We start from the raw sequence: 72,089 nt of genomic DNA on the forward strand, positions 1-72,089 counted from the left end.
TCAAGTATGTAATTACTCACACACACAAATTGGTTAATACACATTGTAACCAGTCTTATATTTTCTTTCTACTGCTCGTCTCTTTTCATTGCCTGGCACTGATAGAATCCTCTTTGTATTAAACATTAACTCAAATCAAACTCTTAGAATACTCATTATGTATGCTTCGTATTTATTAAGTTGATATATCAAATGAAATTTTAATATTTAGCTCCTCTTATTTGTAGCTAGGAATATCCATCACTCCTCAACTTTCACTATGTTGTAAAATTAGTTAATTTTGTTGATGTTATATAACATTATTCACTGTATATCTACATGTATGTACTTTTAATGCCCTGCATTTTCCAGTAAAATGGAATTGTCCTGGGCTATTGTTCTCCTTTGTTGTGCAAGTTTGAACAATGAAGTGATGTTTAAAAAAAAAAAAAGAAGAAAGAATACAAAATTAAGGTTTTATGTTTTATGTAAGAGAAAACCCAAATCAGATATTTTTTAATCAATAGTTGTCTTCAAACACATTTTTTTTTTTTTTTTTTTGGGGGGGGGATGGGGAATGTTTGCAGAAGTGTGTCCTAAATGACATCCGCTTTCACATTATGATACAATTTGAGTGAAATTTTGCCATCAAATTTTTGGCAAGTTTGGGGCCTCCAACACTTAAAGAGAAGGTCGAGTTCTGGGAAGAGGTGAACAATTATTTGTTATTATGCAAGTGTGGAAGAATATCTGATAAAAATTGTACCCCGAAAAACATGGGTCTTCAAATGCCTTAATATTCTAAATATGGCATGTAACAGCATAAACATCGGGACAGATTTTTATGGCACATGATCGTGTAGTCCCATATACATCTTTCTGTGTACAGTGCATGTTACTTTACCAAGACTGGGCCAAATTTCTTATAATTTTGATGATTCCAGAACCTTGCAGTGCACACCAATACTTATATGCTAGATGATGAACCTTTTCTGATCGATTCCACACCGTTTCTTTCACAATGCAATCGTATGACCAGGGCCCGTCTTAAAAAGACTTATGATTGATCCAAATCAATCGCAAGTTTGCAGTCTCCTATCTCTTATGTATATAGTTGCGATTGATATCAACTCTTTGTAAGACAGGGCCCAGAACTCAACTTTATCTTTAAAGCCCCACTGTCCTACTTATAGCTACTTGCGCCCTCTATATAGCAAACAATGCCTAATCAGTGACCATTGGACCCACATGATCCTCTTTGTGTTAATTGAGAGCTGATTTGATGAGATAACCACCTGTCAGTGACCTTGCAAGGTGGTCTAATCCCTCCTGTAAACTAGTAAAGATGGGCTTTAAGAGGGGCTTTACCATGTATTCTTGATGGGTCTCTGGTCACCTCAACTTCCTCATCTTCTGTATCCTCTACCTTCAAGAAGAAGACCTGGAATCCTTTATCTACATCGGGCAGGGGCTCTTCAAGAACCTTGATTTCACTCATCTTGGCTTCCCGTCTCCAACCCCTCTTTATCCTGAATGAAATACACACATCACAAAACAACAAGCATTAAAAGCCTGCTGGTTCATTTTTACTTTGCAGTCATGCAAGCATGTGTTATAGGGGGAAATAGAAATAGAAATATAGAAATAGACCTACAAGTTCCAGGAAATATTTATCCGATTCTAGAATTCTTGTTTTTAGTTTATCATCTGTAAACTCTTGTGCACGAACTTCGGACTTGTTCCTTTTTTGTGTCAATGTTCTTAGTTCTTTTCTCAAAAAAACGAAGACATTATAATATACATTTTCTCACAGGTTTCACAGCAAACCGCTGCACAATACAAGTTCATACCGGTGGCGGGTTTAGGGTGGGCATGCATGCCTGCCTGAAGTTAGAGCAGACTGTAATGATCATCATCATCAATTCATAATGTGAATTACTTGCATGAATAATTATTTAATGAGGATCTGAGATCAGGTAAGATCAAGTAAGAAAGATAACGACTATTAAATCATGACCATTATTTGTACAATTATTGAAGATCTAGTTGATCTTTTGTATGTTATAGCAGGGTATCTCACCAGTCTAAAGCCCCCTCCCCCCCCCCCCCACCTCCCCACTCCAGGGTCGGAGCAGGAGGGACAAAATCAGACCCGAGAATTGTAAAAAAGGGGCTGTATTTGACTTTTAGTTCTCTCTCTCTTTGGACTCCTTAGAAATTAAAAAAGGGGTTTATAAAATATCTTGAATATCATAGACATGAATTTAATGAAAACGGCACGCCAACACTGTGCGAACATGTGTGCGCATGGTTATCTGAATTATAGGTGATTTTACTCAAACACAGTTGCTAAATATTGATTTTCAGGTCATCACAATACATCAGTTTTCCATGAAAAATTGGCTTATATTGAAGGGAGTGTATCATGACAAGACTATGTGTGTTTCCTGTAACCCTACTAGGGACCAATCGGGTATAATACGAGTATGTACCCTGCGACCGCAGTATTCATGTGCGTGCAACATACACAAAACCGAAGCGTGAGGAGAACTTCGGTCTGTTTCGCGAACGCTAGCGCACGCTGACACAGTTAATTAAGTGCAGTTGTCCAAAAGAAGACGTACAGTGTAGATGGAGTTAACCAGTATTTGCCATGATACACTCCCTTTAAAAAAGTACTCGATACTTTTTCGTCTTTCTCAGGGAGTGTTGGATGGCCGTCGTACTGCACAGCACTCGCTATGAAAAATCATATTAACGCAACAAAAAAAAAAATTGTACTGCCATAATGATCGTTAATTTTCGTACCAGTTATAGGAAATCCGTACTAGTTGGCAGCTCTTGGGGGGGGGGGGTCTCCAAGGCAGGAAAAGCCTGCAAAAGGGGGGTTCACACATTTTGGCAGTTATGACAATATGAGATATGGGGGTGCTTTCAAAGGGGGGGAGGGGGGGGGAACGAGCATATGCGCATACACTTACCCTAAATGACACTGACTCAATCTCGACCGAGTCAAGTGAGTGGCCAGTGGGGAGAGGGGGGGGGGGGGGGGGGGGGGTTGGGGTCATAGTTCTTAATTAGCGCCAAAATATCATAAATCAACTAGGCTACGACATTTCTGAAAGCCCATCAATATCATCATTATATTCATACACCATCGGCATGGACTGTTTCAGTGGATACCGAAAATAAATCTTTATTATATTGCTCTATGACCGAATTCACAAAGGAGGTTTAATTAAATCTTCATTTACATACCCCATTTGGACAGGATTTTTTAAAATTATGATGGGGTGATGGACCTGGGAAATTAAGTAACATAAGTATATCACCTAGGCTATAAATGCGAGCAAGCTTTGGGGGAAATCGCTTTTATACACTAGAAGTTAGGGGCACGTTTATGATGAGAGGAAAAGGGTACACTTTTCAAAAGGGATTGAGACACTTTTTAGAAAATAAAAGGAGCACGTGTCAAAGTAAAGAGGCTAATTCTCAGAGGTGAAAGTGGGGCACTTCTTACACCTAAAAAAAAAAGAGGCACTCACCAGGGATGAAAAAGGCACTGATGAGAATGGGGCAGTGGCTCTATTAGAAACAAAAAGAGGCACATGTTTAAATAAATGGGGCACTTGTCAGAGATGAAAAGGAGAAATTATGAGAAGGGGAAGGGGCACTTATAAAAAGGAAAAAGAGCATTCATTAGGAAGGAAAAGGGGGATGGTCTAAATAAAAGGGGCATTTATCATAGATGAAAAGAGCACTTATCAGGAGGGGAAGGGGCACTTGTCAAATAAAACAAGTATCTCTCAGAATTGAATAGGATCATTTACAAGAGGTGAAAAGGGGCACTTATGAGAATAAAAAGGCGCATTTATGAGAAGGGGAAGGGGCTTTTTTTTTAATGGGGGCACTAATCATAAGGAGAAGGGGCACTTATTAGAAAGGAAAGGGGGCACAATCTTGTGAAAATATAAGATGCGCTTATCCGAGTTAAAAAATTATTAAAAGGGCAAGGGGGACTTCTACAAAGGAAAAGGGGCACTTGTCAAAGGAAAAGGGGCACCTCTCAGATGTGAATAGGGCAATTGTCAGAGGTGAAGGTGAGGTCAAAAGTGAAAAGAGGCGCTTCCTGTACCTGAAAAGGGGCACCTACTACTAGAGATTAAAAAGGGCTTAAGAATAAAAAAAAAACTTTTAAGAATAAAAAATGGACACTTATTGCAAACGAAAATGGGAACTTATCGAAGCAAAATGGGTACGTGTCAAAATAAAAAGGGGACTTATCACTATCAGAGTTGGAAAGGGGAAAGGGCACTTCTACAAATTAATAGGGGCACTTGTCAAAGTAAAAAGGGCGCTTTTCCTATGTAAAAAGGGGCACTTCTTACAAAGTTAAAGGTGCTCTTTAATCCTAGAATCTATGTCAACACAGAGAACTTTGCCTTTGCGCATTAAGCACTGTAGAGGTCTACACTACAGTTAGACCAAATTTTTCTGTCTCTTTCGTTCATTAGCCTCTAATTTGGGTAGACTAACGAACGAAAGAGACAGAAAAATTTGGTCTAGTCTACAGTGAGTTTAGGCTGAGCTGAGGCCGAGATCCGATGAACGATCTGCGCATGCGCTAATATTGTAATAATTAAGTAATATTGACTGCCTTCAGGGCAATACGACATATATTGCCTGAACCGAAGGTGAGGGTGATATATGACAAGTCGTATTGCCCTGAATTAGGCAGTCAATATTACTATTATTTACCACATCAGACATCTAGAGCAAACAAGAAACTCTTAAATTATGTAGCCTACACTGCACAGGGTTTCCTAGCATTAAAAGGTACAAAAACATCGTCAAACCAGCACTGTGCATCCAGTGCTTGACAAATTTTTGATACACTGCAAACTAAGGTGTGATTGTTACGTCACAATACAGTTTGCACAAAGTGCGCATTTTCTTATACACATAATACCAGTAGCTGATGCGCGTTGAAATTTACAACAGGCTCTATATATTATTACTCACTAGTTTAACACGCATTTTGCCATTGACATTTCAGGTCGGGCAATAATATTTGTTCATTGGTTTACTGTAAAACTGTATTGACCGGCAAATTACACACAAAAGACCATTGACTTTTCAGATCGGGCAATAATATTTGTTCATTGGTTTACTGTATAACCTTATTGACCGGCAAATTACACACAAAATCCCATTGACTTTTCTGAGCGGTCAATAATATTTTTTTCGCTTGTAGAGTCTATAGCCTACTGCCTAGACCTAGTAGACCCTAGATCTACTAGACTTCTACCTAGTTTTGTTGGCTTATCCATGCATAGGGCAATAACATTTAAAAATTGCCCTGCTCAGATGTCTGATACGGTTAATAATAATAGTCGCCTAGATCTATATAGATCTAGATCTAAGCTAAAGTTCTCTGTGGTCAAAATGGGCACTTTTGGGGTACTTGAAAAAGAGGGGGGCACTGCGCGGCACTGCGGCTTGACCGTGCCCCCGGGCCGGGCATACGAGTATGATACCGTGCTACTGCTACAGACAGCTCATGCAGAGCTCGAGCTAGAGCTCAGAGCTGAGCTGAGTTCTCGGGGGGCAGGCCCGTTGCACTTGCAGCTTTCGGTCTAACTTACTTCAGTTTCAGCGCGCGCGCGATCGCGATCGATGTCGCTCACACTTAGATCTAGAGTCTAGTCGATCTGACAACATCAATAACAGGCAACAGATTCATCAAACGACATTAAAAAAGTCCATGTACGGGACAGAAAGTGGTTATACTCTACCGTATTCCGAAGACAACCCCCTTTGAGTGGTATTAAGCGGCCTTACTTTAAACAATCCATGGTGTCATCCTCCGTCTAAGTATGGAATGCCAAGTGTCTAAATGAATATGTTTTTGAATAATTTAATCTGTCACTAAATTAAAGGGACTATGTCCCATTTGCAGGTCAAAAAAATAAAAAAGTTGAATTCCAACTGCATTTGAAAGATAATACTAAGTTAATTTAGAACTTCCCTAAAAAAAGTGGGGCTTGAAAATGTCTTAAGGTGAGAAAATAACGACTATTAGTTGTCAAATGGACTTTAGGGCTATAGAGCCCAAAAGTAATAGTCTTGATTTTCAGACAACTGTACCGAATGGTCATATGTTTTATGCTGCGCAAAGACTCAATCAGTTTAATCTTGGCCATCACAAGAAGTGAGTTATTGATGTAGTAAACAAATGCTCATGTACCCTTTACAACTCTTTTTATGTATGTTATTACCAAAGAAGAAAAAAAAAGCCAGTCAGTCACTCAATAGTGTCTGACAGTGAAGTCTAGCAAGTAAACGGGTTTCCTTGCATAATGGATGAGGACACTGCTAGCGTTTAAATTTCACAGATAGGACATACATGACATATTCATAATTCCTGCAAAGTTCTACAGCATTTGAGGTTGGCTGCAAAAGGGACATAGTACCTTTAAAATAAAATGTATTAACATAATCGAGAATCATGAGCTAAGCTTTCACGGCCAATTACATGATGGTTTACTACCAATATTTAATAAGATCAAAATTTTTCATTTCGTATCGCTTTTGGAACGACAAGGGGACAAAAAAAATAATGCACATTTAAAGGGTAGGCTACTATTTCCCATTTGCAGCCACCATCAAATTTTGGCGACAATAGACAAATCCCCAATGACCATCGCGAATAAGCCAAAACAGAAGAAGAATTAGTAGTAGTACTAGGAGTAGAACTTTGCAGGTGAATATATCACGTATATGTCCTCTCTGAGAAATTTAAACGTTAGCAGTGTCCTAATATTCAAATTATGCAAGGAAACCCGTTCTAGACTTCCTTGTCAGACACTATTGAGTGTCTGACTGACTGACTTTTTTCTTCTTCTTTGGTAATAACATACATACATAAAATGAGCTGTAAAGGGCAGGCGCGGATCCAGGATTTCTTAGGGGGGGGGGGGGAGGCCCAGATTTGAAATTATGCGAGCCAAATATTGATACGTAATAGTGACCAACTGTGACGTAATGCGGGGGGGGGGCGAGTTTCCCCCTCCCAAGCTTTATACGTTTCATTATATTATTAGAGAGAGAGAAGACGATTCGTTGTACCGTTCTCGAAAATAATTCTCGTCTGAATATAGTTTTTCACCTCCCGTGCGAAGCGCGGAAGCTTTTACGTTACATTTAATCATTAGAGGAAGAAAACGATTCGTTGTACAGTTCTCGACTCTTAATCCTTGTCTAAATTCAGTCTCCCCCCCCCCCTCCCGCGGGAAGCGCGGAAGCTTTTAAGATTCATTAAATTATTAGAAAAAGAAAACGATTCGTTGTACCGTTCTCGACTCTTAAACCTCGTCTGAATTCAGTTCCCCCCCCCCCCCCTTTCGCGCGAAGCGCGGAAGCTTTTACGTTTCATTTAATCATTAGAGGAAGAAAACGATTCGTTGTACAGTTCTTGACTCTTAATCCTTGTCTAAAATCAGTCCCCCCCTCCCCTTTTGCGCGAAAGCTTCTACGTTTCATTAAATCATTAGAGAAAGAAGACGATTCGTTGTACAGTTCTCGACTCTTAATCCTCGTCTGAATTCAGGTTCCTCCTCCCGCGCGAAGCGCGGAAGCTTTTACGATTCATTAAAGTATTAGAGAAAGAAAACGATTCGTTGTACAGTTTTCGACTCTTAATCCTTGTCTAAAATCAGTCCCCCCCCCCTCCCCTCCTGCACGAAGCGCGGAAGCTTCTATGTTTCATTAGATCATTAGAGAAAGAAGACGATTCGTTGTACAGTTCTCGACTCTTAATCCTTAGTCTGAATTCAGGTTCCCCCCTCCCGCGCGAAGCGCGGAAGCTTCTAATCTTCATTTAATCATTAGAGAAGAAATCGATTCGTTGTACCGTTCTCGAAAATAATCCTCATCGGAATTTAGTTCCCCCTACATCCCGCACGAAGCGCAGAAGCTTTTACGTTTCATTAAATGATTAAAGATTCGTATTACCGTTCTCGCCTCTGAATCCTCGTCTGAATTCAGTCCCCCCCCCCCCCCTCATGCGCGAGGCTTTGACGTTTTATTATTAGAGAAAGGAAACGATGTGTTGTACTGTTCTCTATACTCTTAATCCTTGTCTGAATTTCAAAGATGTTATTTGTCTGCTCCTATTTCTTCCTACGTCCTCTTCCGATTGGTGGGGGGGGACCGCCCCCCCCCCCCCCCTGGCTACGCGCCTGCGGTCAGATAAACACATCTTGATACCTTGTCCGACCCCGCAAGCTCAGGGGTTTAAGGCAATAAATTACGGTCAGATAAGCATTCAGGGGCCCTAAGGCGGGCCCCTGGTGGGGTCGGGTCGAGGCGGCGAAGCCGGCCCCGGAAGCTCAGGGGTTTTAGGCGTTTAATTAAGGTCAGATGAGCATATTTTTTTGTATACCTTATTAATTTGCGACACTGGCAGATCACTATTTGGCGTGGGGTCCAGATCCAAAAATCAGGGGATTTAGGCATTAAATTGCCGTCAGATGATCATCTTAGGGCCCGCCGTAGGGCCCTAGATGGAATCCAGGGGGCAAGGGGGAAGCTTAGGGGTTTTAGGCATTTAATCACGGTCAGATGAGCATATTTTGATGCCTCATTATTTTGTTAACACTGGCCGTTAACTATTCTCACTTTATTGCTCTCATTCTATTTTATTTCTCTTTAATATACTTTTTCAAGAAAAGTGGGGGGGGGGGGGGGGCTCGAGGCTCTCGATCCCCGCCGTACCTCGGGCCGTGACATATAGGAATCTCAAGAATCATATTTTTTGCCTGGCTGTAAATTTAGAAATTTGTCATTTTCCAACAAACACATACAAACGTATAATTTACTAAAAAGTAAGGAAAATTTTCAGAAATTATGTCATTTCAGCATTATTTGTAATCCACCGTTGTAGAATTATAAATATACCACTTTTGAATTTGTTTTCTCCCAATCCCCCCCCCCCCCCCTCTATCAGTACGCCAGTATCTCCTCTTTTCCTTTTTTTCTTTCCCTTTCCTTCCTTCTCTCTTATTTTGTTTTGATTGGGGGGGGGGGGGGTTAACAGCCTTGGAGGCAAGGCCCTTTCGGCCCCCTATCTCCTTCTTCCCCCTTTTCTTTTCTTCTTCCTCTTCTTTCTTTCCCTTTTTCTCCTTTTTCCCTTTCCCTTCTTTTCCTTTCTTCTCTTTTTTTTTTTTTTGCGGGGGGGGGGGGGGGGCCAAGGCCCGCTCGGTCCCCCCCCTGGATCCGCGCCTGGTAAAGGGTGTTCATGGGCAAATTGTCTACATCAATAACCCAATTCTTATAAATTAATGGCCAAAATTATACTGATTGAATCTTTGCGCAGCACAAAACGTACGACCATATCGGGTACAAGGGTGTGAAAATCACTGCAGTCGATTCGACAACTATATAGTCGTTATTTTTCCATTTCAAGATATTTCCAAGCCCTTTCGTTTTGAAGGCAGTTCTAAATTAATATTATCTTTCAAACAGGGTCGTCTCCAAAGGGGGAGGGGGTTGTGGGGGTGCGCCGGCCGAAAAGTCGCTCGGGGGGGGGGGGGGGGGGGGAGGGTAGTTAGCACTATTTTTTTTTTTGCTCCCAAAAATTTGAAAATCGCGCCGGCCGAAAAGTCGCTCAGTGGGGGAGGGGGCGGGGGGGGGGGAGATAGCGAGCACATTTTTTTAAATTTTTGGCCCGTGAAAATAATTTGCACTCCCCCCCCCCCCCCCCCCTGGCGGCGCGAAGGGGGGGGGCCATCCCCAAAAAGGTAAAAATCACGTGTTTTTACACGTTTTTTCCCCAGGGGGGGGGGGCGGCCCTAAAATCTCTGAGCTTCCGGGTCTCTAACCCCTCGGCCCCTGGCGGGGTCGAGGGGTTAGAGACCCGGAAGCTCAGAGGTTTAGGCATGTAATTTCGGTCAGATGAACGTATTTTGATAATTTATTTGTGACACTTGCATGACACTAATTGGCGTAAGGTCCAGGGGATGTAGACCCCAGAAGCTCAGGGGTTTTAAGCAATTTAAGGAAATTACCGTCAGATTCGCATCCAGGAGTCCGCCTTAGGGCCATCGGTGGGGTCCAGGGGGCAGCGCCACCGGAAGTCAAGGTCAGATGAGCCTATTTTGATACCTCATTTCTCTGTTTAGGAATTTGCCATTTTACAACAAACGCATAAAAAGTATAATTTACTAAAGATTGAGGACAAATCTCATCTGTCACCCCCTCCCCCAAGGCCCCCCCCCCCCCATCAGTACGCCAGTGGGCCCCCTCCCCCGATCTACACCTTGTTGGCGGGAAAATTGCAACTGATATCCCCATCTTTTTTCTTTTTCCCCCTATTTATTCCTTCCCTTTATCTCCTCTTTTCATTTTTCTTTCCCTTTCCTTCCTTCTCCCTTTTTTTTGATGGGGGGGGGGGGGTAACAGCTGGGAGGCAAAGCCCTTTTGCCCCCCCCCCCCCCTCCGATCTCCTTCCTTTCCCTCCTTCTTTTTTCTTTTTCCTCTTCTTTCTTTCCCTTTCTCTCCTCTTTCCCTTTCCCTTCTTTCCCTTCTTTTCCTTCTCTCTATCTCTCTTTTTTTTGCGGGGGGGGGGGGGGGGGATCCGCGCCTGTTGCCGTTCACTCGGCCGGGTGCGCGTTTCCGTTTTACACCCTGCCCTAGGCTTTTCTCCAATAAAATTTTACAAACCGACTGGTATTCGGAGTCTAGTCGTCCACATCTTGCCTCGGCGCTCTGCACACCACCAGAACTCTGAAAACGTCACGTAGCGCTAGCTAACTCTCTATACTAGTTGATCTTCCTAGTCGTATCATTTATTTTTATCCATTAATACGCAATACTCTAAGAGCGTGAGGATGCGTGATCAGCTCGCAAAATTTAGCCCAGCGATAACAAAACAATAATATATCGGGAAAACCGTCTTGAACAAGAAGACCCTCGCATCCCCAATTGAAATTGTACATAAGCTTTGGCTTCGCTATTCTTGACGTCGATATAAACAAACTTAGACTTCGGATACAGCATGTTTCGTGTAATTTCTTGCCGAAAAGCCTAGGGCAGGGTTTGTCTAAAGGCTATGAGGCCCCTGGATATAAAAAAATGTGAAATTCAGATATCGCCCGCTAAATAACTTTTTGGTACCCTTTTTCAAATTGTTTTTAATCACTCAAGCGTGAAACATGCATCATATGAGTTGCATCAAATGAAAGAGGAGGATCTAAGCTTTACAAATATGTGTCATTTACTAATCATAATTGTGATTAAGATATAATAAAACATCAATAATTCTCGGTTATTTTTTTTTCTTGGACGCACTGTATAAGCTATATTTTACATAGCGCATGAGGCCTATACTCATGAAATCTCTATGCGTTTTACCAGGGAGCTGAAATGGACCAACTCCCTGGCTATTTACAGTACATTGCATTCTAGAAGATAATTAAAATTGCAAAGGAACATTTTTCTTTCTTTCTTTCTTAAATACACATCAGCCACTGGTGCAGTAAGGGAGTGAGAGTGTTGCCCAGCTCCCAGGCAAACAGAATGTATTGTTAATACAACAATATTTAGTATAAAAGAGAACGCTCCATCTGTTGGTTATTGAATTGTTAGTTTGTATTACTAAAAAATTAATTTGCCACCTTACTGTCTGCTTACGACAGCACTGCCTTTCACAATGAAAAGGCTTCTAATCGAAAGAGACACAGTACAAACGTCAATAATTTGACGAAAAATTCATTGATCAGGATTTGTTTTTCCCCTGAACAATAGAGTACAATCCTTTCCCACGCCACAGAAGTGTGAAGTTTGTTATAGACAATGTAATTGTTTATACTGATGCATATTTTGTCATTATAAAGTTTCTATCCAACCTACTCTAAGAAAGTATATTAATGCTGATTAAAACAATTGAAATACAAATCTTTGAAATTAACTTTTTTACTACGTCTGCGTTTTCAAATAATAAGATGGCTTTTAATTTTGCAGGAATTTAAGGTTGAAAGAATATTTTGAAAGAAAGAAAGAATATCGAAGACGAAACAGACATCCAACGCCAGGGAAATACATTGATTTCCTAGATACTTTTAGTCGCTTTCATCCCTTTTCGGAATTAATTGCGAATGTTGGACTCCGCCTGGAATCGAACAAGGGTCACTGGCTAAGAATGCCAATGTCTTGACCACTGGACCAAGGAGACGGGCCAGAATATAACAGGAATAAATACATTTATATTCATATTTCATAAATATAAATGCGAGATATAATTACGGCAACGCTTGTACAGTAAAAATGAACTCTTCACGGTTGAAGAAATCAAATTAACAATTAACCGGCACAATCTTATGAATATCATAAAGGAGATATGATCAACATGATTGATATTACATAACATAATATGATCATGATCTAAATATGATATCTTTATGTTATTGCATTCATGTTATATCACCTGACTGAACATTGCACGAAATGATAACAAAATATTTATTATAAGATACGATATCACGTGATGCAAGAATGCTATGATAATGTTTCATATGAAAAGATACGATATGAATATGAAATAATAATTATTATGATATGCTATCAATTATGAAAAGATACGATGTGATATAGTAATGATGTGACAAGGTATGATTATGATAACAACAATATGATGTTAATATGAGAGTTATACGATATGGATAGATTATGATATCATATCATATTAAATATATAGGTGAAAGATGATGTTGATGGTGGTGGTGGTGATGGTAGTGATGATAACGATAATTCACACCGTTTATAATTTATGGCGACATATTTTTGAATAAAGAACGTTCAAAGGCATAGGCCCCTCCAACGAAGAGAGTATTTTGCAACGTCGATCTGGCGCTGCTCTGTGGCTGCCGGGCTCACGATCAATTGGGCAAAAAGAATTTCCGTTTCGGTTTATTAAAATTTGGAGTGGACTATTAGGCTATTATTATTATTATTATTATTATTATTATTATTATTATTATTATTATTATTATTATTATTATTATTATTATTATTATTATTATTATTATTATTATTATTATTATTATTATTATTATTATTATTATTATTATTATTATTATTATTATTATTATTATTATTATTATTATTATTATTATTATTATTATTATTATTATTATTATTATTATTATTATTATTATTATTATTATTATTATTATTATTATTATTATTATTATTATTATTATTATTATTATTATTATTATTATTATTATTATTATTATTATTATTATTATTATTATTATTATTGTTGTTGTTGTTGTTGTTGTTGTTGTTGTTGTTGTTGTTGTTATTATTATTATTATTATTATTATTATTATTATTATTATTATTATTATTATTATTATTATTATTATTATTATTATTATTATTATTATTATTATTATTATTATAACCTTAACTGCGACTTGCGGGCAATTTCTATGCTTCGAAACTGTGGCTTACGGGGAATGTCTAGTTAGGGGGAATAATTACCTTGCCTGCAACGTTTTGCATAGCAGTTTTGGTACGATCCCAGCTGTTTAGAGACTCAATCAAGGCTATAAACGGGACTTTATCACCTACTGAAATCGACATTTAGATTGAATCATAATCTCTCCATGACAGGGGTGTTAAACCCTTGGGAGAATTGGCATCGTTATATCTTGCGTCGTCTAAAAGTCAGCTCTAAGGGGAAGAGACAAATCTAGCGAATCTACCTGAACTTGGGATTATATCTTTATTATCTCTTTACTAACATATTTTGGGACTCTTGTTTTTCCTATCTGGAGATTTTTATCTCATTCGGTGGATTTTTTCAGTTTTTCGAAAATTTTACCCCTGTAAATTGACCAGTTTAGAGCTCCAGGAAATTATGATTATTCGTGCGTTTTCGGACGATCGAACATGCGCGCGCGTCTGGATATCGATATAGGCCTAAGCTATCGTACCGTACGAAATTCAATAAACAGCGCTGACGAAAAATAGCGATAATATTTGTTTTGACCAGATAAAACCTTCGTGCTTAGTAAAATGAAGCATATTTAGTGGAAAGTTTAGCGGAATTTTGAAATCCGGTGTTTCATTCTGCCCTGGGTAAGTAGTTTTCATGTGTAAATCATGCATATGATTCAAATAAAGATTCGAATTTTGAGTAGTTTCGGACTTTCCGTGCGGCTACGAATAGACGCATAGCTTAGCTTAGTCCCATACACTTAATTTTATGTTGTAACAAGATATCTTGCACAGGAAAAATTGAAAGCCAGATCACACAAGGGACCATTACCATTCGGCCAATGGTAACTAGATCTAGAGTCTAGTTGCCTTCTGATCATTGGAAATTTTCTTGAAAATTATGATCCATCTCTTTTTGTTCTCACTAGATTCTAGGCTAATTCAAAATAATATTCATGTTGAAACAGTTCTAAATATTCATAAAGTAGTTAGATCTAGATAGATGACTTAGCAATCTCATTTGAATAGGCCTAGATCTAGAGTCTAGGCCTAGACTCTAGATCTAGTCTATTAACAAAACATTTAATCACAAAGTTTACTCAAGCTAAAGTTCATAAATGAACTTTTGTAAAACACAACTCTATATTCGATGCATCCATACATGCTAACTGTTCAGATTAAAGAGGAACATTCCTCTTTTTGGGAGAAGATAATTATCATTTTAATGCAGGTGTTCCTCTTCCTGTACACAAATTTGTCTGTAGGTAGCATTGAATAGGAGAGTTAGGATTGTTCCTCTTTTTTTGGAAAATAGCATAATTTGTACAGATTTATGATTTTCAAATGTTGGCATGTATGTGCATCTATAGATCTAGGTGGCGCTATGACATAGATCTAGGTCTAGGTCTATATCTATAAAAATACACTAACGGTTTGTAAATGGTTCATATGAACCATTTACCTCGTAGATGTGAGCCAGATGGCAGACGGTAAAAAATTATGTAGAATCTATGTAGGCTAGACTAGATCTTCTAGACTAATGGGACAAAATTAATATGTTATTAATTAATTGTACTAGCACAGTTTAGCGGATAGCCACTCGGCGATCAAAAAGGATGTGACGTAACGTTGCTAAGGTAGATATTAATGCGCATGTAGCTAGTCTGGCCGAGGTACTGGACTGTATAATATGGGGCTTAACATGATCTAGTTAGCAGCCATAACAGCGTCGTCGGCGATTTGTAAAAAAATTGCATCAATGCCGAGGGGGGTCTGGGGGGTTTACCCCCTGATTTTAGGATTAAATCACTATAAAACTAGTCTAGCTAAGGCTAAGACCTATATTCAAGATACTGCTTACCTTTTTTTGATAATCCAAATCCGATTTGATGATCTAGATGGCTAAGAAAACCTAGGCTAGAGTCTACAGCTGTTAAAAATTCGCGTTTGTCTAGTCTACGTCTTGTGTATTATATATTGTGTGCATAAGCGCTCAGCGCTGCGTACGTGATAATGCATTGCACAGTTCACACACTTAACTACGCGCAAGAGCTAGCTAGTTCATGCTTGACATGCGCAGTGGCAGTGCATGTTTTTCAATACTTCAATAATTTCCAGCTAGATTCTTCTTCCAAGCTGACGTCATGAAAATAGTTCCGTATTTTTGTTTACTTTAGTTTTTGCCGATTATTTTGGCAGATCGACGGTTTTTTGCTCTAATTTTTAAAAACAACCTACAAGTAGGTTACTAAACTACTTTTTGACGGGGAACCCGATTTTCGACTTTTTGGGGCCCCAAAACGCTCTCTAGCGATTTCAGCCCTTCGGGCTGAAATCGCTTCTATATAGAGCCTTAGTAACGGAGGCCCCGCCTCCTACGTCACTCTAGATCTCATCTGCTAAACTGTACATTCCCCCTTAGTGGCAGTACTGTAATTAGATGAGAGATAGATCTAGAGATCTAGACTAGAATAGATCTACCGGTACGTAAAATATAAACCAGTCCATGCAAAAGGCAAAGGCAAAAGGCCAAAGCTATCTTAAATTTTCAAATTAATAAGATCATTCTGAGTTTTTCAAATGCAAAATTTAATGGCATGCTTCTGAATCTGAGTCTCTGAGGATGATCCAAACAACTACACAACGCAAGGTAAAGGTCACGACAAAGGACTATTTACCATTACCAGGCATTTGCTTCCTTTTCTGCTTTATTGGACTAGAAGTAGAATCACACAAGTTCTAGATCTAGTCTCTAGACCGATAAATTTGTCTCTTTCAGGAATCAGGGTCTTTCTTTAACAAATTCTGACATTTATGGCTGACCCATTCTAGAGACAGATCGCTACGTATGCCAGCGCTATGCGGGCCTACTGCCAGCCCGCGATCACGTTCACTGCCGAAACTTCGGGTACTGCAGGCAGCTTCCCGTTCGCTAGTTGACGCGAGTGGGACTCGTACACGAGTGGAAAATGACTAGATTTTCACCCAACTGGAAGCAGATTTATTTTTAGCTAAAATGCACCTTTTCCGGCCTGATTTTTTTCGAACAGGAGGCCCGCATAGCGCTGGCATACGTAGCGATCTGTCTCTAGAATGGGTCAGCCATTAATGTCAGAATTTGTTTAAAAAGACCCTGAAGGAGACAAATTTATCGGTCTTGAATCACACCTGCAACCAATACCATTCGCCCAACAGTAAAAATTTGCCTCTGGTCAATTAAAACTTTGCCTCAAAATTACTACTTATCTGTAGAGTCTATTTGATTTCACTAATCCAAAATAATATTCTTATTAAATTAGTACCAAATAAACATAAGGTTGAAAAAACACGACTTGGCAATAACATTTGAATAGTAAAAAAAGGATTTTATCCAATAGTTCATTCAAGCTGAGTACTGTACAGTCCTCAGATAGTGCACAACTCCATATACAATGCAATACCCCCTTATATTGCACTTAGGGCTGCAGGTGTGACTAGAATCACAGTGGCAGCAACATTACAACTTCTAGTTTAAAGTAGGCGGACCGCCTCCGGCCCCTGCAGGCATGGGTCTCATTGCCTCCGGCCTCCCTCGTGAGACCGTCCAGGGGCCTGCCTCCTGAGACCTTTTTTCACTTTTCATCAATATTACGGCTAAAGTAATGGGGGAAAAAAAACGCATTTTGCCACAATGATATTTTAAAACTTTTATACCGTATATACCACACCTGCGACTAAAAAGGTTCGCAGCGTGGTAATCTTTTGGCTACTATTTTACTAAAAAAAACCCTGTATATTTGCATTTACTGCATAGGTTATAACTTGGTAACATAATGTACGTATTCAAGTCCTAAAAAGTACTCATATTAATATAATATTTCAAACTTACCAATGCTTTTATTGCTTTCTGCCGCTGAATTGGGTGCCTGATGAGGATAGAGTGTCCAGACTACCAGCAAAATTGGGGATAAAACCTAGACTACCTAATAATAAAGTACGATTCAATATCCTTTTCCATCACAATCTTTTCAGATTGAATCTCTTGTAACTTCTTTGGCATTTAATTAAAAATAAGATTGTTTTGGCATTCCAGCCAGTGATTTTGCTGAGGAGATTGACACATGCAGTCTCCCATAGAAAGAAATCTCCTAATCCTATGTATGATGGGGGGACCAAAAGCTACGCGGGTCTTTAAGCTACGCACTGCATACAGTAGCGCGTATTATATGGTGTGCGTAGCTTTAGGACCCGCGTAGCTTTTGGTACCCCCACCATATGGTGATGGTACCTTAAGCTACGTGGTACATTAAGCTACGCACTCCTTAATACGCGTTCTATGCGCTCAATGTTTGGGATAGATTAGAAAACAACAAGTCTATCGAAGATATCACAAAAACTTTGGGGGAAAATCATTTGTGTACTGTATTTTCATCATTTCATGAAATCATCATGAATTCACAACATTGAAACAGACAAAAAAAAATTACATTCATTTACTGTATTAAAACTGGTGCGTAGCTTAATGTACCGTTTGATTTTGTCAAAGGAAAATGGACACCGTCGCGTTAGTCACTACAAAAGTCACAAAAAGTCACTGTGTAGGGTCTATGGCTATGGCTAGATCTAAGTTAGAAATACTAGCACAGATAATTGTGAATATCCGTGCTTTGCAATAATTGTCAAAGTCAAAGTCAAACAAATTATGAAATATAATATTGCTTGCAAAGTTCTTGAAATTGCCAATTTTGTCTGGATACCAGCTGTCTGTATTACAGGGGGCCCTATGTGACGTCTGCGCACCTTAAATGTCTACCTAAATTTCAATATAAGGTAAATATTTATGTCCAAAAATATCACTGTCATGCCTTTTTTCATATTCTTATAAACATTAATGCAAAAAATCTCACAAAAATATTTACAAAAACAATGTTTTTTCACCATTTAAGACAGGCATGTCATTTTGATACGGCAAAACTTGACTTACAGGTACCTATGTCGCCGCACTAACTCATTTTGCACGCATATATTCAAACTTTAGACATGATTTATGGAATTTCGGGGCCAGGATTTACCCAGGAAATATAATTGGCTAACTAGCGATCAAATCTCAGGCAGTCTACTTTACTTACTCCAGTGTTAAAGCTGGAATATCCCACCTAGTACTAGCCTAGTTTTAAATTTAATATATTCAGACCTAGTTTCCTGTGACACTTGCTCAATTTTTAATTTATGTATATACATTTGGTAAGCTGCAGTGTTTGACCCCGAAAATCCATGAAACAGCCCTGTTTTTATCATCCAAGAATTAGACAAAAAACAACAACAGCCAAAACATAGATTTTGACACCTATAATTTAAAGTCATGTACCAATTTTTATTAATATACCACTGGCAATGTCATGATACAAATGTAAGTATCATCGTTTTCTCTTGATTTTGGATAAAAAGCATGAGTTAAAGTATTCTATTAAAAACAAAACAAAAAAAAATACATGCAAGTGATGCAACACATGCGCCAGTTCTCTGTCCGTTCCCCACTTTACTGTAAAGATTTCCTTGTTGAGCTGCCACCCCTTTCTATTTTTATGCCTCCGCCACCGAAGGTGGTGCTGGAGGCATCATGTTTTCGGGTTGTCCGTCCGTCCGTCCTTCCGTCCTGCTTTCTCGTTATCACGATATCTCAAAAAACACTTGAGGTATGAACTTCAAACTTGATGATAGTATGTACCACCATAGGAAGAGGATCTGATTAGATTTTGGAGTAACAAGGTCAAAGGTGAAAGGTCGCAGAGGTCGACTTATGGAATTCCAGGTGTTGGCCTCGTTATCGCGATATATCTCAAGATCTACTTGAGATATGAACTTCAAACTTGGCTTGGTAATAATATATACCACCACATAAAGATGATCTGATTAGATTTTGGAGTAACTAGGTTTCAGTTCAAAGGTCACAGAGGTCAATTTCTGAAATCCTTGATATTAGCCTTATCGCGATACCTCGAAAACCACTGGAGTTATGAGGCTCAAACTTGGTGATAGCGTGTATCACCATAAGAAGATGATTTGATTAGATTTTGTGGTCAACGGTCAAAGGTCACAGAGGTCAATTTTTGAAATTACAGGTTTTAGCCTTACCATTGTAATATCTCAAGAACCAATAGAGATATGGGGTTCAAACTTGGTGATAGTACATGTATGTCTCATCATTGTAATAATTCCATCCATTTTCCTATACTGCATTTAGGGTAGTTTAGGGTAGAGGCATAGGAGATGCAGTCAAATTTGTCTTGTTTATTATCACATCACTCCCTCTATTAAAATGAAAATACCGTAGTAATGCCAATACTCAGCCTGGCGGGTGAACTTGGCCAGCTCACCTGCCTTGGTTCAGTGACAGCGCGCTGTGCTGCTCACTCACACATTGTTAGCGTATTTGTTGTGCTAACGCTGTGCGCTATGCCCTGGCTGTCATGCGCTACGCGTGGGTAGCACAACGCGCCGTCACTGAACCAATTTGGGTTACCTGGCCGAGTTCACACGCTAGGCAGAGTATTGGCATCACTACAGTACATGTAGTTTTCTATTTATTACCTACTAATTTTATCCTTCCTTTTATCTTAAGTATCTAAAATGTATAGTTCTCGAGGGGGACAGATGCTAGCTCTCGGTCTCAAAAAAGCATCTAAACAGAGCAATTCACTGGCTGCAGATGGACAGACTAACAACGTGCATGTACATGTAGATGATGCAGAGCTACCAGGCTTGCAGATGCTTCCTGAGCTGAAAAAAAATATCTATATGTCAACACAGAGCAAAGCACATACTGCAGTTGAGCAGACCAACAGCGATGATGAAGAGTCATTGGTTTCTGACTCAGAAGTGGAATCTTTTGCAAGGATGTTGGATGAGCGAGCCCGTCAACTTGAGGCATCAAAAATTGGTACGTAAAATAAAAATGAAGAATTTTATTGCAGAAATGTTAACCACATTTTCTGATTTTTTTTATCGTAATGAAAGCAATACTGCGACATAAAATTCAAAATATGAGGCCAAGATACACAAAAGTGAGGGTTGGATGTCCCATCCGTCATGCTTGAATTGCCCATTAACATTAAAAAAAATAACGATGAATTTGCCTTTCCACAGTTCTTAAAATCAGGGCAAAATGTTGATTGGCTTTGTCATGGTCGAGATATTAGTGTGCTTTCGTTTTGGACGACGGAGCATTCTACGATGGATAAAAAAAGTGACTTTACCGTCGGGCGTGCAACGTGTCCATCCTCCCTAAAACTTGTTTCGTTTTTCAGGACGGCGACGAATTGACCCTATTCCCTCGTTATTCATTGTTTTTCTCTCTATTCCTTATGTTATTCATTGTTTTTCTCCCTTTCCTTAACCACTTGGCTGCGGAGCACGTCATATGATGTGCTCTCCGTTTTGCCGTTCTGTGCTGAGCACGTCATATGACGTGTTCATGCATTGTCTTGTTGTAGGCAACGGCACTCCGCAATGCCTTGTACCCCTAGGCTTATAGCACATCAAATTCAGCCTCTATAATGTGGCCAACAGATGGCGCTAATGCTATAAAATTTATGGCACTCTAGCTTCTGAAAAAAGCAAATCTTTTGGGTGAAAACTTCAGCCAACATACTTTTTGTACAAAATGGCGTTCACGGTGGTTTTCGATGGTTGTCGATAGATGCAATTTCTCTGAAAAAACAGTGATAATGGATGAGACTTTTGATGATTGCAGTAAGGATGATTTTAGTGCAGCATCGGACGAGTGTGGCGATGTGATAATGAATTTAGGGGAGTGATTTTGAATTGAAAATGATAGATTTGATTCCAATAATTACAAGCCGTCCCACTAAATGCATTTTGGTGAAAGTGTGTGTGTTGCCTATATGGGAAATTGCATTGGAGCACCGCGGCACAGTGGGCCAGGGAGACCCCAAACTGCGCCAAAAGTCAGTTTGGCGAGTGAAATTTTTTCTACTTTTCTTGCATGCATATGAAAGATAAAATATTGGACAATATCTATTTCCAATATTTCTTTCTGAAACGGACTGAGTATACTAAAAATTATCTTGAAGTTGAAATTTATGTCAGATTTGGACCAAAACTAGAAACTTTTTACTTTTTGGCGCATACGTAATTCTAGCTAAATTTTTTGACAGATTAGGCTATAAATCTGTGTGGCTTCTAGTAACAACACATTCTGAAATATGTCCTGTTTCAATGGCTTGAAATGCATAAATTTGCATAACTAATTAGATATAAACCCCAAGAACATACTATGAAATTACATTTTCTTGAACAGTGCAATGAATAAGTTTTGATTCCCACCTAGTCCCACGTAAACTGATATATTGGCCTCATGATCAGAGTCTTGGCTTTCTGTCATGTAAAATTTAGCTGCATATATCCGCATACTTTTGAGTTATACGCCATTTTCCTAAGCAATGTTTTCACAGTTTTTGAGCATTCTGAGCCATTCGTCAAAGCAGCGAACAATAAGTACAATAGACACAATAGATGGGATGGGACACATGAGTGCACGCGGAGCATGCCCGCAGTCCAGTCCAACAATACCCGTTGCTCTAGTTGGAAGTGTACAGATTAGGTTCTCCAGATTGTTGGAATCGTTACACATATTCACTAATTGTTTTTGGCGCACTTTGGTCTCATTCTGGCCCACTGTGCGCGGGGTAAAATGGGAAATTAGTGAGTCGCAGTCAAGTGGTTATTCATTGTTTTCCTTCTTTTCCTTATGTTATTCATTGTTTTTTTCTCTATTCCTTATGTTATCCATTGTTTTTCTCTCTTTTCCTTATGTAATTCATTGTTTTTCTCCCTTTCCTTATGTTATTCATTGTGTTTCCCTCTTTTCCTTGTGTTATTCATTGTTTTTCTCTCTTTCCTTATGTTATTCATTGTTTTCTTTCACTTTCCTTATGTTATTCATTGTTTTTCCCTCTATTCCTTATGTTATTCATTGGTTTTCCCTTTTTTCCTTATGTTATTCATTGTTTTTCTCTTTTCTTATGTTATTCATTGGTTTTCCCTCTTTTTCTTATGTTATTCATTGTTTTACTCTCTAATTCCTTATGTTATTCATTGTTTTTCTCTCTAATTCCTTATGTTATTCATAGTTTTTCTCTCTAATTCCTTATGTTATTCATTGTTTTTCTCTCTTTTCCTTATGTTATTCCTTGATTTTCTATTAAAAGCAAGGTACCATGCACGGCCTCATACTGTTAGACCTTGCTATACGTTGTCGTCGTCGGCACGACGGTAAAATACCCCGAATACCGTCATAGATTTTGGACGACGGACGAACATGCAGATTTGAGCATGCGCAGATGGGTCAATATTTTATTTACCGTCGCAGAAGGCTCCGTCGTCCAAAACGAAAGCACACTATTGATTGAGGCTATCAATACCTTCAAAATAGTCTGGTAGTCTTTTTAGGATTAAGATACACATTTTGCCTTTTAACTTATTCAATTTATTCATGCTTTGTTATATGTTGGGGCATGTCAAGTGCCCTTTCTATATGTAGAACTTGCAATTACACTTGAAAATTATTTTAATCCGTTGGCTACGGGAACCAAGTGATCCCTGTATTGAGCCTAAATAAACAATTCAGAAGGCAAAGGGTTAAAAGATTGAATATATATATACATACATGTATTAAAGCCCAAATCAAGTTTCTGGGGAGACCCCCAAATTTTTTGTAATAGTTCGCTTCCATTGCACAATGATATGAAAGCATACCCTAATAAACTCGCATGAACAAAAGGATTTGTCATAAAATTAATTTGAAGACTGGAAATTTTGCAATTAAACAGTGAAATTATATCGATCTCCGACCAGAGACTGCATTATGGCTACGCGGCAAACACATGGAAAACAAATGCAGTAACGACACACCCGCTGTACACACGCAAATCGCGCTCGGCTGTCTCGCCCATAGCTCCGCGCGGCGGGCATGGCAAGTGGTGGCCTCTTTTTTGACGATCCCCATCGGATCTTTACTCTTAATTTCATCGGAAATAATACACCCCATACACGGAACATAAACATATCAGGCACATGTTTATTCTTATGTAATTGGAACAATATGAGGACATATTCGCGCAATATGTTCGCAACACGCAAAGCAGCTGACATGATGTTTCATGACTTTTTACTTTCAAGCCTCGCGCACTGATATCCGGGTACCCGGTTCCGAAGTTACGCAGCATTTCATACTTTCATGTCAGACCGAAAATTGCTCAAAAACGTGATTTCATGTACCGGGTAGGCCTAGAATTCCAATACAAATTGTGTTCCAGCCAAAATGCATTAAATGTATGATTATTTTTGCTTTTACTGATTAAAATTAATTTCTTGCTGTTCATGATCGTAATAGTGCAGCCAACATATTTAATAAAAAAAAACAAAGAAATACATAAGAAATACATAAGAAAAAAAAATGATACCAAAAAACTTGTACATTTGATCAGAATCCTACAAAAGTATCTAAAACCAAAATTTAGCAGTTTTGGAGATTTATTGAATGAATTAGAGCATAATTATGATTTTATGCAAAATTAGCTTAATTTATTTATGATTAAAAATTAACTTTTTTGGACCAATTGACTATGCAAATGTGTAGATTACGTCTTGGGCAACGTGCGTGCCAATTTTCATCGCAATTGGTTGACGGCCGAGATCTCCCCCCCCCCCCCCCTTCCCCCGGGCCCCCCCCCCCCCCGCCATAAGATGGGTTCAAATAACTCGGCTTTCTAGGGTCAAGTTTGTTCAAAGTTTAATATGGTTGACTTGATAGTCTTCTGCAAGTACCGTTACTGGTTTAACATGGTCTTTTAGTTTGTTTTAATTTTTAATTTTTTTAGTGAAAATTGGAAATCGTGGTAGTACATGTAATTACAGGCGTTGTCTCATTGTGACTTGCTTTAAAAAAAAAATGTTGTATACATGTACAACCAGGAATTAGTGCCTATTCAACTTGCATTTTACATACCGGTACATATTTTACTTTCAGCCGAAAGACCAGAAAAGATGACAGAGGCACAAATTGGAAGGCAGGTGAGCATTTTAACATTAGTCCATTTACACTTACTCCACTTAGTACCTCATCACTGGGGGACCTCATCAATGTTGTAATTATTTGCTTCAACTGAAAATTTTGAAATCTTTCACAAGGGACTGGATTACAATGGGGAGTGAGTCAGTGAGAGCGATAGCTCTCCTACATGTACATGTACAACTCTCCTTAATCACTTTGTGGGAGAGTAATTAAGCGCTCCTTGGGTATTTACCATAAAAAGGGATGGAAATTCATACAACAACTCCCTGCTGCCCATTCTGTTTCATTTACATGCTACAGTAGTGAAGGCTGAATTTTAGTTGCAATACTTGCACATCATAAAAAAGCTGGAAAATTTCACAAAATGTATTGCCATGGAAAGTTCACCAACAGATTTTTATGGATATGGTAGGCTGTTTTTTGTTGTCAAAATACACTACCTGTATATTATATGAAGGACAAAAATCTGTAAGGTTTCTGATGGTATGATGCCCTGTCATCACACATGTACATTGACTTTAATAACACAAGTACCTCTTTATGAGATCATCAAAGTATGGACTTATATTTTCATGACGCCATCTAAGTATCATTTGCGCATTGCATTGTAAATTTTGTGCTTTTGCGCAAGGACCAAAGTAACAAGCCAGGGGTCCATCTTACAAAGAGTTGCAATCAATTCAAATCAAACTCAAATCTAAATTGATCTCATTGGGCCGTATGCATAAAAAGTAGCAATTGCTTGCAAGCAATTGCTTCAAGCACAAGCAATTGCTTGTCAAGCAAAAGATCAAGCTCAAGCAATTGCTTAAATCCGTATGCATAACATTTTGCTTGTGCTCAAACCTTTTGCTTGCCTCCAGCAAGCAATTGCTTACGATCTCAACATTAGCGACGTCACGCCGGTTCGAACATCATTCATGGGAGAACAAAGGCGGGTTTCGCATACTAGTAGTGTATTCAAATGTCATGCGTGTGGGGTAGCCTTTCCTGACATGGCAGTATAACATTCCAGGATGACATATTTCAGAACAAAATGAAAAAAAAACACCGATACATGCACACACAAGCGCACACCCAAATACACACACCCGTTTTTCATCATGTTCAGGTATGAACCTGTGTGCTAACCACTCAACGTTCTCTTTGTCGAAACGGAATAGTTTCCGATAGGTCTCGGGAGCAATTTCTTCTCGATTTATTCTACTCCTGTACAACTTTGGTCTTTCTCTAACGAGCATAAACATGATGCTTAACCGCGAACGTCCCGATTAAGCAAGAGCTCAAGCTGCTATGACGGAGCTTAAAAAAACGTAAGCAATTGCTTATCAGAACAAGCAAAAGGTTCGTTTTATGCATACGTTTTTAAGCAATGCTTGATCTTTAAGCAATTGCTTGTGGACATTAAGCAATTGCTTGTGCTTGCTAGCAAAAGCATTTGCTTGCAAGCAATTGTTTATGTTTATGCATACGGATTCAAGTAAAAGGCTAGCACAAGCAATTGCTACTTTTTATGCATACAGCCCATTATCTCTTAAGTACACAATTAAGATCTATCGAAACTTGAGTTTGATTTGAATCAGTCGCAACTACTTCTAACCCACAGAGGTATAGAACTTTCCTGAGGTCTAAATTAATCAGCTTTCACTCCTCAAATTGGCAACAATTTTTTTTTACCTGATTACATAAATGTAGTTTGAAAAAAAAAATTAGTATTTGTGGACTAGTCTTTGACTAAATAAACCATGGGCTCGCTTAGTTACGAAAGAATGTTACTTAGCTCTCCCTTTTGCTCGTTATAAACGAGTGAGAATAATCCAGTTTAACTCGTTTTACGTTTTTGAGCAATGATTTGGCTCGCTTTTTGAGGGACTGAGAACATCGTCATGGCCACTCAAACATGAGTGGTTTACAGCTCAATTACGAGTGAAAGTCCATTCACTCGTTCGAACGAGATGCAGATTCGCTCCTTTACATACAGAGAGTATGTTAACTGTCATTATACATGTAATTTTTACAATATATGTTTATTATTTTCTTTCTTCACCTTCTAAAACTCCTAAACTTTCTTTGAAAATTCATCTTGCCCCATGTAATGATATTTGTGTTAGTAGAATGTTGACAAGTCTCATGTTACATGAATTCTTCCACACTGAGTTTATGGTGTAAATAGATGAAAAAGAAATGAAGCTTTTCAAGTAATCTACAAAAATCAAAACAGCTAGATTATAAAACACAATATGAAACCTGAAATTTCTTTCGGGATGTACACGTACATGTATATAAACTCAGAGTGGAAGAATGCAGTAACATGAGACTTGTCAATGTACATTTGTAAATTACCATTGGGTTCAATACAAAATTTAAATTTGGAATTGACGAAGGAAAAGTACCCCCATACAGAAAATATTATTTGTATGCCTCTGCCACCGAAGGTGGTGCCGGAGGCATCATGTTTTCGGGTTGTCCGTCCTACATGTACGTCCGTCCGTCATGCTTTCTCGTTATCGCGATATCTCAAGAACAACCAGAGGTATGAACTTCAAACTTGATGATAGTATGTATCACCATAGGAAGACGATCTGATTAGATTATGGAGCAACTAGGTCAAAGGTCACAGAGGTCGTCTTATGAAATTCCAGGTGTTAGCCTCGTTATCACGATATCTCAAGAACTTATTGAGATATGAACTTCAAACTTGATGATAGTATATACCACCATAGGAAGACGATCTGATTAGATTTTGGAGTAACTAGGTCAAAGGTCACAGAGGTCGACTTATGAAATTCCAGGTGTTAGCCTCGTTATCGCGATATCTCAAGAACTACATGTAATTGAGATATGAACTTCAAACTTGATAGTATATACCACCATAGGAAGACAATCTGATTAGATTTTGGAGTAACTATGTTCAAGTTCAAAGGTCACAGAGGTTAATTTCTGAAATCCTAGATATTAGCCTTGTCATCGCGATATCTCAAAAATCACTGGAGTTACAAGGCTCAAACTTGGTGATAGTGTGAATTACCATAGGAAGATGATCGGATTTGATATTGGGGTCAAAGGTCACAAAGGTCAATTTCAGAAATTATAGGTTTTAGCCTTGCTATTGCGATATCTCGAGAACAACTAGAGATATAGGGTGGAAACTTGGTGATAGTATGTCTCATTGTAATAATTTCATCGATTTCCTATATTGCCTTTAGGGTAGCTTAGGGCGGAGGCATATAGGAGACGCAGTCGTATTTGTCTTGTTTCCTGTGATATGAATAATTATACACATTTTGTTTAAAGATTATCAAATGAGGAAAGTCAAAAAGCATCAAAGCAGAACATTGTAGTTTGGTAAATTTATTTCCATCTACATGCATGTATCTCGCTGACATAGGAGAATGGCCTGCCCACAAAATTAGGGTGGAGCTTGAAAATGAAACTCGCCCCCATTTATTTCTCTGTTTTTATAACTTTGCACCAATAATACTGGATATTATGTTATACATGTAGATGTTACTTCAGCACTCAGGCCATTTTTTTCTTCTCTAACTAGTGAAAATGTGATGGAGAAAAGTAATTATTACGATTGTTGAATTTGAGTGTACAAATGTGCAATTTTGCAACATTTGCGTGCAAAGGGTTTATAGAGTAAAACTAAACTTATGCAAAACAGTGAAAATTTCATTAAAGGTAGGGTGTCCCTTTTGCAGACCTCCCCAAATCCAGCAAAACCTTACATGAACCTCAGGCTAGTTATGTTGGACATGTCTGTGAAATTTGAAAGCTAACAGTCATCTAAGATTCAAATAATGCACAAAATACTAACTACTTTGTAGCCTGTGTGTCAGGCTCAGTTTACTTTTTTTGGCAATCTCCGTATTATGGTCTATGATTACTAATCTACACAAGAGCTGATGTATAAAATGTGTCGGCGCTAGTGCACTTTCGCACCGGGCGCCTAATTTAATGATATAACATCAAAAGTAAACCACAAAGTAATCAAAAACCTGTTTCAGTGTCTCTCTGAGGCTGATGTCCCGTCCTTTCCTCAAAATTGTGAATTTTACGTAAAATTCGCCGCCGTACACTGCACTCACTGTACTGGCACTTTGGCATTCACTTCTCGCTCGCACAGATCTGTGCGAGCGAGAAGTGAATGCCGAAGCGCCAGCGCCCGTACAGTGAGTGCAGTGTACGGCGGTGAATTTTTACGGAAAATTCATGATTTTGAGGAAAGGACGGGACAACAGCCTCAGAGAGACACTGAGGTGGGTTCTTGATTAGTACTTTGTGGTTTTATTTGGATTTTAGGCACCCGGTGCGAAAGTGCACTAGCGCCAATGTGTCATGTAGCAAGAATGAATATGTACATGATCGTAATTTGTGACAAAATGTCATTACATCACATACCTGGAGTACACACATGCAGTACAAGGGTCTGCAGCAACTAGACTACATGTATAATAAATGTGATCACGAAATAAATCAATTCAAAATCTAATGGTCAATATAATTCCACCAAAAGTCAGTTTCCAGTTCCTATACTTTGAGGGAGGTTCTCAACTGATGATCTCGTTAACGCGATATCTGGAGAACCCTTTGATGGATTTTGATCATATTTGTCCCAGATGTACATCATGAGATGTAAATGAACTGATTAGATTTTGGATGAAATCCGCCTAAGGTCAAAGGTCAAAGATCAATGAACTTTGCCTGAAAAGTCTCGTTAACGCGATATCTGGAGAACCCTTTGACGGATTTTGATCATATTTGTCCCAGATGTACACTATGAGATGTAGATGAACTGATTAGATTTTGGATGAAATCTGCCTAGGGTCAAAGGTCAAAGGTCAATGAACTTGGCCTGAAAAGTCTCGTTATCGCAATATCTCATTAACTTATGGCCGGATTTCGATCATACTTGGCCCAAGTGTGCACCATGAGGTGTAGTTGAACTGACTAGATTTTGGGTGAAATCTGCCCAAGGTCGAGGGTCAAAGGTCAATGAAATTTGTGTGAAAAATCTTTTTATCACGATATCTCGAGAACCCCTGGGCAGATTTTGATCATACTTAATCCAAATGTACACTACGAGATGCAGATAATTCATTTTGGGTGAAATCCGCTTAAGGTCAAAGGTCAAAGATCAAGGTCAAACTCCGAAATTTCACTGTTTCTGCCCTAACTCAAGAAGTATTGGACAGAATTCCATCAAACTTAATTTTGGGTCAAAGGTAAAGGTAAAATGGTAAATTTAACAGTTTACGCCCTAACTCAAGGTACATGTATAAGATAAGCAAATGTTACTATAAATATGAAGGATTATGGCAATACTTAAGTATTTGTGCGGGAGGGCGGAGGCATACCCGTCGACTGCGCGCAGTCAAATTCATCTAGTTTATAATATGAATTTTGCAATATTTCATTTATAGATGTACATGTACACAAAGAATTGCTCCCTTGTATCAGAATAAATTACAGTAAGGATGACTTTCCACATTCCATGAGGAGCCAAACCATGTTTGACATTTGAAATATTTTAGATTTCCATATGATAAAATACAAAAGAAAAAGCGGGCTTGTGACATCATCACTTTTGGACACAGCCTCATTCATTGTTTTTTGAAATAATACAAATTTCAAATTGCTGTAACTTTGTTATTTTCCATCTGATTTCAATGAAATTTGTACTGTTATGCTTGATTGATTTCACACTATCAAATCATCTTTGATCTTTGATCTCGGGGTGGAGTACATGCAAGTAGGAAAGATAGGAAAGACACATTACAGTAATCTCCTTGTTTTGTTTTGTTTGCCTTCGCTATCCTAGACAAGAATGTCTCGACGACTGAGAGAGCCTGCAGATACCAACCGCCCAGAAGATTACACAGAAAAGGACAGAAAGGGGTTTTGTGTCAAAATTCTACCAGGAAAGGGTAAGGTATCCAGTGCAGATATAAGTGATTTCGAAAGGCTCCTTTTTTCATGAATTAACATCCTTCAAGATTATTTTAAGTGTCCAATGTGTCCAATATCAGGATAAGTAGTCTGAATTGTATTTTCTTTTTGTTGAATAATTTGTACCTTTTAATAGTGATTATGCATTACTTTGGTGGCCCCTTTTTGTAAGCTTTGCTTTTTCCAGGGTCTCCGAACCTTCACTTTAATTTTGATCATGTGTCTGTCAGTGTAAATTTTCTATTTTGTTTTGTATATTTTTTGATGGTTAGATAATGAAATGAATTGATAGGAGGCATATACAAATGTAGGAGGGATAATGATCTGATTAGTTTTGGGGGTATTAAGGTCAAAGGTGACAGAGGTCTACGTTCTCGCGATAACTAAAGAACCGTTTGACGGATCAATTTCAATCTTGGCTCATATAGGCTTATGGAAGTGATGATGATCTGATTAGATGATTTAAGTTTTTGAAAATTTTAGTAGTTAAATGTGTAATATATTTTAGATCTGGCAATAGCAGAGGCATACATTTTAACTGCGCTCAGTCGAGAATCCATGTAGTTTGGCTTTGTAATACCATCTTCAAAAACAGTGCATTATTTATTGTTATCTCTTGTACTCTGCAGGTAGAGCTGTTTTCACTACAAAAAACTTTCATAGTGGGGAGTTTTTACTCCATTACCATGGGGAATTAATAGATAAAGCAGAGGCAGAAGAAAGAGAAAGATTTGAAGAAACCGGATTCAGATATTTCTTCAAGTACAGAGGGAAGAATCTGTGGTAAGTGTTTTAAAGGTATTGCACCGTGTTGGTAAAAGTCGAAGAGGTAAAATTAGATTTCCTTAATTTTATAGTTTTTGGATACACTTATGAGGGTAGAACGCACCCCCGCCAAAAAAAAATCGCTCTGAAATGCCTGTATTTTCGAGAAATCGCGTGTTTAGTGTTGATTTTGGTTATTTATCTGGTACTCGATAAATACGGCTAATTCGCTTGATGTTGAATATCTCATGGATAAAATTGTTTCTGATCTTACTGTTATAATGTAATGATGAGGCTCAGACAGTCATTTGTAAGCTTGGTAGTAGCAACTATTTAAAGGCAGTCACGCAGGGGATTTCCTGATTAATTTCAGCCGCAGATGGCGACACACAAGTACGGTCACGAAGCTGTTTACCGAGCGGAATTGTACGTGCGCGGGTGTCCAGTTTCTGTACGTGCGTATGCGCACCATTCTCAGTCATATCATGTCACTGCACTGTCAGTGTCAGTATCAGACCTGCAAAACAGTCTGTCTGATCTGTCCTGACACTCTAAATTTGCTCAAGTCAAATTTTCAGTTTCAAAATCAAAGTGTCCAGGGCTGTCAGTATCACTGCAGCGAGTGTCAGCAGGTCAGTGTCCCTGTCAGTGTCACTGCAGCGAGTGTCAGCAGGTCAGTGTCCCTGTCAGTGTCACTGCAGCGAGTGTCAGCAGGTCGAGTGTCACTGCATTGCAAAAATACATCAAAGACCAAGCTTTGTGCGCAAGATAGCAAATATAATTCAAACTTAACGTTCTAATAAAGCCTCTAGAGACGATCGGATATATAATAAAACAATTACCGGTGACGAGATCTCGATAAAGACAAACACCAAAATTTACACCGCACATGAAAGTAGACGTGCAATCGCGATCGCAGGTTGCAGCATACAGCATGCAGCAGTAATTTTCGGTCTTGTTTACGTTTGGTAGTATAAAGCGCGGCCGAGTACAACAGCTGTTCAATTCAGTAGTATACTATAACTAGACCCTCTATAAGAATCCAGATTATAAATCTACTAACTAATTTATAGCTTATACAGTATATTATTAGAATGTGAAAAAAAATAACTGTGCGGTAACAATGTAGTATATTTTCTTTGCTTTTTTAAGATGCAATTGACAACACAAGAAACATACACAGATTGCGATATTGCGCAATGTGCACGTTTCTTTCGTGCGTACGTAATGTGAGCTGATCGCTGAGACAGCTCGAGCGGGGATAGCGAGCTGGCGATTCCTATGCACACGGTTTGATTTCTATATCGTGCGTCTGTGTGTGTGCGTCGCTCGGAAGAGTTCGGACGGCCATGTTTGAAATTGGGTGCTGCGGGAAAGACGACCACTTTGGTGTTCGCTTGCCCCTCGAGCACGCGTAGTTTGCATTAGGCGAAACGGTTTCACAAGGGAGTTGGACGGCGTCAGCGTACATGACATTTCTCGTGGCCAATGAAATCGCTCGCCACGCGTGTAAGTCTTTAATATGTGGTTCCATGTTGAAAGAACCAAACAACACACTCCCTGTGTCCTGACCTGGGTATGACTCATAGGTCATGACACAATAACATAAACATTGGCTAGTCTTTGTTCAGGCTTATCATTACAAAGACTTTACAAACAGATATCACGACACTTTCACAGGTAAGGTTCTATTCATGTTGATACATCACAAAATAAAGGAAAGTTGGGAAATTTTCAAAGGACAACACTGTTTTTAAAGGGAAAAACAAATTTGTCTGGCCGGACAGATATCGCCGACTGTAGTTGTCCTTTTCTAGCTTCCAATGCTATTTGAAGAAAATTAGGAATCAATTTGGTCTTAGGTCATCTAGATGGACCAAGGAAAACATTTCCACCAAATCCATGACCTTGACCAACACTGTGTATTACCTTTAAGAATTTAATTTCTGTCCAAATTAAGAAATATGATTATATTAGTTATAAAGAAGCATCAAATGCTGGCATGTTGATTGATCTCCGATGAATTAAATCCAGATTTGTGGTTTATGATGTTCTCTATGATGGATGTCAACCACACCAACTTTGGCAGCAAGAAAAAACAAGTATGAAATGGGTGTGCAATTATCATAGATGTCCTCTAACCCTTTAAAAAGTCAACAACAGATCCCAACTAACCCAGGAAGGGGGATAGGTAGAAATAGTTGAGAGGTTGTCTTTAAAGATGAGTAATCTCTCACCTAAACACTGAATAATATACTATATATAAAATAATAGATACATGTAGCTCAAATGTATGGTTCTCTAAACAAGAATGAATTAGATTACATTTTTCTTTAAAAACTTTTTTTTTATAAACAGAACAGGGTTCTTAATTATGGGTCAGGGAATTTGAAATACTTTTTCAAACAGCAAAATGTCAATGAAAGTCATGGAATTCATTAATACTTCTGGAAAGTTGGGGGAAAATCATTTGTTCAAGATATTATTTAATATTCTAACCTTATATTTATTTGTATAATTAACAGAGGGAATTAAAAAAAAAAATGTATGCTTTCATGTCAGATCAGTTTGTATCATATTCCACAATTACACTTCCCTGACCAGCCCTTCTATTACATGTATTTTATTATTTTGTGTACTTGTAGTACTGATACTAGCAAGCTCCCCTCACAACTAAGTATAAGTGTGTATGACTGACGACATACATGTACATGTACACTCTAGGCCTGGGAATGAATACCAAATTTGCTATTCAAATATTTATGGAAAAAGTATTTGAATAGTCCAAATATTTGTGGTATGAGCCCAAAGTGCAACACCCAGTGAAGTGGTCGAAGGTTGGCCATGACCGATATGCCCCCACAGACTCATGTCGAGCTGCAAAATGCAAGACAAATATTATATCACTATGTGGCTCTTTTGTCTGATTTATTTTCTGTGATATATTACTTTTGATGTTTTTATTTTTTTTTAATAACTATTAACATATATTCATATATGAAATCACTACGGTATTCATTGTTAAACAAATATATTTGAATAGTAGAAATTGTGGTATTTGATTTCTGATTAGTACTATAGTGAGCTATTTAAATAATTCAAATATTCAAATATTCCCAGGCCTAATACACTCTAGTTCTGAGGGGAGCTAGCTACATGCAGTATTGCATTGATACACATGAAATGGTCATAGAAATTTGGAGTTTGCTGCTTGGGAAAGTCATGAAAATTTAGGGCATTTGAAAATATGTAAGTGGAAGAATAATCCTCACAGAAATTTAAGGATCCAATCTAATCCAATCCAAGTATTATAGAGTGCCAATATCTAGTTGTTTTCTAATCAAGTAATTATCTCCGATCTTTCTAACATTATTTGAAATACAATATATGGATTCAAAATTCTTTCATTTGTAATGAATCAGGAGGAGGAAGGAGGGATGAATCAGGAGGAGGAAGGAGGGATGAATCAGGAGGAGGAAGGAGTGATGAATCAGGAGGAGGAAGGAGTGATGAATCAGGAGGAGGAAGGAGGGATGAATCAGGAGGAAGGAGGGATGAATCAGGAGGAAGAAGGGACGAAGCAGGAGGAGGAAAAGGACCATATTGCGTATTCAGGTATGTCTTAGTACATACATGTATGTTATTTTTAAAAGGAACCAAAGATCTTCACTTTACGCAGGACACATATTATGCATAACATTATTTACCAATTCACTTTTTTGTAACGTTTTTCTATGAATGCTTTGCACAGATGACAAATGACCAGTTTACCCTTTGTCTTTGAATCATTCCTCCTTTCTCTCTCAAGCACTGGATTATCTGGATTTTTCCTCAATCTTATCTTGTTCAGTTCCAATATGCCCTCTTTTCTGAATGCATCAAATACTAAATCCCTTTCCTTCTTTCTCATTTTCAAGGCCTGGCAAACTCTCTTGTGATCTTTGTGCTTTTTCTCTATGTGATTCCGTAGCTTTGACCACATTCTTTTGCAGAATATGCAATAACGGTAAGGTTTCTTGTATGTACCACATGCAAGAGAACCTTGACCTGGTATGTTTACTGGCCTACATGTAGGTATCTCTTGGTCCTGTGTGTTTACTTGTTCACGCATCTCTTGGTCCTGTGTGTTTACTTGTTCATGCATCTCTTGGTCCTGTGTGTTTACTTGTTCAGGCATCTCTTGTTCCGCTGTGTTTACTTGTTCAGGAATCCCTTGGTCCTCTGTGTTTACTTGCTCAGGCATCTCTTGTTCCGCTGTGTTTACTTGTTCAGGCATCTCTCGGTCCTGTATGATTACTTGCTGAGGCATCCTCTCTTTACATGCAATGCCTGCTTTAGACCAATTGGAAATTTCAATGCCTGGTCTCTTTGATTTTAAAGCTCTTTCATGGGACTGGATCTTTCTCTTACCAATCTTATTACAGACTACATCTGCAGGAAAATCATCAGTTTCAGATTCAGATTCTGAATAGGAATCTGGAACATAGTCTGAATCATCATCTGATTGGTCATATGTGTAAGGTGAGCTGCCCTCTGTGTATACTTGCTGAGACATCTCTTGTTCCTGTGTATATATTCCTTGAGGCACCTCTGGTTCCTCTGCGTTAACTTGTTCAGGCATCCCTTGGTTCTCTGTGTTAACTTGTTCAGGCATCCCTTGGTTATCTGTGTTGACTTGTTCAGGCATCCCTTGGTTCTCTGTGTTGACTTGTTCAGGCATCGCTTGGTTCTCTGTGTTGACTAGTTCAGGCATCCCTTGGTTCTCTGTGTTGACTTGTTCAGGCATCCCTTGGTTCTCTGTGTTGACTAGTTCAGGCATCCCTTGGTTATCTGTGTTGACTTGTTCAGGCATCCCTTGGTCTGCTGTGTTGACTTGTTCAGGCATCCCTTGGTTCTCTGTGTTGACTTGTTCAGGCATCCCTTGGTTCTCTGTGTTGACTTGTTCAGGCATCCCTTGGTTCTCTGTGTTGACTTGTTCAGGCATCGCTTGGTTCTCTGTGTTAACTTGTTCAGGCATCCCTTGGTCCGCTGTGTTGACTTGTTCAGGCATCCCTTGGTTCTCTGTGTTGACTTGTTTGGAGCACTTATTCCTTACAAAATCAATACATGTGCACATGGCCCGAATTATCAGTCTGGTATCAAATTGGAAGCTCCCTAATGACGTTTGGCTGGTGCATTGTTCGTTTATCTATGATACCCTCGTAATAGGGAACTTCAGATCTGCCATGGTTATGATGCTGGCAAATATTGAAAACAAAAAATAATGTCCCATCATAAAATCTTGACGGGTCATCTGTTTTCATTGTGATCACCCATCCGTGACGTCATCTAGGCGCCATTTTGTAAAATCTTCTTATTGACCATATCTTCCTAACGGAACGTTATTTTTTGACCAAATTTGGCATACATTAACTTCAGGTCAAGGTTCAACTCTTCAACCTACGCGCATGCACGCGCGTCAAAATTGAAAAATGCTCCAAATGAATTTATTTTGAGTTTACTATACGTTTCAGGCCATTTTGAGCATTTAAAAAAATTCAGCGCGTGCGCGTCTGCGCGCGCGTTTTTTCGCGTGTAGCACGTACGGAACGTGGAAACGCCGTTTTTTTACATGTTTTGGGTTCCTAATACTATTGTCAACAATTTTAACTAATTTCCAGTCCTTCTTGACCTATAATAACGTAATATGCGCGCGCTAAACCTCAAAATCCGCGCGCGCGAAAATATGCCAAAAATTGAAAAAATTGTAAAAAAAAGGCAAATTTTGAATTCGCTGTAACTTTTCAGAATGCCATGTGACCTCCATTTTTATTTCATATTCTGAAAGGGCATGAGTTGTAGATTCCATTTCATGCATCATTTTGGGTCACCGGATGTTGTGACATCATCATATTGCCATCTGAAGTAAGAAAATTGATTTTTGATTTTTTACATTACATTTGACAATGTTCTTTTGACTGTCCCAAATTTCAATATGTTGTAGCTGAGAATGTTATCTACAAGTAACGTGACATTTATTTTTCATTTACATGATGGGATCATGGTCAAATTTTTGATTAAAGGTGAAAAGTCCGAATCTGCAACATGTACGTGTTATGTCTATGGAGGGTGATTTTTTTTTCTAAGTCACAATTTGCATAGTCTTTCTTTTTACTTTTCTCAGTTGTTTATACCAAAATTTGATATGTTGTAGCTGAGACTGTACGCTACGAGAAATGTTATTTTTGATTTAGATTATGGGATCATGGTGAAAAAATTCGAATTAACGTGTGAATTCAGAATCGGTCATAGACTTTTTCAGATATACGTGTTATGTCTATGTGGAAGCGCCGTGGTATATTGGTGTTGACACTCGACTCTCGTCTTTGTGGCCCGGGTTCGAATCCGCTGAAGGATTTTGTTTTTTTGTTTTTTGGTGGGCAATTTAAATAAGTTTTGCATTTAATAATTCTTTCATATTTGTTAGTATCGTCTCAAAACGTTTATCATTTGTTAACACATTGCACTTTAAAGTTTGTGTACAAAGCCTATGACAAGTTAATTATCAAAAAAAAATCATAATAAATACATAACGTTACCAATCATGCCCAAGTTTCCAGAGCTGTACTGGGTTATTAAAGACATTCATATTTGTTTATTCTCATTTCCAGACGTTTATCATTTATTGAAATATTGCACTTCAAAATTTGTGTACAAAGCCTATGGCAAATGAATTATTCTAAAAAAAATCATCTCTTAAGTCTTTAATCATTTCCAAACTTCATATTCAAGATTTTTGCTGCTATTTTTGTTGCAATTTTTTTTTCTCAATTACATCGTAACTTCCTGCGTCATCTATTAAAATCATGGCGGATCACCTAATTCATCTCAAGTGACGAATTCATGTCTAGTTTACCTCTTAGAAGTAGAATTTCTCAGATTTCTGTGGTCCCAAGGGATTTGACTTAGGCATGCAAATTTAACTGTATTTACATGTGTATATATATATATGCACATACATACTGTACATGTACATCTTTGGGAAAATATTATATTTCCCCTTAATCCGACTTAGGGGAAAATATTATATTTCCCCTTAACCCAATTAGGGGAAAATATTATATTTCCCCCTAACCCGAATTAGGGGGAAATTTTATATTTCCCCTTAACCCGAATTAGGCCTGGCTAATTTGGTAGATGATATCGGGGGGGGGCTCCATGCCTCCTTGAGATCTGGGCCGTCGACTGCACGATCGCGACGAGGAATTGGAATGCACGTCATCCGTTTTGTGAAGAATAATGTTTATTAATTATGCTAATTTATGTGTAATTTATGCATGGAATCAGACTTTTTGCTCCTAATCAATAAATAAAGTTCCAAATATACTAATTTGTGGTATAGTTACTCTTTTTAGTGTTCTTAGCAAATATACTTCAAAAACATGATATCAAAATTAATTTCTTATGTTTTTGACCTTTTTGTCTGTTATTGTTTTTCGATGAAAATTGTCGGCTACACTTGTGCGATCATAAACAGCATGTTATCAATTAATTTTAATCGTTAGAAGCAAAAATAATCATACATTTATGAGTTTTGGCTGAAAGCACAATTTGTATTGAAATCCTGCATGAAATCATGCTTTTTAGCCATTTTTGGTTAACGTGCATGTATAAACTTATGTGTAACTTCAGAACCACCTACCTGGGCGTTGCAATGTTGTTCAAAACAGATGCGCTAGACCCAAAAGAAAAAAGTCGTGAAACGTCGCCGCGAGTTTTCGCGATGCAGACTTGTTCCGCAAAGCATCAAGGGGGTACCTGGAAGGTTTAATACATTGTCACTGCTTTCTCTCACCTTGTCTTTACCCCATCTTACATGCTGCTCCTTATCTTTTGCTTCTATGCTTATTGTACTTGTTTGTAGGAGGGATGAATCAGGAGGAGGAAGGAGGGATGAATCAGGAGGAGGAAGGAGGGATGAATCAGGAGGAGGAAGGAGTGATGAATCAGGAGGAGGAAGGAGTGATGAATCAGGAGGAGGAAGGAGGGATGAATCAGGAGGAAGGAGGGATGAATCAGGAGGAAGAAGGGACGAAGCAGGAGGAGGAAAAGGACCATATTGCGTATTCAGGTATGTCTTAGTACATACATGTATGTTATTTTTAAAAGGAACCAAAGATCTTCACTTTACGCAGGACACATATTATGCATAACATTATTTACCAATTCACTTTTTTGTTTTTTGTTTGTAGTCTTGACAGATGATTCAAAATTGGCAGTACACCTAACATTATTTTGCCAACTGCAATGTTTGTTAGCCACTTTACTTGTCTTGGATTTGGAGCACTTATTCCTTACAAAATCAATACATGTGCACATGGCCCGAATTATCAGTCTGGTATCAAATTGGAAGCTCCCTAATGACGTTTGGCTGGTGCATTGTTCGTTTATCTATGATACCCTCGTAATAGGGAACTTCAGATCTGCCATGGTTATGATGCTGGCAAATATTGAAAACAAAAAATATATATTTTGCTCTGATATAAATTATATTTCCCTCATCGATTTTCTTTCTATTTCTCTTTTCTTTATAGGTCGGGGGTACACCCACTGGGAAACTTCCTCCAAAAAATTGGTATGCAACTACTTCGAGCAGTACCTGCTAAGAGATACGAGAAAGAAGTTACCTGGTATGTGTCGTGCTATTCACAAAAGGGTACATGCAAGGACTTTTTAAAGTGAAAAGAGATATAAAGTAGAAGGAATGTCATAAACTTCCCAGGGCTCTTTGTTTTTCTGGAGAGCTTAGAACCCTTGCAATTGTAAAACATAAAATGCTTATGATGTAAATGAGTAGTTTGACCTCTTGTTCCTGATTTTTGTCTCGCCTGCGAAGCAGATGCGGGACATAGGCGTCGCTATTTCCGGCGACGGCGGCGTTGTCAACATTTCAGGTTAAAGTTTGCTTGGTCAAATTCCTATGGCTTGAATTCCAATACCGTGCCACCAATGGTCTTGAAACTGGATTCAAATGATTCGGTAGAGTGTTCTCTTTCATATCCATCCCCATACTCTGTGTTTCGTCCAGGAATAGGGATTTTATAACCATTTAAACTTGGTTAAGTTTTGGTTAAAGTTTCAGGCCAGTGTCTGTTGCAGGTTAAAGTTTGCATGGTTAAGTTCAGATGTCTATAATTTCAATACCGTGTGACCAATTGTCTTGAAACCTAATTTAAATGATTCAGTAGAGTGTCTTCTTTCATATGCACCCCCATGCTCTGCGTTTTGTCAAGGAATAGGAATTTTATAATCTTTTAAACATAGTTAAAGTTTTGGTTAAAGTTTCAGGAGTGTCGTGTATACACAATATACATACTGTACATATACTGTGTACTGTATGTACTGGACAGACATTATGGAAATGTTGAAGTTTTGGTTTCTTCCATAACTTCAGGTAGGAAATTTCAGTAGTGTTATAGTTTCATATGAATGTTATGTGTAAACAATATTACCCTTTTCTGAAGTCCATTAGAGTTAAAGGTCAAAGGTCAATGAACTTTGCATAATGTTTGCATTTTCATGTACAACTTCAACTAGGATTATTTACTGGTGACAATGTTTTGTAGGATGGTTACCCTTTTGCAGTCTGCAGTTAAGACTGTGAGGTAACCACTGTTAAAGGTCAAAGGTCAAGGGTCAATGAACTTCAGCATTTTCATGTACAACTTTAACTTATTAAACTCTTAAATAGGCAACTCCTTGATGTCACAACCTGGACAACTTTTAATTGCTCATTTGTAAAGTCTGCCATCAATTTGGATCAAACTTGGTGGTAATTAATGACCCTTGGGTATAGGAACATATATGGTGCATACAGATATGCTTACATACAACTTTATGCATAATTATGCATAAATATGCATACATGTGCATATATATGCAATGTACTTGCATGCATTTACATGTACATGCGCATGAATATGCATATATATGCAGTTTGAGTGTCAAGTTGTACATGTATGTAAGCAGATCTGTAGGAGGATGGGGTCTTTAGAAGGCATCTAGGTCTCAAAATGCTAATTGTTCAAAATCCTTTTTTGGGGGTGAAATTTTCCACGTTTTATTGACCACGAAATCGGGCGAGACTCGTGGTTCGAGAACCATCTTGTTTTCATTTAACTGCAAAGCCTTAGAGAATTATTTGACTCTAATGCATATCTATATGGTTGCAACATCAAGGATAGTGGTCTACAGTCATTTAAAGGGGAATCCAACCCATATGGCAAGTTCTAAAACAAAAAAGAAATTTCAGAGAAGCAGATTGGTGAAAGTTTGAACAAAATCGGACAAACAATAAGAAAGTTATACATTTTTGAAAGTTGTTAGCACTATACATATTGGAATTTCAAGTTGGCCGAATTGGGAAACAAAGAATAACTTAAAGATGAAAAAATAAAAAGAGAGAATTACAGACACAGAGAATATTATAGGCCTAATGGAAAATTGCACTGATTGGAGAAAAAATAAAGAATTACATTGATGAAAGGAAGAGGATAGAGTGATTTGTTTTTCCTTCAATCCATCATCTTCATTTTGATGATGTATTTCTTTGTTTTCCCATCATAAATGCTTGCTTGATGTAATTTCTTGGTTGTCCTTCATTTTATCGTCCCTTTCTTGATGTATTCCTTTGTTTTCCCATCACTCTTTCTTTTGGCAATGCATATTTCTTTTTTTGTTTATCTTCAATCATTGCAATTTTCCATTCGTCTTGTAGTACTCTTTGTGTCTGGATTTCTCTCTTTTCCTTTTTTCTTTTATAAGTTTTTCTTTGTTTTCCATAATTTATCTTCTCTTTCTATATTTCCATCATTCCTAGTAATTGCCAACCTATTAAAAGTAATACACAGTGTTGGCCAAGGTCACGGATTTTGATTAAATGTGTTTTTCTTGGTGCATCTAGATGATCTAAGACCAAATCGATTATCAATTTTCTTCAAATAGCCTTGGAAGCTGTAAAAGGACAAGTACATTCGACGATATCTGTCCGGCCAGACAAATCTGTTTTCCCCTTTAAAAACAGTGTTCTCCTTCAAAAATTCCCAACTTTTCTTTATTTTGAGATGTATCAACATAAAAAGAACCTTACCTGTGATTTGTAAGATCAGAAACACTTTTATCCGTGAGATATTCAGCATCAAGCGAATTAGCCGTATTCATCGGGTACCCGATAAATCCCAAAAATCAACACTAAACATGTGATTTCTCGAAAATGGAGGCATTTCAGAGTGAACTTTTACGGAGTTGTGTTCTACCCTCATAAGTGTATCAAAAAATAAGAAAGTGAAGGAAATCTATTTTTTTACCCCTTCGTCTTTTACCAACACTGCGCAATACCTTTAAGTTTCATTCCTCATTTTATTTTCATATGTCAGTCTAGAAAATCCTTTAAAATCTTTAATTTTTGTCTCGCCTGCGAAGCAGAAGCGAGACCATAGGCGTCACTATTTCCGGCGGCGGCGACGGCGGCGTTGTCAACATTTCAGGTTTAAGTTTGATTGGTCAAATTCCTATGGCTTGAATTCCAATACCGTGCAACCAATGGTCTTGAAACTGGATTCAAATGATTTGGTAGAGTGTTCTCTTGTATATGCATCCCCATACTCTGTGTTTCGTCCAGGAATAGGGATTTTATAACCTTTTAGACTTGGTTAAGTTTTGATTAAAGTTTCAGGCCAGTGTCTGTTGCAGGTTAAAGTTTGCATGGTTAAGTTCAGATGTCTATAATTCCAATACCCTGTGACCAATTGTCTTGAAACCTAATTCAAATGATTCAGTAGAGTGTCCTCTTTCATATGCACCCCCATGCTCTGCGTTTTGTCAAGGAATAGGGATTTTATAATCTTTTAAACTTAGTTAAAGTTTTGGTTAAAGTTTCAGGCCAGTGTCCTGTATACACAATATATACTGTACATATACTGTATGTACTGTACAGACATTATGGAAATGTTGAAGTTTTGGTTTCTTCCATAACTTCAGGTAGGAGAGCTCAGTAGTGTTATAGTTTCATATGAATGTTATGTAAAGAATATTATCCTTTTCTGAAGTCCATTATAGTCAAGGGTCAATGAACTTTTTCATGTACAACTTCAACTTATTGTCATACTCTTAAATTGGCAACTCCTTGATGTCACAACCTGGACAAATTTTCATTGGCTTTATACACAATTTTTTTACACATTTTGAAACTATGAAACGGGCTCCGTACGTGTGTCTGTGTGTCTGTCTGTCTGTGTGTCTGTGTGTGTACAAAATGTTAAATTAGGCTTCTTCTCCCTCATTTCTGGACCGATTTTGATTCTGATTGTTTTATCTCATAGGGCTAGGTGCGGGGTTCAAAAATTCTACACAGAATTTTGAAATTCATTAATTATGCTAATTTACGTAAATTTATTCAAATTCACAAAAAATGCTTCTTCTCCTTCATTTCTTGACCGATTTTGAATCTGATTGTTTTAATTGATAGAGCTTAGATGGCTACACAAAACTTGTACACAGAATTGTGAAATTTTACTCCATTCATTAAATATCATAATTTATGTAAATTTATTCATAATTCACAAAAAATGCTTCTCCCTCATTTCTCGACCGATTTTGATTCTGATTGTTTTATCTCATAGGGCTAGGTGCAGGGTTCAAAACTTCTACACAGAATTTTGAAATTCATTAATTATGTTAATTTATGCAAATTTATTCAAATTCACAAAAAATGCTTCTTCATTTCTTGACCTAATTCTCATTATAATTGTTTTATTTGGTAGAGCTTCGTTGGCTACACAAAACTTGTACACATAATTTTGAAATTTTACTCCAGTAATTATAGCTTATGTAAATTTATTCATAATTCACAAAACATGCTTCTTCTCCCTCATTTCTCGACCGATTTTGATTCTGATTGTTTTATCTCATAGGGCTAGGTGCAGGGTTGAAAAGTTGTACACAGAATTTTGAAATTCATTAATTAGGTTAATTTATGCAAATTTATTCAAATGCATACATACATGTATATGCAGTTTGAGTGTCAAGTTGTACATGTATGTAAGCAGATCTGTAGGAGGATGGGGTCAAAGGAATCTAGGGCTCAAAATGCTAATTGTTTAAAATCCTTTTTTGGGGGGTAAAATTTTCCACGTTCTATTGACCACGAAATCGGGCGAGACTCGTGGTTCGTGAACCGCCTTGTTCTGTATTATGTCAGCCTTAGTTCTTGTCTTCTTTCTTTTCATCATTGACAAAAACAAAACAATCGCAACTTTAACTTCTTTTTAAAACAAATTTCCCCTCGCACGGCCCCCTTTGAAGACAGCCATAAAAAAAATGGTTAAGAGCAGTTGATAATTTAAATTAAGATTTTTTTCCCAGCGTGTTTGGCCCATTGCAGACACCATTACAAAAAAATTAGCTGCACAAGCCAAAACACAGGTGTTTTCGAGTGCGACGTGACCCAAGTCTTTGGTAAAAGCCTGTGAGAAGGATCGTTAAGGATATCCAATGTCAAAGGGTGGTCAAACTGCCTTTCATGCCTTGTGTGTGTAATTTCAAGAAGAGCCAGAAGAAATATTTTCAGTGGTTTCATTTTTGAAATACACAGACTAGAAATTGCTGGAACAAAAAAGAAGTACATTATAATTATTTTGTGCTTTAGAGAGGACAAAAAATCAAACTTTGTTTCATCATCATCGCTCTGTTTTTTTTAAATCTAGTTATTTTTGTTTACATTGCTCAATGCTTTTTCATGTGTTTTCCCTTTCATTTTCTTTTGTAGGTAAGAGAGAGGTTCACCAGTTCTTGGCAGCATATCCTGATTTCAAGATTAGAAACTTCAAAGTCATCAGAAGCAAGGTCATGAATGAAAAATCAAAAAGAGATCGCTTGGTAAAAAAAATGGAAAGCAACCAGTAGGAAATTATTCTCTAATGCACCGGGTGAACTTTTTCATTCTTTAGTTTGCCACACACAGCGATTTCTTGATATACAAGTATTTCGCTTCTACCAAACTTAAAAATGATTGGGGCGAGCTTTCGTCTGCTCCTGCAGACTTCCTCATGTCAACTGATTTGTCACACAGTTGCTGTCTTGGCGATCACTGGAGCGAAGATAGGTGACAATGCGTACCCAGTGTCCCTATTGAGTGCTGGATTAATGCTTTTTATCTAGATAGACTCTTTGACCTTCCTTGGCCAGAAATAAGATTCAAAGTCTATGATCTGTGTATCATCCCAGCGAATGTTATGTCCAGTATTGAGGGCGTGTTCCGGCCACTGCTGAGTGGGTTGGATTGTTTAATCTGAGGGCCCTTTTGTGTTCTTTTAATCGGTCATTCAGTGTTCTTCCTGTTTCACCCACATAAGAACTTTCTGTCAGTGCACTCCAGAGCCCTTTATACACAGAGTTTGGCCAACTTGATAACAGGCACCATGTTGTAACCCTTGGCGCTGATGCACCGCACCGTGCGCACGGGCGGGCTTATGGTATACACACAATATAGCTTACACTACTAGCCCTCAAACTGATTGATATTTTCTGTTGCAGAAGAGTCATGTTATGGGAAGTCTCAGATTCTTGGCATTTCTTCTCTTTCCTTCATGTAGTAGACTATAATTTTAATGAGTTTAGGCCCAATAGGAATAGGCCCTAGTATTAAGCGTAACCATCTCTCTCCTTTTCATTAATTTCTCGTTTTTTTTTCTAACTATATATGCCTGTGTGTCTCTTTAGCTGCCCCTACATGTATACCTCCATAGGGTCTTCACATATGAAATTGAAGCGTTTTCAACTCCCAATGAGTGATTTGGAGTTTGCTGGCATTTTAGATTGATCTTTCAGTATGTTCTTCAAATTTATGTATACATACATTGTCTGTTGTGTTTTAGCACTGCAAGAGTATTTATCATGAATTCAGGCTAACTCCGGTCTGACCAAAACATTTTAGTATTGATGTGTACCAAGAGGGGAGGAGGCCCTTGAAAGGTATAAGCCCTGATATGTTTGCCAGTACATAGTTTCGGTATGCCCCCCCCCCCTTTCCATTGTATGATGTAAGAATGATGTCACAAAACATGCCCAATTACCAAATTTTATCCACTTGCTACAGGTGAAAATTACAATTTTTTTAAAATCATCTGTTTTTAATAGGGCACACCAATATAATGATCATAACTAATATTAATGATTTATACATGTATATTGATTTATCCATTCGATTATTTATGTTTATGTTTCAATCCACTATGCATAGTGCCACTCAAAATATGTATTAATATACGTATTTAAAATAACAGCTTTTCCATGTAATCAAACATACCTACTGTATGTTTTAACAGCACTTCCATTACCCACTTCTTCACACATTGTTTTTTAATTCTCCTATACAGTGTGAGTAAAAAAAAGAAGGAAACCCAACTTCGGTAGCTTCTTATGATAATATTATAACATATATGGAACCTTGCAATTTATTTCATTGTAAAGAGTAACTTTACTGTCTACTGATACCTTATTCATACTTTTCCTGCCACGGATGACTGAGCACCAGGAGTTTCAAAAAGCTTTGTCAAAATCGCCTTGTATCAAGTTTGGGCTTAAGCAATACGTGTGCGTCAAAAGCTACTATGGATTTGTTATTGGAGTCTTGAAATAATGGCTAAGCTTTTTAAATTGATTTTGTGTATTTGACTAGAAAAGGTGTTGATTTGAACTTTAAATGAAAGAATATCCTTATTACAAGCAATATTTAAGATATCTTTGTTGTCATTAAGACACAATCTTGGTTTCCTCAACATTCCTCGTATGTAAGAGTTTCTTTATTGAGTGTGTCAGCTTCAGAATGTTGGTAGTGAAGAAGCTTTCTTTCAAATGAAGTAAAAACACAGTTCAAAACACTAGCATATGTGTTCTAAACAGGCCTTCCTTGTATTTTTTTAGTCTTTTAGGTTAGTTAACTATTAATTTAATGTAGATTGTGAGCTAGATAACTTATTCAGCTAAGTTGGTGCAATCGACCAATAAACAGATGGTTTTGTGGCAAGATAACATTCTAAGATAAGAGGTTTGTAGGCAGTTCAAAGTGCATCCACAGCCAATGAAACCTAAAATAAAATCCCTGTGAAAGTCTAGATACTTAAAATCACTTAACTCTGAATAATTGAAACACAAAACATATTTTATCATTTAAAAACGATTTCAGACAAAGTAACATGTGATTAGAAGCCTTTGACACACACCCATTGCTTAAGGTCAAACTTGGTACAAGGCGATTTTGACCCCCCAAAAATTGAAAATCTTAGTGCTCAGTCATCCGTGACAGAAACATCATAAATGAGGTATCGGTAGACAGAGTGAAGGTTATTCTTTACAATTAGATACATCTCAAGGTTTCATATGTTATAATATTTTTATAAGAAGCTACTAAAGTTAGGTTCCTTTTTTTTTACTCACAGTGTATAGGATACACCAATGCATGCTCATTATCACTTTTGTTGTTACACTGTGTATGTTTATGTTTTGATTCACTATACATGGTGTTAATAAATTTCTGATGCAATATACGCAATTTAAAGAAAACGATCATTGGTTTATTGAAACTAAAATATTGAGTAATTTTACTGTCCAAAACATACATACTGTAAGTGCTACAACAGCACACCAATAAACCATTATTTCACATACACTTTTTATACGCCGAAGGGTCGTATTATGGTATGACGTCCGTCCGTCCGTCCGTTAGCCAATTCTTGTGTAGATAACTCCTCATTCATTGTTTAACGAAATTTCTTCAAACTTGCATGGATGGATGATATTGATGTGTAGATGTGCGTAAAGATGATATAACTTGGGTACGCCAAGGCGTTGCCATGGTAACCACATTTTACTAAAAAATTGAAAAATTCTTGTGCGGATAATTCCTCATTTACTTTTTAATTAAATTTCTTCAAATTTGCATGGATGGATGATATTGATGTGTAGATGTGCATAAAGGTGATATAACTTGGGTACGACAAGGCATTGCCATGGTAACCACATTTTACTAAAAAAATATTGAAAAATTCTTGTGTGGATAACTCATTTACTTTGTAATGAAATTTCCTCAAACTTGCATGGTTGGATGATATTGATGTGTAGATGTGCATAAAGGTGAAACTTCGGGCGTATAATGCTCCGACTTGCGGTGCTCTTGTTTAAAGATCTTTTTGATATTCTATATGACACACCAATTTAATTATATTACTTATTTCGTATATTTTTGTTAATTTCTTCAATTTGAATATCTGTATCTGTAAATGCATCGTCATTTGGGCTTGCTGCTATGATTTTATTTATTTATCTATCTTTCCTTACATGAAGAACAAGATATTTTTAATTGTTTATAACTGCATAGCACCAAGAAAATTATCAAACTGGTGACTCAATTGGAAAATTATTGTGGTTTGCATCAATTAATGTATTTTTGTGCATTCATAGAACACTTAGCAATCCTATGGATATTGAAATTTGGTGTGTGACAGCAAATTTTCACGTAGTTTTGGATGCAGGTTTCTGAGACAGTAAAATTGGGAAGTTGTAAGCAGGCCTGGTTGTAAGCAGTGTAGGTCCACAAGTACAATCATGGGTCTGTAATAAACACTGTGACAAATGAAATGATATGCCTGTATTAATAACTGGAATAGCGAAAAGTGACATTTTTACTGTGGAGTCTCATATGTTGCTTTAGGAGTAAGGCCACCGCACACCTTACGACTGGTCTACGACTGGATTTTGAAAGAAATTGCAATTTGAAGAGAAATTGAGTTTCAATTTGAAAATTTGTATCTGACTGAGGTCCAGAATGGTTATATCAATATAATTATCGAAAATATATGGTATTTGAAGTATTTCAGACAGAGAAAAGGCCAAATCTCCCAGTTACCAGTTGGTGGCCAGTCGTGCCTGTGTGACGTCGCTACGATTCGCAGCCGATCGGGCCTTTTCTCCAACTGAAAAGGCCATAACACCCTGCAATTTTTATATTGATATTGACATGACAATTCGGGACCTCAATCAGTAGGAATTTACATTCTAAACATTCTATATCTAATCCTATCATAATTTCTTTCAAAATCCAGTCGTAGACCAGTCGTAAGGTGTGCGGTGGCCTTTAGGGCTTGTTGGATAGGATGTGTAAAATTCCTTCAGTATTGTAAGTGTTTATAGATACAGCGCAACAAACCCCCACACTTATGTTAATGAACCTGAATTAAATCACAAATAAAAGGGATCTTTGTCAAAAAATTTGCAGACAAACTCATGACATCATTTTGCATTTACTTTTTAGGAATTTATTTGTTCCAAAGCTTTTTGAAGTCAGGCGGCAACAAATTGTCTCCTGCCTCGCCAACATTTTTTTTTTTTTTTTTTTGGTCGCCTTATATTCCATTGACTTGTACATTAAAATTGTTTGGGTTTGTTGCGCCATATCTGAACAAACCTTGAGATATGAGGGCTATGGTAATAAACTCAACAGCATGGATTAGAGCAGCGGGCAGGGCGTAGATATGTGACGTCACACTATTCAAGTAGATCACCCCCCCCCCCCCTGAACAATAGGTTCACTGCTCGAATCTTCGCCAGTGTTAAACTGAGCAGCGCTTCTCAACCAGTGGGCCATGAGGATGGCCAAAACATTGTTTTAGAATAAAAATGAACCAGCTTGAGTTCAGCTTTACTGTCAAATTAATAAGTGGCAAAGTGGGCCTTGAGTTAAGAAAGGGTGAGAAGCACGTACTGGATTAGGGGGTTGACTCTTTGTAATTTGAATTTGCAACCATGCCGAATCACACCACCTAAGTAACATCTTTTTCCTGCTGCTTGGGCAGGATTGGTGCCTTCTATGAGGTCATAACATTGTTATTGTTGAATTTCTGCGCAAAAATAATGTTGGAATTCACAGTGAATTATTGAAATTACAAATTTGAATTAGTGATATCACAAATTGAATCTGTGATATCACAAAACATAATTCTTGTTGTGAATTGTATTATGTTCTGGAACATTAAACATACAAGACTGTTAACCTAACTAGTCAGATTTGTCTACATTGCAGTGATGTGCAGTAATGTTGGAATTCACACTGAATTCTTGATATTACAAATTTGAATTAGTGATATCACAAAACAGAATTCTTGTTGTAAATTGTATTATGTCCTGGAACATTAAACATACAAGACGGTTAGCCTGATCAGATTTTTCTATATTGCAGTGATGTGCTTTGTTAATGTAAACAAAATGTTAATATTTTCATTATTGAAAAAACAAGGAAACAAAATAAATACAAAAAATAAATAGGTTGCCATACATTGCGACTCAATGGTTGTACTGAAACTGACCGTAGTATTCCCAATACAATGGTAATGTACGACTGAGTAGGCCCTACGTATTCATAATAAGGTTCTCTCAGTCGTACATTTCCATTATTTTGGGAGTACTGTGGCGCCTGGTTTCTAAATCAATCCTAAAAGGACATCAGAATTACCGGGGGGGGGGGTGTAATGAGTGCCGCCCGGTACATAGAAGTAACCTGATATATATATATTTTTTGTGTGATTGATGTGGTTGCGGAGAGTGCAAGAGAAGGTTTGGTTAGCGAGATGTTGTATATTATGCTGATGATTTTTGATAAGTGAGAAAATGGAAGGTTTGAGGGAGAAGTTTTGGAAATGGAAGAAGGCGTTTGAGAGTAATTATAGACCGGGAGCCCGGAAGATTTATTCAAGTGAAAAGCGCCGGAACAACTGACCTCGTAGGTCGATAGGATGGACCCTGGGCCTCACGAAAATGAATTGCTGCCGGGTTAACCGGGGTTTTCCCACAGAATTCTGTGGGTTAATTTTCCCGACAAAATCACCCAATGTGTGACGTCACTACCGGAGGTTGAACTGTGTATCTTGCACCATCACACATAACACGTCCCCTCGCTCATTTAAGTGCTAATTTTGTGATTTTTGTTTAACGTTTGACTTGCCTAGAGTATACCAGATAACGCAATAACTTTTCCCGGTGATAGCACATCTGAGAGCGACGATTACGATGATAGAAATCGAGGGCGATGCGGGGGGCGATGTCACCGAAATGCGGTACTTTTTTCTGTTTTTATGTCAGTTTTGGCTTTGAATATTTGAAGTTCTTCTCAATTCCGATTGTTTTCACCGTTTGCTCTTAAACTTGACATGAATATGCAGTAAGTCTTTCGCTTTCAAGAGCATGAAAGCATGTTAAATAAATTTCTGGCTTAAAATTCATTATTTGCGTCCCTGATAAACAGCGCCCTCACCGACCGTTACATATGATTATTGTACTTTCATGCTTTAAACTTAGCTTATTTATACAAAACTAATATTAAAATGCATTGTTTTCATCTGCAGATTGTATTCTTTTATACCTTTATTTAATTCAACTACCATTCATCATTTGAAATATCAGTTTTTAACATGAATAGGCCTGTGACCGGGTTGGAAATAATTCCGTGAATATCTTCAGTGGGTAATTAGCCTAAGGCAGATTGCCTATATCCAGGGGAATAGTGATACTTTGTAGGTGCAGAGCATTCATTTGGGTTGCATATGCAGCCACTATTATTATTAATAATATTATCATTGTTTATCACAATATTCATATTTATCTACTGCTGCCAATAGCTATCTATAGCCTATCTTTTTCACTGTCGATGTATAACTCCCCCTCCACTCCTCTCTTCCCCATTATTTCTCATCCCCTCTCTCTCTCTCTCTCTCTCTCTCTCTCTCTCTCTCTTTCTACCCCTGCAATTCCCTCTTCTCTCCTCTCTCCCCTTTATTGTCCGTTCATTCCGCCCTTATCGCATACATTCATCATCATGAACATTATAACTATTATATTCTATTAAAGTATAGTATTACTGTTCTGACTGAGAGAGCTTAACTAATTGCTTCTCTTTTTCTTTTAATGATGTTAATCAAGGGGCCAGGTGGTTGTAGTGTGGATGAACAATAACAAGACAGGCCCATTTAACTTTCCATATAAATCACCAACATGTTAAAGATTTCAAGTTTGTTTCCCTCTTGTACAATGTACATGTAGGCCTATACTCATGGTTAATTTCTGCCCCCTATACCCCACCACCACAGTCATAACAGTAAATACTTTGATACCTCAGATATTACAGTTTTATTTTGTGAATGATTTATCAACAGCTTTTGCATGGGATTATGTCTTGACATTCCACAGCGTACGTACACACATGGGACACACATGCAGAAGCTTGCTTCGAGAAAAACGATCTATGAATGCCATGTTTTTTTAATGTTTTTCTGTATGGAACTGCCACTTAATCTTGATTCATTCCATGTATTGGTGTTTAATAATGCCTAATGACATGTCCAGACATGAATGGACACAATCCATTCAAAATTACATTTAGCAATCACAACCATAAACTTTGATCTTGTTTTTGCAGTGACATAATGCCTTCCTGGCATTGAGGGGAATTTTTTTCAACCAGGAGTATTATAATTTATTATTACATGAATAACATTATTGAATCAAAGTAAAAAAACCCATGTCACTGAAGAAAATTCATAAATAGTATGCGAGACAAAATTAATTGTACTATAACAGCTCATAAAATCTTGGTATATGGAGATTTGTTTGTGGGCTCCATATTACCCCGTTCATTGGGGTAATATGGATCCTGTGACACTTTTGTTTATGTTGTCTTTAATTTATACAAGACAATTGTTTTTTTTTCTAACTTATGTGTTTTTATGTAAGGAATAAATAGTTCTTCCACCAGTAAAAGAGAGAAGTGAAAAGAATATTTTTTACATGTTCAAAACTCTCATTTTGTGCTTAAGGGCTCCATATTCCCCCAGTTTACCCTATTACAGTTATAGAGTATATAAAATTTGTTTATTTTCTTCCATTATAGAGTCGTGCGGAAAACCATTAGGGTAAAGTGGGGTAAGTGGGACACTTAAGATTTTGATTGCATTTTATAAAAATACCAAACGTTCAAATAATTAATCAAGCATCTTAATTAGAGCTTAAAATAGATACAAATTTGTGACAAGCTTTTGGATAAATAATCTTCATAATCAAGGTCAGGGTGACGGTTTATTCAGGGCCACTACATTGTCCCACTTACCCCAACATGTAGGGGTAAGTGGGACAGCGTGCAATACGTATAGAGAACTTGGGAAAGTCGATACCGCGATTGATACATGAATGCGCATTGGAATTGCACGCGCGTCCCACTTACCCCAACACGATGGGGGTATATGGGACAATGTAGGTATACAACAACCATGTAGGGGGATATTAACAAATGTATATGCAAATACTTGTATATTTTGTTGAACTAACTACTTATACCTTATTTGCAATCATTCAATTACGTCACCAAACTACTCTTTTTCATAAAAGTCAGACACCAAACATCGTCATTTATTTTCTGTTATTTCTAAAATAGCTAAGGAGGGGGGGATTTTTCGAATAAAATATTGAGAGGTTGAAGATTTGTTATGCTTGTTCCTCTAATGTTTATTAAATTTTTCCAAGGAGGCATCCAATTTGTGGCTAGGTATTTTGTTTTTTCGTTGTAAAATGTTCCCTCCACTAACTCTATCTCCTAATACAAGAAAAAGAGAAAAATCCTCCAATTGTCCCACTTACCCCACTGTCCCACTAACCCCACTTTACCCTACCACCCATATAACTTTCCTATGTTTCTGAGATTGTGAACCGCATATTGGCGGTCAATATTCGAATGGAAGAATAAAATAAAGAAATATGGAAACATTTTAAGCTCATATTACCTCTGACGCATTCACCATTATCAGGAAATCGACAAGGTATGCAAATATAAAAATGCATGCATGTCCATCTTAATTGATATTGAAATTCCATAAAATAATGTTTACATAACATTCACTTATGTCAAAAGGGCTTATAATCATTACTGAGTTTGCTAAGCGTCATTTTTCTTCTTCATCATTGAGTCCGAAGTTGCTCTCAATCACTTTTCTCCCTACAAACGTCGTGTGACCCCTCGTTCTCGACAATGTCACCATCCTCCGTAGGTGTGGTATGTGAATCTTTAGGTCAGTGAGAGACTCTGGGACTGCAGTTCCTGAATGCCACTCTGCATGGTTCGACGTAGTTCTGAGCTGATTTCCAGCCTTATTTCCAAGAAATTATTCCTGTGTTTGAGTGTTTTTGCGCATGACAGAAGAATAATTTATTTCCTTCAATTTTGCAAGAGAGCTATTACACCTCCACTATGTCTTCTTAGGGATCTGAGCTCTATGAATCGGGGCCCTCTTGTACTGAGAACAGTGTTTCGACCACTGATGAGACCAACCTGGTTAAACATGACTTAATAAATAATAAAAGAATAAAGCAAATGTGTTTGGCGTTCATCTCAATGCTTTGAAAGCTTTTGACTTTGTCCGTTTGAATATACGCGACGTTAAGTCAAAGCTAGACAGGGCTTAATGACCAGTCAGTGTTTCAGTAACACCGGGCTGTTTCCTTTCAAAAAACTTTGCTAAATTTTGAGACATCAATCCTGTTGTTGCCAACCAATAGTTCCAGGCACGGATCCAGCCCCCTCCCCTCACACTGAGAGCATATTTAGATCGGCCGGCTTTTCATACAAAATTGAATGGGGTGCACTGGTATCTGAAAATCAGCGGTGCGCCCCTCCCCCCCCCCCCCCCCGCTACTGCATGCATCCCAGGCCTGTTGAGAAAGATGAAGAGAGATTCTGTTTTGACTGGATGTTACCAGGTTTATTGCCATCTGAAATCCTGCTTTATATGAAAGTATCAGCCTCATCGTGACGACTCCTTGTTTTTTGATGTGGCCTGTACAGTTCCATGAAGGATATGATACCACCATCAGTCACACTAATCTTCCCGATATCTCAGTCGATATGATTGGTGTTGGCATATAACACTCTTCCCGAAACTACATACGGCCTAGCAAAAAAAAATAATGCACACTGTCTTATGAAGCGCATTTTGTGAACACTAATACGCTTGATAAGGGTCTGAAGGTAAATCTTGGGAGTGTCAGGGTAAGGCTCATACATAATTATCTAGGACAGGTGTGTGTCATACTTATAGTAGAGCGGTTATGAATGGATTGCTAGGTTGGCTGGGCACAAGTTAGCTAGGGCAAGGCATACATTTTCAGGGAAGGTGTTTGTCGCTGTTATGGTAGAGCGGTTATGAATATAGTTTCTGAATATATTGCTAGGTTGGCTGGTTAAGTGGGCTAGGGCAAGGCACATAATGCTAGCGCGGCCATATTCGTTTCGTATGATTTGGCAGCAAGGTTGTTTTTAGCCAACTGCTGGCCTGGGCAGCTAACCAGAGAGCAACGCTAAGATGCCAGTTTAGACATCCTGCCGTTCCAGCCAAAGTAGAATCTCTCCAAACAGACTGTAAGTGAAATTTTAGTTGTTTTTAGTAAGCTAGTCTTATATTAAATGTCCAGTTTTTGTACTGGAACCTTGTTTAATGAGCATTGGTATAGCCATTAGGAGCTATAGATATGGATCAACACTGACCATGTGACGTTGTTCCAAAGTAGGATGAACTGTTTTCTTATGTGATAAATCACTGCTAATGCCTGCATAAAGGAAGTCTCTTTATTTAATAATTTGTATTCCATGTCGTGCGGAGAATGTATACTGATCTGACTTTCAGGCATTATCTTGGTTTCATACAAATCATACATACTGAATAAATCGCGTTGTATGATTGATTCCTTTATCTCGGATAGGTAACTGTCTAAAAGTGGCAGAGTGGTCTTGAAGAGGAGGGAAAAGCGGGGTTGATGGAATAAACATGTTAATTAGTTTATTTAGTTTCAAAGTGGTGACATAAACAACGATTATATAAGAGGGTTTTGATATCATACAAACTGAATAAATCGCGTTGTATGATTGATTCCTTTATCTCGGATAGCTAACTCTCTACAAGACCACTCTGCCACTGTTTGTACATTTGTGGTTAAACAAATTTTTACACTTGTGGGCGAAATGTTTTACATTTGTGGTTATTTTTACATTTGTGGTTGACATGTTATGACATTTGTGGTTATTTTGACATTTGCGGGTACAATTTTTTACATTTGTGGTATTTTTACATTTGTGGTGGATTTTTACATTTGTGGGCCCTACAAGGTATGGAATAGAACAGAAAAACGAAATGGTGCAATTTGATCTATGATTGTTGATGTTTGCCAGCTCCGTGTGATTGATGGGAGGATGTGTAGTTTTGTGGCAAATACAATCCAAACATTGGTCTCTTTAATTCATACATGTTGTTAATGCAATGGCGAGCAGGCGACCTATTTTGATCAGATTACGGTGGGTGAACTTGGACATGAGGGTTTCAATGAAAGAGCAAGTGTCAAAGTTTGTTTGGGTGAATGTGATTTCTGTTTAACCAAAAAATGAACCGGTTATGATTTTTTTTGTGGAAGCCCGTAGAATATTACACTATGCTACGAGTGGCCGACTCTAGAGGGCAGTGCCCGATGAGACTAAACAGAGCCCTTTACTGTGTATAAAGGGCTCTGAGACTAAACGGAGCTATATGATCTAGGATATATTGATTGGGCAGCTATTTGGATAATTATTGTATCTTAGATGGCGGATAACTGGGATAAATAGGATAACTAGGACTACAATAATTACTGGGAATGATACGGACTTCCTGGATTACCAGGAATGTAAAGCTTTACTGCGGGTGCAGAGTTTTCGTCGAGAGGCAACTTCAGAGATCCTTCCGGGAAGGTCGTCGCGAATCTCTCCGGCGTCATTATTATGCAAGGCTCAAGCTACCCATCAGTCATCGCGTCAGATGTCGTCCACGTCGTCGTGTATCAGTAGGGACGCCAGCCACGCCCTCCAAGGATCGACATCGCGCGGTTCGACGCTTCATACGACTACGCTGGGCGTAAACCTCTACATACCGAAGCGATAAGTCTCGCAAACTTTTATTTTCCTAATATCATTTAGGACGGCCGATTAATAACTCTTAATGGCAGGGGGAATACTTATGCACATATTAGTTATTCCATAATTTGATAATTTCACCTTGTTATTAGTTTGTGCGTGTAAAATTATTGAGATGGTTCTTTACACTGATTTGACAGGTCTATGATCCAAGACAGAGATATATATAATGAAACTCATTAATTTAAAAATAACCTGTTTTCTAGCATAATTTATTGTTACGCGGAGTTGCCTACCAAAATTCGTATGATTATTTTTGCTTTTACTGATTTAAAATGAATTAATTATATGCTGTTTAACCCTCTATAACCCACGCAAATTATAGCCCTGTGCCAAGTTGTATTTTTCAACTGGTAGTTATACCAAAGGCTACAAGACTTATTTTACATTTTCCAGTATAAAACTACAATATACCTGTGATAAAAAGCTTCTTGTGTAGACAATGAAGACCGGAAATGGGTTATTACACAAAGCTATTGTAAGGCACAGTGCAAATCCTTCTATTAATTGGTTCATATTATTTGTGCCGATCGGCGAACTTGGCAAATAAAAGGTCAAAGGGGAAGTCCACCCTGATATTAATTTGGTTTGAATAAAAGCAGAAAAAATAGAGAAAATAATTAGTGAAGGTTTGACGAAAATCCGATAAAGGATAACAAAGTTATGAATTTCTAAAGTTGTAATCGATCAAAGATAAATTGGCAATTTGTGACGACACTTGCGAGCTGATCTCCCATTTAATTTATGGTAAAAATTCCATAAATTTACTTTTTTCATGATTCTTGATTAAGGAATGAATATATTTCATAGGTTGTATAAAAACATTTGTCTTATAATATATCGACGGCAAAGATTCGGTAAAATAATCTATTTTGAACAAATAAAAATACATTTATCAATTTTTTACCATTACTTACATGAGAGATCAGCTCAGCTCCCAGCCCCTCTCCCCCCCCCCCCACATCAGAATAACCCAATACAGTAAGGGTTAACCCATTTTTAATTGCAAAGCATTGCAACCTTACGGGGAATTATTGTAGATCATTATTCCCCTGTAACACATTATAACCATATGGTGAAATATAAAAGATATTGTTAATCATTCCCCTTAACCCATTCATACCCTTCGGGGGAATTATTGTAGATCATTATTCCCCTGTAACCCATTATGACCATACGGGGAAATATAACAAAAAAGAGGAAAACATTCCCCTTAAGCAATAGATACTTTTCGGGGAATTATAACATATTCTCCGCAAGCTACAGTTATGGTTAAAAAACTTAAAGGGAAGGCAAAAAAAGTTATATTCTTCATTTAATCTTCGAATTCGGATTTGAAGCTACAGAACATTAATTTATTTCCAGAAGATATTATTGACCGAAATACTAAGTGATTGGGTCTTTCTTGTGACCACCATGAACATTGCCCTTAAGTGCCAGTTTTAGATGATTGCGCTTCCTTCCCCTTAAGTCGCAGATAGAGTTATTATTATTATTATTATTATTATTATTATTATTATTATTATTATTATTATTATTATTATTATTATTATTATTATTATTATTATTATATATGTTTTGAAGCATTATTTGACGTGTTCTAGATTGTAGTCTCGCGAAGACAGAAAGGGATTGAGTCCCACAAAGGCTGAGGAATGGATGAAAAGACACAGTCCCCATGTCATCCCTTCATGTGTTGTGTGGGACTGTGGGTACATGGGGAGTGAGCTAGAGAGAGCGCAACCCAGGGCGAAGAAGAGATGGAAAAGAGAGACCTCCAAAGTCTCTAAACCCCTCTCGCATCATTTTACATTATGTAAATACAATCAAAGACGTCGTTACTACCTACATTAGGGACTTTTAGATTTGCACAACGACAACGTGGATTGCTACGATCGACGTCCTTTTAATGCACTGCCTTGAATGGACGTCACACGTATCAGTCCACGCAAATCTAAAAGTCCCTATTCTATCGGCTGTACCAGACTAATTTTCAAATGAAGGTAGCCCCCTTTCGTACGTCATGAATGCTTTTATCTGACAAAGCTGCAAATATGTAAATGAGAGTGTGTGTTTTTATCATTGCCTCTTACGGATGTTAATAATCAAAATAAAACCAATACACATTTCTGAAACGCACTTTCAGACGCTAATCACGCTATTAACGTCACTCATAGCGATAGCAAATATGGAGCTGATTGTTATGCCTATTCCTCTTCGACGCCTGTTTTAATTGGATGAAGCTGTCCAATATTCAAATTTTTGCATCACCTTTGTCTATTTCGTGCGTGCTCTTTCGATATAGCTAGAAATGATTGGGCATGATTGTGTAAGGCCCTTTCCTAGTATACCGATACAGATTTCTGAAGCGCTACCAGATATGGAGTTGATTGTTATGCCTATTCCTCTTCGATGTTTGTTTTAATTGGATAAAGCTGTCCAATTTTCAAACTTTTGCAACACCATTGTCTATTTCGTGCGTGCTCTTTCGATATAGCTAGAATGATGGCGTATGTGTATTTTTCTAGTATACATGTACTTACTGCTATTGGCTGCAGCTGTCCAATTAAAGAGAGTGGGTACGCCCTTTGCGTTCTCCCTGCTCCTCGCAAGGCTCGGATCCCTTGATCAGGTATGACGGTATCCTAAGAAAAGACTATGGATTGACTATGGAAAACGGTGTGTAACATTCTTACCTCTCTTATTTATATGTTATAGTTTAATGATTTGTGATTTAATGTTTATATTAAGATTTTTAAAGTTTCTGTATAATTTGTATTCTCACTTTTGTACATTTGCATTTCGCATCCCAGAGAATTACGTACCGAACTCGTCTATATTTTTCTCAAAATGATAGTGAAACTAATCGTCCATTTCGCGGCCCATCGAATGGCAACAAACTGACTTGTGATGGCGCTTTACAGCAATTAAAAAGATATGACAGGTTCGGAGCAGTGACAACTCGCTTGTCGCGGAAGTTGTCGCTCATCTTGGCAAAGACGGCTTCGTGAAACACTTAGCTGACAAGTTGCGTGACAGTGGCGAGATGTCGTTGATCTTGTAGTTATGACGGTTTCGAGAAACGGCCCCCAGGGCGGCAAGGATGGGGGCCAAGGGGGCCTAATTCGTGCGAAAATGTGAAAATCGCACTGGCCGGTATTGCGCTCAGTGGGGGAAGGGGGAACACTATTTTTTTTTTAAATCAACACTCATCCCACCTTTTTTTTGCCAGGCGAGAGAAACACGTTTTCCTAAAGGTTCGTTATTCCCAAGGTTCGTAATTCTGAAACAAATTTCAAATTCCAGGAGGTTCATAATTCCAAAGGAAACCGTATTTCATTTTTAACCTTAGGAAAATACGACATGTAACCGGGTTTTATGGAGGCGAACAAGTAAATCACTTTTTTGGTATGTCGATCATGTCTAAGTCTTGACTTTGACGCCCACGTAGGCAAGGGGCCTCGCAGTGGCGGATCCAGGGGGGGGGCCCGGCCCCCCCCCCCCCTTGAGAAAAAAAATCATGTAAAATCACGTGATTTTTACCTTTTTTGGGGGTTGGCCCCCCCCCCCCCCTGGCGCTCAAGAGGGGGGGGGGTGCAAATGTGCTCACTACCCCCCCCCCCCCCCCCCCCCCCCACTGAGCGAATTTTTGGCCGGCGCGTTTTTCAAATTTTCGGGAGCAAAAAAAAAAAAAAGTTGGGCCCCCTCCCCTAAGAAATCCTGGATCCGCGCCTGGGGCCTCGTGATGGCTTCTGTATGGTGATGGTATGCCAGGTTTTTCTGTCTGCAGCCAGTCTTGATGCATCTGTCAGCCTTCTTATGGATCTTGCTTTGCAGACCTCTGAGATGCAGTCAAGCCATCTTTTGGATGGACGGCCTCTGGGTCGGTTTCCTGTGACGTTTCCTTCAACAGAAATTTTGGGGTATCTTGTGGGTTTCATTCGTAGGACGTGACCAAAATATTGAGTCTTTTAGTCGAGACTTTGTCCATGACATCTTGTTCGAGGTTGAAGGATTCTGTGATGTGTGTGTTTCGGAGCTTGTCTAGTCTTGTCACCTCCATGATGCGACGGAGGCATGCCATTTCAAATACTTGAAGCCTGTTGCTATGTTCTTTCCTTACTGTCCAGGATTTTGTCTAAGTGTACGAGTAGAAAATTGCGAAATGGCCGAGTAGCGTTTTTCCCACATTAAACTTGAAACATACATGCAGGCGCGGATCCAGGATTTCTTAGGGGGGGGGGGAGGCGTCAAATTTGAAATTATGCGAGCCAAATATTGGTACGTACTGGTGACCTGCAGTGGCGTAATGATCATAAACGCGGGGGGGGGGGGGGGGGGGGGGGGGGAGGGGGAGAACAAGAAATCCGCATCACCCCACTCTCATAATTATGCAGTCCCCGCTGAACGTTTTTCAAAGTGGGTGGGGGAGACTTGGGCCCCTGATTTTCTGTCTTTATGTCAATGATATAGGTAATTTACCTTTACATAATAAAACAAAGATATGTTTATATGCAGATGACACTGCTCTTTTTAACTGCGATAATGATATGATTCGTATCCAGGCAAATTTACAGTCCGATTTGGATTTAATTACAGAATGGCTCCGACTTAATCGTATGTATTTACATCCACAAAAGACTAAGATTATGACTTTTGGTAATAAACGTAAATTACAAAATAAAAAAATGACAATTCAATTTGAAGGTGCATCCTTAGAGCATGTCGACAATATCAAATACCTTGGAGTAATTCTCGACTCTCAATTAAATTGGACATTACATATTCAGTATATCTCTAGTAAAATCTCACGTTCTATCGCTTGTATTAGAAGAATCAAACATTTGACCCAAAACAAACAACTGAAACAGTTATATTATGCATTGATATTATCATATATAGATTATTGTTGTACGGTATGGGGAAATTGCTCGAAAACTAAAATAACTCGGTTACAACTCGGTTTGGTTTTGAATACAGATTATTCAACTACACAATGTTCTTTATTAACTACCCTCAATTGGCAATCTGTTGAACAAAGAATTAAATATCAAAAATGTATTTTAGTCTATAAGATATGGAATGATTTTGCACCAAAATACCTGAAACCATTGTCTGTTTTGCGACCCATTGTTTATAATACTCGCCATACCACCCAAAACCGTCTACAAATACCATACCCTAAAACAGAATACAAAAAACGTTCCTTTTCATTCACCGGAAATTCTTTATTTAATAAGTTGCCATTGTCCGTCCAAAATTGCAAGTCACTAAACAATTTCAAGAAACAATGTAAACAGTTCTCTAACATGCTTTAACAACAAACAAAAACACATGAGAATCTGGCCTACGGGGGGGGGGGGGTCTCGACGTGCATCCCACGTGCGCCTCATGTAGTATTCAAATGTATACATGTTTTTATATATTGAGTTATATTGATGTTTCAATTTATGTTATGTTTTTATGTTTTATGTCATTGTTTGTATCATGTGGAGGGCTCCGTTGGAAAGCAGTTTCTTTTAACTGAATCGGACTACCCTCCACTGTTTTACCAATTGTAATAAATAAAACATGAATAAATAAATAAATAAAAATAAGCATTTACGGTCAGGTAGAGCGTAGCGTAAATTGACATGGGGTCTAGGGGCGGAGACCCCGGAAGCTTAGGGGGTATGGGCATTTAATTACGGTCAGATGAGCATATTTTGAAACCTGTTTCGTGACACTGACAGGACACTAATTGGAGTGGGGTCCGGGGGCGGAGTCCCCAGAAGCTCAGGGTTTTCAAGCATTAAATTACCGTCAGATGAGCAGCATATAGGGGCCCGCCTTCGGTTTGTTCCAGTGGGCAGAGCTCCCAGAAGCTCATGGGTTTTATGTATACGGTCAGATGAGCTTCCTGGGGCCCGCCTTAGGGCATTAGGTCGAATCGAGGGGGCAGAGCCCCCTGAAGCCTAGGGGTTTTAGGCATTTACTTACAGTCAGATGAGCATAATAGTTGATACCTCATTTTTTTGTGAGACTGGCAGGTAACTATTCTTTCTTTCATTCACTCTTTCTTTCTATATCTCCTTAAAGCACGGGTGGCCAACCTTTTAAAGCTCGCGGGCCACATCTAACGATTGTCATAACTTGGCGGGCCGTAGGCCAGGCGGGGGGGGGGGGGGGGGGGGTAATCACATACGGGGTGTGCTGCTCTAATGGGTAACCTTTTTTACAAAAAGAATCCCTAAACTTGGTTCCCATTTTGAACAGAAATATCCTAAACATGGGTCCGTGTTTTCAAAAAAATTATTTAAAAAAAAATCAGGGTTTTAGCCATGCAAACACCCGAAATTTTTATAAAATGGGCTTTACTTTCAACAAAAATCTGCCAAAACAAGGCAACCCTTAAAAATGAGTAGAGGTTACGAGGCTTCAGCGGCACACCCCGTCAAAACCAAATCTGAAATCCCCCCCCCCCCCCACACACACACTCATGTACACACCTGCAATTTTGCAAACAACAAAATCAGTCGAACAAAATCAGGCTTACTTTTTTAGTGTGATTTCTGGCTAACAAAATATGAGGCAAAGTTGTTTATCTTTCTCTTCTATGAAGAAATACTTCAGAGATCAATCCGATTTAAAGTTTCTGTCTTCATCAGAAACTTTCCTTTTCTTCGCACGTCTCGAAATCGATGCCATGTTGGTTGTTATTTCAAACAAAATCAATGACACAGCAGAAAGAATATAAGGGGACTATCCACGATTAAGATTAATGAAAAAATTAAACGGCGGGAGAAAAGGGTTGTAAGTTTTAAGACAAGTATGGCATTTCAAACATATTTCTTGATTCACGATCGATTGGGCAAAAAGAATTTCCATTTTCGGTTTAACTTAATAAAATTTGGAGTGGATTTTAAAAGATTATTATTATTGTTATTATTTGTATATTTACAAAGGTTACTGCATGTGGAAATAACAAACTGAAATTGACACGGCGAGTGATGTTAATGTCGTTAATGTAATGTAATGAGAGGGAATTTGAGGAGTTTTGTATAAGCCACGTAACGAATCAATATGTTGTGAATGATGAAAACAAATTATGGACATAGAGATAGCTGTGTGTAAATGTTTTACTCTATTTCATCGCTGTTATGCGGGCCGCATTTCATTCATTAAGTATTTTTATAATTACTTTTTCAATGCTCCGCGGGCCGCACAAGAAGAGCTCGCGGGCCGCAGGTTGGCCACCGTGCCTTAAAGGGATAGACGAGTTCTGTTGCAGAGGGCACTACACGAAATAATTGTTGAAAAACTAAGTGTCAAATTTGAAAGAACATCCAATTTAAATGACAAAATCATCTTTGTTTGATCATATATAAGAATAAGTGCAAAAACCATGCACTTGAAGACATTTACGGTCTGAAACAAGAACTCAACTATCCCTTTAATGTACTTTTTCCACACAAAAATGTTGGGGTAATGAAGGCCCCCGAGCCTCGCCATCGGCGGGCCCTGACATGTACGCCCTTAAATAAGCATATTTCTTACCTGACTGTAAATTTAGGAATTTGTCATTTTCCAACGCATAAAAAATTATAATTTACTAAAAAGTGAGGAAAAATCCAGGAAAATTATGCTTTTTTAGCAACATTTGTAAATCACCGTTATCGAATTAGAAATAAACTACGTTTGAATTTTATATGGGAGGCAACCCACAACCCCCCCCCCCCCCAAATCTACACCTTGTTGGCCGGAAATACGCAAATGATCTCCCCTACCTTTCTTCTTTTTCTCCTCTTTTCCTTTCCATTCCCTTTCTCTTCTCTCTTTTAGGTTTGTTGGGGGGGGGGGGGGCAAGGGTCTTTTGGCCCCTCCCCCATCCACGCGTGGTTGGAGGGATTAATCGCAAATGATCTCCCTTTCTTTTCACCATTATCTTTTTTTTCCCCTCTTTTTTGTTCCCTATTAGCTTTCCTCTTTCCCTTTTCCCATCCTTCTCTCTTTTTTTGGCGGGGGCAAGGGCCTTTTGCCCCATCCCCCGATCCACAACTTGTTGGCGAGAAAAATGCAACTGATATCCCCATTCTCTTACTTTTCTTTTCCTCTTCTCCCCCGCCCCTCTATCTCCTCTATTCCTTTTATCTTTCCCTTTCCTTCCCTTCTCTCTTATTTTGTGTTTGTTTGATGTGGATGGGGGGGGGGCAACAGACTGGGAGAAAATGTCCTTTTGTCCCCCCCCCCCCCTTCCGATCTCCTTCTTTTCCCCCTTTTTCTTTTCTTCTTCCTCTTCTTTCTTTCCTTCTCTCTCTCTCTCTCTCGCTCTCTCTTTTTTGCGGGGGGGGGGGGGCAAGGCCCACTCGGCCCCCCTGGATCCACGCCTGCATACAGGTAGACCTGTCAAATAATGTTTAGAAATCCAAGTTTGATAGAAGATATAATCGATAATTTTTCGATAAATGAAGGCGAATTTTTAATGGAATAATCTCTTTTTTGTGTAAGTTATAATGGTCAGTAGACGTGTATCCGAAACCACATTTGACAGGAAAACAGCACCTCTTTCAAATCATTCGTACAAGTTTGATGACAAAATGTCGTTTAAAGCATTAACATATTACCGGACACTTAACCTATTAGCGGATACTTAACGCTATTATTTCGTGCTATACAGAAAAGGTTTTTAATAAATTGGCTCGGACAAGTAGGAGCTTGCAAAGAAAATACCCATGAATAAAAGCTGCTTATACTTGAAGTGATGAATATGTGGCACTTGGCGAGGATCGTCAAGACAATAGAGCTATTATTCATATTTTGTATAAGCAAAAAAAAATGGTCTTAATACCGAACATAAATTGATGTTCAATCTAACACTAGGATGAAAGTAAATTATTTTTAGAGATAATTACAATTTCAATTTATCGAAAGTACCATTAGTAGATAGACTCTAAGCGTTTCCGAATTTAAAGAGAACTCTTTGAAAATGTCTCCTGTACATATTATTTGAGATCTCCTGTTTTCCCAATAGAAAAATACACAACTGAGAACTCACTTATGGTGTTTGCGTACTACTTAAGGCATTAAAGCAGATCTGCAATAACATGACCAAAGTCTGAAAGTGGCATTTCACTTCTGTCTCTGCTATCGGTTTACAAAAAAAGTGAGTTTTCTGTTCCATTATGCTCAATATTCTGTAAATACGCAATCACTGCAGGTATTTCGATTGCCAGCTTAGGACCTATGTTTACAAAAAAATTGGTTAAATTGGTTAGCTATTTTATTATCAGGTGTTATGACTCTATTTTCTCTACTATACCTGAATTTGTATCTACATTGGTCACTTTATTCATGACATTTCCATCACTCAAAAACTCGATAGAGGTTTTATACGTTTTACAACTATATCTTTCTTATTCATGTAGAAGAGGTTACTGTAATATTGTCTCTTTGCATTTCGGAGGACTGTAGTTAGAGCATTTATGTACCTCTTGTATTCTTCCTCGGCTTTCTCCTGAAATTATGACGTCTGTAGTTCAGAATACAATTTGTGCTTCTTTTTGACCTATTTTAAACAATCATTTATACACGGTTTTCTACCAATGCTTTTCCCCCTTTTCTGATTCTTCGAAGTTGATGCCATCATTGTTGTATGCGTGTAACAGATATGCGTAAAGCGGTCGTAAAATACAAAGTAGGAATCATTGCATTTTGTACAACTACTTACATTATTCCAATCATTTTTACCTAGATAGTCATGAAATTTATTAATATATAGATTTCCAAAGGTACGAGATTCAGGCTTTTTGAGGTTTGTTTTACTAGCCTTCGTTTGATGTTCAAAGGCAACAAAGAAAGGAAAATGATCTGATATATCAATTTGTATAACTCTAGCGTGAATAGAAGAAATTGTTATATCAATGTATATACCAGCGTTTTCCCGCCTTCTTTTGTCTTCAGTCACGGCAGCCTTTTCAGAAATAAAAAGTTTGTCACCCAATCCCGAATTCATTACACTATGTTACTTGTACATCACCCTGAAACTCAGTGGCGTACCTGGGGTACTCCGTCAGGGGGGGCAAGCGACCGAAACAAACAAAAAAGGCGATGCTAATTTTCACTTCTGGCGAGCGAGCAAAAAAAGTCTTTAAGTAACGTTTGGTATATAAACTGGTATTGTTGCAAGTTGGGGTGGGAACATTCACTTGTTAGCGACGTTAATTTCATTTTTTTTGCAAACGAGCGTAGCGAGCAAGAAAAAAATCACTCCTTTTGTATAAATTGCCACTTAAACTTGGTTCAATTGTCCCATGCAGGGCGCGGGAACAATATTGTGTTTAGGGTGATTTCATACCCATTTTAGCTAGCGAGCCTAAATACATCTTTCTCTCAATGAATTGCTATATAAAATTTGTTTCATTGTTGCAGGTCGGGGGCGGGCACAATCGTGTTTAAGGCAATGTCAATCCCATTTTGGCGGGCAGGCAACCCCCTACATTTCTCTTTTTAATGATATTGTAGCAGGTTAGTGGTGGGCACATAATTCCACGAGCTAGCGAGCGTAGCGAGCGAGCGAAAAAAATCACTTCTCGTTTGTAGGGAAAATATGGTACATAAAACTTAGGTTCATTGTTCCATGTCAGGGACGTGATTATTAAAAGCGGTGTTATTTCTATTTTGGCGAGCGAGCGTAGCGAGCGAGCAAAAAAATCAATTCTCTTTTGTAGGGAAAATATGGTACATAAACTTGGGTTCATTGTTCCATGTCAGGGACGTGATTATTAAAAGCGGTGTTATTTCTATTTTGGCGAGCGAGCGTAGCGAGCGAGCAAAAAAATCACTTCTCTTTTATAGGGAAAATATGGTACATAAACTTGGGTTCATTGTTCCATGTCAGGGACGTGATTATTAAAAGCGGTGTTATTTCTATTTTGGCGAGCGAGCGTAACGAGCGAGCAAAAAAAATCACTTCTCTTTTATAGGGAAAATGTGGTACATAAACTTGGGTTCATTGTTCCATGTCAGGGACGTGATTATTAAAAGCGGTGTAATTTCTATTTTGGCGAGCGAGCGTAGCGAGCGAGCAAAATTTTTGTAATGATAATTGGTTCATAAATTTCAGATTTTTTTGTTGCAGGGCAGGGCTTACACAATCATGTCTAAGGTGATGTTAATTCCGTTTTGGCGAGCACGAGCACACCAAAACTTCTTTGAATAACGTTTGGTACATAATTATTAACTGGTTGTTGCAGGTTGGGGCGGGCACGTTAGCGGTATCAATTCCATTTTGGCTAGCGAGCATAGCGAGCAAGCAAAAAAAAATTCTCTTTTAATAGAAATTAATAAATAAACTAGTTTTTATTGGTGCAGGTCAGAATGGACGCAATCGCGTTTAACGCGATTCAATTCCTTTTTGGCGAGAGGGCGAAAAAACTCTTCCATTTTTAATGATATTGTTGCAGGTCAAGGGTGGGCACAATTGTTTCCAAATCAATATCTATTCATTTTATTCGCGAGCAAGTGTAGCGAGCGAGAAAAATGAATTACTCTCTTTTAGTAACATTTGGTACATACACTGTGTGTTATTGTTGCCATGGTTGCAGGTCGGGGCCCGTCGGGGCAGGCACAATTATATTCTAGGCAATGCTAATCCTTTTCTTTTTTCAGGGGGACGAGCAAGTGAAGACATTTAATACAAAATAGGCTAGCAAGCAGTTCGCGCCAGCGAAGAGTTTCGAATTTGTTATATCACTTATATTTTCCTATTTTCATTTGTCTTAATTTTTCAGGGCCGTATGCGGAATATTTTTCTGGTGGGGGAGGGGGAAAGATGCGTTAAAATTTTTCGAAGAATCTCAAAAGCAAAAGGAGTGAAAGGAGTTCGAGCGACCGAACTGGTCATGAGGGTTACTTTTGCATTTTCAAAAGTAGAATTGAAGGATTTGGTATAGGCCTACACTACATTTTCAGGAAAAAAACTGTACGTTTTCAAAATATCTGGGGTCAACTGCCCCCCCCCCCCCTGGTGCGTACGGCCATGGTCTTTTTTTTTTTTTAATTTCCCCATTTTTTTCCTTTCCTTTTCTTTTCCCTTTTTCTTCCTTTTCTCTTCTTCTTCCTTTTTTCTTTCCTTTTCCTTTTTTCCTTTTTTCTCTTTCTTTTCTTTTTTTTTTTTTTTCTTTCCTTTCCTTTTTTTTCTTTTCTTTCCCCTTTTTCTTTTTTTCCCCTGGAGCCCGTCAGGGGGGCACTCTGCCCCCCTGCCCCCCCCCATAGGTACGCCAGTGCTGAAACTCGTCAAGTTCAATGTACAATTATATACTTACCTTCATATTTGTTTCTTTTAAAGCCACCCCAAATTACATCTTCAATACTAAAAGAAGCCATTTTTTAATTTACAAACTGAAAAATGATACATATTAATGAAGGAGGATATCCAGCCTGCAATTATACATTATGAGGATTTCCTGGCATCTCGTTGTCCGGAAATATATCGTGTTTAGATATTGCGAGCGATTATAGCAAACAGTAAAAACAAAAAAAAGTAATTTGTATGTAAAAGTTACATTACATCAGGTTACTTTGCTGTCAAATAAAATGATATACGGACACCTCGTTACCAAATATGTAGCTATTCAGGCACTTTGCTGCCTGAAATCATCCTGTTTCTAAATAATGCGAGTGAGTAAAGCGAGCTAGGAAGAAGTACCTGTTTTATCTCCTTATAAAATCACCTAGACTAGCGGTTTGTAATATCGTGGTAACGTATAGTGTCCGATGCCTTACGAATTCGAACACATTTGGGCCCACAGGTGCAGAGTAATTTATCGAATCCCATTTGCATCGTGTTGTATGTGAGCGGCGGGCTTGACACAAACAAAAATATTTCAAGGATCAAATCAATATTTGTTAACGGACCTGGAGGACACCTCTTTTTAATCGTAAGCAGATGTCTACATATGAGACAAAAGAAAAATCAAGGCACCGCCACTAGCTCATCCCTGATCATAAATATGCTTTTGTTTCATCATCACGTCTGGCATAAACTAACGGCATTTTCCCATCAGTTGTTTGTTTGTTGAGGTACAGAACGGTTATCCTTATCTCCAAGATGATTTCTTACCCGTGCATCCTTCTTTCGTGCTTCACGATTAGCGTGGTCGCTCAAAGTAATGGCAAGTGTTATTTATTTCATTCATTACTACTTGGATACTGGCATTGATTCTAACTTTCCATTTCCAGGAGGTTTATAATTCAAAAAATAGAATAAGGTTCATTATTCAAATTCAAGGTTCGTAATTATCCAAAGTTTCATGATTCTTAAATTGAAACTAGGGTACATTAACTCCGAAAATGATAAAGGGTGCGGTATTCCAAAGGTTTGTTGTCCCGCAAAAAAATAAGGCCTGCATCTAGGTTTATGTTATTTTCGGAATTATGAACATTGGGGATTATGAATCCTATCTAATTTCGAAATCACAGTTTATGAACCCTATTTTATCTCCACAATTGCGAACCGTATTTCAATTTTTACCTTAGGAAAATACGTTATGTAACTCGGTTTTATGCACGCGTTAATGACTAAATAAAAAAAGATTGCTGTGTCATATTATGTCAAGGTCTACGAGTTGAAAATTGCAGTATGGCCGAATGGCCTTTTCCCCTTTGAATTTGAAACATAAATCTGCCAAATATGTCAAGAAATCCAAGATTAGTAGGAGATATAATTTATGTGTGATACCTGATTATCATGATTTTACTAAAACTTATCCTAATAGCAAAATGCACAACTGAAAACTCACTTATGGCGTTTGCGTACTAGAAAAGGCATTAAGCAGATCTACAATACATGACCAAAGTCTGAAAGTGGCGATTCACTTCTGTCTTTGACATTGGTTTACAAAAATAGCGAAATCTCCCGTTCCATATGCTCAATATTCTGTAAAGTCGCATTCACTGCTGGTATTTCGATTGCCAGCTAAGGACTTTTGTTTACAAAAAATTGGTTAAATTGGTTAGCTTTTTTATTATCAGGTGTTATGACTCTATTTTCTCTACTATACCTGAATTTGTATCTACATTGGTCACTTTATTCATGACATTTCCATCACTCAACAACTCGATAGAGGCTTTATACATTTTACAACTATCTTTCTTGTTCATGTAGAAGAGGTTACTGTAATATTGTCTCTTTGCATTTCCGAGGACTGTAGTTAGAACATTTATGTATCTCTTGTATTCTTCCTCGGCTTTCTTCTGAAATTATGACGTCTGTAGTTCAGAATACAATTTGAGCCTCATTTTGACCGATTTTAAACAGTCTCTAGTTATTCACGGTTTTCTCCTAGTGTTTTCCTCCCTTTTCTGATTCTTCGGAGTTGATGCCATCATTGTTGTATGCTTGTAACAGATTTGCGTAAGGCGGTCGTAAAATACAGAGTAGGAATGATTACATATTGTACAACTACTTACATTATTCCAATCATTTTTACCTAGATAGTCATGAAATTTATTAATATATAGATTTCCAAAGGTATGAGACTCAGGCTTTTTGAGGTTTGTTTTACTAGCCTTCGTTTGATGTTCAAAGGCAACAAAGAAAGGAAAATGATCTGATATGTCAATTTGTATAACTCTAGCGTGAATAGAAAAAATTGTTATATTAATGTATATACCAGCGTTTTCCCGCCTTCTTTTGTTTTCAGTCACGGAAGCCATTTCAGAAATAAAAAGTTTCTTGTCACCCAATCCCAAATTCATTACACTATG

General features: G+C 38.1%; 1 protein-coding gene and 1 long non-coding RNA gene across 3 annotated transcripts; both read left to right on the top strand.

Annotated features, from left to right (window-relative positions):
• Positions 1–13,965: 13,965 nt before the first annotated feature.
• LOC105440265 (N-lysine methyltransferase KMT5A-like) lies at positions 13,966–50,522 on the top strand. 2 transcript variants are annotated; one of them, XM_030996025.1, is made up of 6 exons: positions 13,966–14,124; positions 20,084–20,401; positions 24,512–24,555; positions 30,381–30,486; positions 31,138–31,291; positions 45,078–50,522. In XM_030996025.1, the coding sequence occupies exons 2-6, from the start codon at positions 20,092–20,094 to the stop codon at positions 45,079–45,081; spliced, it is 618 nt and encodes a 205-aa protein (XP_030851885.1). In that variant the 5' UTR covers positions 13,966–14,124; positions 20,084–20,091; the 3' UTR covers positions 45,082–50,522. The 2 variants fall into 2 exon arrangements, with proteins under 2 accessions (XP_030851885.1, XP_030851884.1); XM_030996024.1 differs by lacking the exon at positions 45,078–50,522 and adding an exon at positions 34,696–34,736.
• Positions 31,298–33,145, top strand: LOC115928605. The gene is made up of 2 exons (XR_004066104.1): positions 31,298–31,946; positions 31,988–33,145. It is a non-coding gene; the product is annotated as an uncharacterized LOC115928605 (long non-coding RNA).
• Positions 50,523–72,089: the final 21,567 nt, after the last annotated feature.

The sequence above is a fragment of the Strongylocentrotus purpuratus genome, unplaced genomic scaffold, assembly GCF_000002235.5.
Source record: "Strongylocentrotus purpuratus isolate Spur 01 unplaced genomic scaffold, Spur_5.0 spur5_scaffold_3, whole genome shotgun sequence".
Taxonomy (NCBI): domain Eukaryota; kingdom Metazoa; phylum Echinodermata; class Echinoidea; order Camarodonta; family Strongylocentrotidae; genus Strongylocentrotus; species Strongylocentrotus purpuratus.

Excerpts from the sequence above, each read along its gene's own strand:
- LOC105440265 (XM_030996024.1), top strand. The coding sequence starts at position 20,092 with ATGTATAGTTCTCGAGGGGGACAGATGCTAGCTCTCGGTCTCAAAAAA. Across the intron at positions 20,402-24,511 it reads ACTTGAGGCATCAAAAATTG|CCGAAAGACCAGAAAAGATG; the intron begins GTACGTAAAATA and ends TTTTACTTTCAG. Across the intron at positions 30,487-31,137 it reads CAAAATTCTACCAGGAAAGG|GTAGAGCTGTTTTCACTACA; the intron begins GTAAGGTATCCA and ends TGTACTCTGCAG.